We start from the raw sequence: 52,235 nt of genomic DNA on the forward strand, positions 1-52,235 counted from the left end.
TACACCTAGCAGTTTAATTTCAACATGCTCAATCACCACATTATTCAATGATAGATCTAAATTGAGTGGGTGATTTGTCCCAAAAACAATGCCTTTGGGTTTTGAGCTATTTAGCACCATGCCTGTTGCTAGTTAGCCATTCTAAACTGTCTGGAGCTCTATGTTAAGGGTGTCAGTTATTTATTTTACTGGTGTAGCCGACGTGTATAGTGGTTAGTCGTCAGCGTACATAGACACACAGGATTTATTCCAGGTCAGTGGAAGATCATTAGTAAAAACAAAATCGCATATCTGACATACTGTAACAGTTTTCCTGAGTGGAAGGAGAGGCGGACCAAAATGCAGCGTGGTGGTTATTCATGGTACTTTAATAGACACTATACATGAATAAACTAACAAAACAAGAACTGTGAAACAACCAAAACAGCCCTATCTAGTGCAAACACAGAGACAGGAACAATCACACACAAACACACAGTGAAACCCAGGCTACCTAAATATGGTTCCCAATCAGAGACAATGATTAACACCTGCCTCTGATTGAGAACCATATCAGGCCAAACATAGAACTAGACAAACTAGACATGTAACAGAATGCCCACTCAGATCACACCCTGACCAACCAAAACATAGAAACATACACAGCAAACTATGGTCAGGGTGTGACACACACGATAAAGAATGACTTCTATTGAAATATTCTGACTAACATTATGGGACAGACCCGGAGGCGTTACATCTGCCTTCACTAACATTGAATCTCTCAAAGTTGTGGAATGATTATTAGCAGAAAGACTGCATATGGGGGCCGTTTATAACATGCCATATAACATGAATACCATGCAACAAATTGCAAACATCTAAAACTGTTATCACAGTGCTGTATCAGTAATGTTATTAAATCATTGCAACATAATACATTTGGATTGCGTCAACTGCATCCTATTGAAGTGCAGGCATTATTGTAAGGATTGTTCCAGGACAATGCTGACTGTGCTCATGTTTTTGTTCATGAGCTGAGTGCCCAAAGCAGACCTGGTACCAATCTATCCTACTCACTGAGGTCCAATTGTGTTGAAATAGAACCCAGGTTCTATTGTGAAAGAGGAGGAAGGGAAGCTCTACTAAGGTACACAATAGTACATTTTGGTAGACAGAAGGGGCTTTTTGGTAAAAAGGGTAAGTTGGTCATCAAAAAGAAAGGAGGACCAAGGCACGCTTCATATAATTCATTAAAATGCCTTTATTTGTATGGCATGTTCAATAGAAACAACATTTGAAAAATCCGACGCGTTTCGGCTGCATATCATTCGTCAGGGAGTACAAAAAAATAATACGTCATCTTTTTTCACAGCTTTTCCAATTAGCCCTAATTTGAAGAGGGGGTGGTTACAAAACACCTAGGTGTGTCTAATTAATTGTGTAACCACTCCCTCTTCAAATTAGGGCTAATTGGAAAAGCTGTTCAAAAGATGACATTTTCTTATTTTTTTGTACTCCCTGACGAAGGATATTCAGCCGAAACGGGTCAGATTTTTAACATTTTGTTTCCTTTGAACATGCCATACAAATAAAGGCATTTTAATTCATTATATGAAGAGTGCCTTGGTCCTCCTTTCTTTTTGATGACCAGGTTCTATTGTGTTGGAAATGGAACCCGGCTGTTCTGCTGCCTCAAGTCATATAAAGTGTAGCATAATTGCATGAAATGTGTTAATGAAAAGCCACATTTTTTCCTGTGCAAAGAAAGAAGAAAGGTATATAGCCTGTAGCCTAGGCCTACTCTACGCTATATGTGCTCAGCCATGCATTGAACGGTCTTCTTAGCGAACAGTGATTGAGTTATATTATTAGCCTAAATTATGACTATCCAATCTACTCATCACATTACCAATAAATAGTATGCTCTTACATAAGTCTGCAAATGTGATGATGCATGGAATGCTTTATAATAAAGGTGCATTTTTCTAGTGAAAATGTGCTTTCCTAAACTTGAAACTCACTCGCTTTATCAGTCAACAACACACATATATTTTATAGTAAGAATAGGCATATAACAGAATGAAAGAGAACATATATTTCCCCCAACTAAGATTTCTGACTGTTGCAGGGAGCACAAAGTCATATTCTGTGCTTATAAAACAAGTTTTATGAGCAAGAGCAGTGTGCAGTTCTCTCTTTTATTGGCCTTATATCACAGAGGCATATTCTATGAATGCATTTCTATAGACCAAACAATGCAATTATCACAACTGGTTTGGTTGTATTATGTTAGTATTTTCACCAGTAAATTTACCCACACAACACTACTGAAGTTAATGCTCTGATTTGTTTACAGAACATTTTAGTAAACCGGGAGGGGGGCAGGGTCTAACAACAAACAAAGCCTCTGGGCCTAAGATTTCTCAATCCGGCCATGCTCATGCGCTGTTTGTCATGGATCATCATTCTCCCAAGTCATCCTATAATTAATGTGGCCACCAATATGTTCACACATGCCCAGTTATTCAGGCAAGTTTACCATGCACTCTGCCTTTCTCCTGAGCAGCTTCGCGCACCTAGAACGCAGCAATAGAACACTTTTTGATTGGTTGTCAATGTTTTATCATCAGAGGTACAGGGAAAAAAATAACTCTGAAAGGGAGCTTTCGTCATTGTTTTGTAGTTGTCGTTGTCACGCCCTGACCTTAGTTCCTTTTTATGTCTCTATTTTGGTTTGGTTGGGGTGGGAATTCTATGTTTTTCTATGTTTTATGTGTGTTTGGCCTGGTATGGTTCCCAATCAGAGGCAGCTGTCTATCGTTGTCTCTGATTGAGAAACATACTTAGGTAACCTGTTCCCACCTGGTGTTTGTGGGTAGTTGTTTCCTGTTTTGTGACCTTTCAGGACTGTTTTGATTTTTTGTTTCACTTCGTTGTTTTGTATTTCGTGTTCAGGGGCCTGTTGCACAAAACTAGGATAAGGGATTAAGCCAGGATATCTTGGTGATCCTGGCTCAATTGATCCGTAATCCGGTTGCACTAAAGATGGATAGGGGGCAGGAGGATATGTTATGGTATAAATTACTATGGAGATTTATTCTGTGGAGCTAGCCTGCTCCAGACCAGGCTAAATTCCAGGATCTATTTAATCTCATCCCTAATGTCAGTCAGCAGTCACCACAAATGGAAACCAATAGTTATTTCACTGCTCACTATACATTGTTATCACATATAACTAGACCCACTGTTATTTAAACGTTTGTGATCATTAATTTCAATGATTTTGGATAAAAAATGATTTTTAGATGATGTTGCTATCATTAGATAATTTACAGTTTCCCATAGACTATAAGGCTATATATAAAATGCTAGAATATTAGGGCCACAGAGGGGAAAAAAACACAAGTCATAATATTGTAACCAGTTGTTTTAAAGGAGGACAGTTGTTAAAATGACAGATGTGGGGCATTTCGTGAAATTGTACTTCAGTATGGTTTCATAAACAAAGACATGCTGATGTGCCAGAATATTAAGTATCACATTGTCATAAGTATCAAAACTGTAAAAACAATATGTAGCTTTTCTGCAGAAAGAACCAGCCTCATAAATTTATGACTTTATCCTTTTTCTTCAGTGTGGCCCTAGTACTCTGTCATATAAACAAATACACATTCCATATGAATATAAAAACACAATGTGTAACATTATGTTCCTTTATTGAATAAGGACAAAACAAAGCAGGTAAACCATCAGCTCCTTTCAAAACTGAAGTCACAGTGACTCTACAAGATGGAAAGCACAGAATCTAAGCATATTATACAAAATGATACATATACAGACCTTTGAATGTGTATAACACACCCTGCATGTCTGCACACTAAAATAAATGCAGGACAAATCCATACACATCAACTGAACAGACAAATGAATGGATGCAGTAGCCTCCCTGCAGCCTTGTATTACACACAGTATACCGCACAAACATCATAAGAGGCCAAATTCGTCAAAAAACGAACCCAAAAAAACCCAAATTCCTCTGCCACCGCAGGACATATTTAACCAAAATTGAAAGCACACATACTAACTAAAATAATTCAACACATATTGGTCCCTCAGCAGCCGACCACTGTCGTCATCAGGGAAGATTGCCGGATTGTCCCAGTCCATGGCTGGTGGCACTCTGGGGGCCCTCTCCTTCCTCAGGCAGGCCACATTGTGGAGGACAGCACAAGCCACAGTAATATCACATGCCCTAACAGGGCTGACCCTTAATTTGTGAAGGCAGTGAAAGCGTGCCTTCAGGAGGCCAAAGGTCATTTCAACTCTGGCCCTGGTCCTGGCATGGGCATGGTTGTAGGCCTGCTGTGCTTCCTGGGGGTCTGTGAAAGGTGTCAGGAGAAAAGGCTGGCAGCCATACCCCCTGTCTCCCAGCAACACACCAGAGAATTCACCTGTCAACACAAAATCTCATCATTACTACCTCATAAACACAGTGATATTCTTGACACAGCCATGATGGTTATAAATAGGGGTTGTGTGGCTTACCTTGTGATAGGCACTGATAGATTTCAGAGGCCCGAAAGATTCTGGAGTCATGGACTGAGCCAGGCCATTTTGCCACAACATTGCTGATCACACAGTCAGCATTGCAGACCATCTGAAATCATAAGATGAGGAATATTACACCAATCAATGCACATCACTGGCAATGCAGAGTGTTCGTCAATGGACAATATCAAAAAGTTATGTTCACCTGAACATTAATGCTGTGAAAGGATTTCCTATTCACAAAATCGGCCTCATGGGCACCTGAGGGGGCTTTTATCCTTATGTGTGTGCAGTCCACTGCACCAATGACATTGGGGAAACCTGTCACACAAAGTAATGAGTATCCTACTATGTGTTAACAGTTGTCCTGTAATTTGTAGATCCTCTTACCTGCAATCCTATAGAACTCCTCTTTGATGTCACAGAGTCTTCTGTGGCCAGGGAAGGAGATGAAGACATCTGCTAATGCTTTGATAGCCAGACACACACTCCTTATTGTGCGGCAAATTGTGGCCTTGTTCAGCTGTTCTGCATCCCCCACTGAGTACAGGAAGGCTCCACTAGCAAAAAAGCGCAAGGCCACACAAACCATTTGCTCCACACTCAGTGCATGGCTCCGTGCAGTGCGGTGCTTAATCCTGGGACCCAGTAGTCTGCATAGATACCTGATGCCATCTGCAGAAAACCTGTATCTTTCATATAGATGGTCATCAGGGAAGGCCAGTGGGTCCAACCGGTCCCTGAAGACCCTTTCTCACCTGAAGGCTCTCCTCAGCACAAGTGCTTCTTCATCCACCACATCTCGCACGAATGGGCATGCCATTGTCAGAGCAGAAAGGAACACACAATTTTGGGCCTTCATATAGGCTAGTGGCCACACCTGGTGCTGGGGGGGGTGGGCAAAAGAGGGCGATGCCTTATAACGATGACTTGGTTGTACTGATTGCTGGGAAAATAAAAAAAACCTTAGAAAGATGCCACCGTCCTGTGTGCTCACAATAAGAGCTCATATGTCATGGCTCACTTGACTTTACGAGAATATACCTAATTTTTATTTTGAGCTGTGTCATCTTCTTGGAGCTGGGGGAGGAAAGAAAAATAATGATTAATACATTTGTGTTACAGTTAGCATACAGTGTACATTGAAGGCATATCTCACCTCCCTCTCAAGTTTTTTTATTTCAAGGTCCAGTTTCCTAATTGTCCTCTTTTTTTATTTCGAACTCCAGTGCAAGATTTTCCATCTTTTTCTTCTTGTACTGAATGTCTATGTCTGCCAGTTCTATTTGGCACCGGAGGTGGTTGCCATACAACTTTCTGATAGCTTGTGAGCTCTGTGAACACAATACAATTAGCGCAGCTGGAATTTGGCAGGATGTGGTGTCCTTTTATTAATACGCACTATGTTGCCAGGCTGGTTTTCCCACTGTATAGCATCTGGGTCCTGTAAAAGAAATTAGATTTTTTGATTTTGATGAGGACTCCTCACCATTGTAGAGTAAATAGTACTTTCACAGTCTTAACATGATACCTCATGCCTTCTGGAATCCAGAGAGATGGTCTCCTCCTCATCATCGTCTCCATCATGTGCTGTTGCTGCTGCACTGGGGCCTTCACCCTATCACATTTAATCGGATTCATATTGAAGCTAGTAGACAAGACATGCCAGGCCTACAGTATGCCTTTGATGGAGTACTCACTGGATCAGCATCGTCTGGTGCTTGTGCTGGTGGCTCTAACAGGAACACAGTGCTGCCAGACACTGCAAGGCAATAGGTAAACCAAAGTCAGACAGTCCAAATTGATTCAATATGAATGTGGTTGTATCCCATGTAGAGATGGAAGGACATACCTTGAATGAAGCGGGTGGCATCTTGGGAGGAACCTATGCTCGTCTCTTTCCCCCCAGGGATCCCCTCTAAGACGGGCCTGCCTTTATTTAGCTCCAAGGCCATGTCCTCTGCTGGGGTAAGGTCAGCCTTTGGTGACCCACCACCCGTGCCTTGTCTGTGGGTATTCTTTTTCACTGCTAAAACAGTACAGACAATGTGTGAGCAGGCACCTTCTGGGTACAATATATGCTTGTGCTTTGTTAAATATTAGTCAGGGACCATACCATTCTGCAGAATGTTCTTGTATTTGATTTTGACCTGCTGCCATGTCCGTTTTGGCCCGTTCATGTTTAATCTACACACACACACACACACACACACACACTTAATGGAGTCACACTGCAAAAAATTACTTGGTATTTTTGTCTTGTTTTCAGTAAAAATATCAAAAATGTTATCATAGCTTTATACAGTGTGATGGAGTTACTTTACACAATTTCACTCATATCTGCAGTGCATTTCAATAAAAAAAATTAACCGTTTCATAATTACAGTACAACTGCATTTTTGGAGATGTGAATTAAATATTTGAATTGTAATTGTGATGTTTCAGCGGAGCGGTGAGTGTGTAATTGTGCACTACTTACGCATTCAGGCGGTCTGCAATACTTTGCCACGCTTTTTCTCTTTGCTTTATCACTGTGGCGGTGTTGCCTTTCTTCTTAATTATATCTTTTACTTCCTCGTATGCCTCCATGAGGATTTGTGCTTCCGACGGGGAAAAGTACGCGGCTCTAGTTGCCATGGTAAATCAGTTAATCTGTGATCTGTGGCGGGGTCTATTTGAGTGAGCCGTGAGCGCGCACCTATCCAGGATTGGTTTCACCTGGCTTAATGAATCCGTGTCTGCTCATCCTGGCTTGGTCTTTGTGCAACCAATTAAGCCTGGACGCACATGTTTTGGCTTCATTGAGCTCAGCTGAGTCATTTATCCCGGATGTCTTAATTCTACTTTTGTGCAACAGGCCCCAGTTATATTAAATTAACATGGACACTTACCACGCTGTGTTTTGGTCCGATCTTTCCTGTTCCTCAGATGAAGAAGATCATTACATCAATTATATATACAGTACCACTCAAAAGTTTGAACACACCTACTCATTCAAGGGTTTTTCTTTATTTTACTATTTTCTACAATGTAGAATAATAGTGAAGACATCAAAACTAAGAAATAACACATGAAATCATATAAAAACCAAAAAAGTGTTAAACAAAGTAGCCAACCTTTGCCTTGATGACATCTTTGCACACTCTTGGCATTCACCTGGAATGCTTTTCCAACAGTCTTGATGGAGTTCCCACATATGCTGAGCACTTGTTGGCTGCTTTTCCTTCACTCTGTGGTCCAACTCATCCCAAACCATCTCAATTGGGTTGAGGTCGGGGGATTGTGGTGGCCAGGTCATCTTATGAATCACTCAATCACTCTCCTTCTTGGTAAAATAGAACTAAAACACAGGCTGGAGGTGTGTTGGGTCATTGTCCTGTTTAAAAACAAATGATCGTCCCACTAAGCACAAAACAGATCGGATGGCGTATCGCTGCAGAATGCTGTGGGAGTCATGCATGTTAAGTGTGCCTTATATTCTAAATAAATCACAGACAGTGTGACCAGCAAAGCACCCCCACACCGCCTCACGGTGGGAAGCACACATGCGGACATCATCCGTTCACTCACTTACTCAACGTCAACAAAACTAAGGTCAACGTCAACAAAAGTAAGGAGATGATTGTGGACTTCAGGAAACAGCAGAGGGAACACCCCCCTATCCACATCGATGGAACAGTAGTGGAGAGGTTAGCAAGTTTTAAGTTCCTCGGCATACACATCACAGACAAACTGAATTGGTCCACTCACACAGACAGCATTTTGAAGAAGGCGCAGCAGCGCCTCTTCAACCTCAGGAGGCTGAAGAAATCCGGCTTGTCACCAAAAGCACTCACAAACTTCTACAGATGCACAATCGAGAGCATCCTGGCGGGCTGTATCACCGCCTGGTACGGCAACTGCTCCGCCCTCAATCGTAAGGCTCTCCAGAGGGTAGTGAGGTCTGCACAACGCATCACCGGGGGCAAACTACCTGCCCTCCAGGACACCTACACCACCCGATGTCACAGGAAGGCCATAAAGATCATCAAGGACATCAACCACCCGAGCCACTGCCTGTTCACCACGCTATCATCCAGAAGGCGAGGTCAGTACAGGTGCATCAAAGCTGGGACCGGGAGACTGAAAAACAGCTTCTATCTCAAGGCCATCAGACTGTTAAACAGCCACCACTAACACTGAGTGGCTGCTGCCAACACACTGACACTGACTCAACTCCAGCCACTTTAATAATGGGAATTGATGGGGAATAATGTAAATATATCACTAGCCACTTTAAACAATGCTACCTTATATAATGTTACTTACCCTACATTATTCATCTCATATGCATACGTATATACTGTACTCTATATCATCGACTGTATCCTTATGTAATACATGTATCACTAGCCACTTTAACTATGCCACTTTGTTTACATACTCATCTCATATGTATATACTGTACTCGATACCATCTACTGTATCTTGCCTATGCTGCTCTGTACCATCACTCATTCATATATCCTTATGTACATATTCTTTATCCCCTTACACTGTGTACAAGACAGTAGTTTTGGAATTGTTAGTTAGATTACTTGTTATTACTGCATTGTCGGAACTAGAAGCACAAGCATTTCGCTACACTCGCATTAACATCTGCTAACCATGTGTATGTGACAAATAAAATTTGATTTGAATTTGATTTGATTTAATTAGATTTGATTTACTCTGCGTCTCACAAAGACATGGCGGTTGTAACCAAAAATCTCAAATTTGAACACATCAGACTAAAGGACAGATTTCCACCGGTCTAATGTCAATTGCTCATGTTTCTTGGCCCAAGCAAGTCTCTTCTTATTATTGATGTCCATTAGTAGTGGTTTCTTTGCAGCAATTCGACCATGAAGGCCTGATTCACAGTCACCTCTGAGCAGTTGATGTGTCTGTTACTTGAACTCTGTGAAGCATTTATTTGGGCTGAAATTTCTGAGACCGGTAACTCTAATGAACTTATCCTCTGTAGCAGAGGTAACTCTGGGTCTTCCTTTCCTGTGGCGGTCCTTATGAGAGTCAGTTTCATCATAGCGCTTGATCGTTTTTGCAACTGCACTTGAAGAAACATTCAAAGTTTTGGAAATTTTCCAGATTGACTGACCATGTCTTAAAGTAATGAAGAATTGTCATTTCTCTTTGCTTATTTGAGTTGTTCTTGCCATAATATAGACTTGGTCTTTTACCAAATATGGCTATCTTCTGTACACCACCCCTACCTTGTCACAACACAATTGATTGGCTCAAACGCATTGAGGAAAGAAATTCGACAAATTAACTTTTAACAAGGCACACCTGTTAATTGAGAGAATGTGATGAGTGTTCAAAGCTGTCATCAAGGCAAAAGGTGGCTACTTTAAAGAATTTGAAATATAAAACATATTTTGATTTATTAATCACTTTTGGGTTATTTATTATATGATTTCATATGTTTTATTTCATAGTTTTTGTCTTCACTAATATTATACAATGTAGAAAATAGCTCAAATAAATAAAAACCCTTGAATGAGTAGGTGTGTCAACTTTTGACTGGTACTGTGTATGTGTATATATCACTGTGTATGTTTATATATATCAATGATAAAAAAACAAATATATATATACACTTACGTTCAAAAGTTTGGGCATAGAAATGTCCTTGTTTTTGAAAGAAAAGCTATTTTGTTTTCCCATTAAAATAACGTCAAATTGATCAGAAATATAGTGTAGACATTGTTAATGTTGTAAATGACTATTGCAGATGGAAATGGCAGATTTTTTATGGAATATCTACATATGCGTTTAGAGGCCCATTATCAGCAACCATCACTCCTGTGTTCCAATGGCACGTTGTGTTAGCTAATCCAAGTTTATCATTTTAAAAGGCTAATTGATAATTAGAAAACCCAATTATGTTAACACAGCTGAAAACTTTTGTCCTGATTAAAGAAGCAATAAAACTGTCCTTCTTTAGACTAGTTGAATATGTGGAGCATCAGCATTTGTGTTTCGATTACAGGCTCAAAATGGCCAGAAACAAAGAGCTTTCTTCTGAAACTCGTCAGTCTATTCTTGTTCTGAGAAATGAACTCTATTCCATGCTAGAAATTCCCAAGAAACTGAAGATCTCGTACAACGCGGTGTACTACTCCCTTCACAGAACAGCGCAAACAGGCCCTAACCAGAATAGAAAGAGGAGTGGGAGTCCCCAGTGCACAACTGAACAAGAGGACAAGTACATTAGAGTGTCTAGTTTGAGAAACAGATGCCTCACAAGTCCTCAACTGGCAGCTTCATTAAATAGTACCCACAAAACACCAGTCTCAATGGTTAACAGTGATGAGTCGACTCCGGGATGCTGGCCTTCTAGGCAAGGACAGTTTTATTGCTTTTTGAATCAGGACAACAGTTTTCAGCTGTGCTAACATAATTGAAAAAGGGTTTTCTAATGATCAATTAGCCTTTTAAAATTATAAACATGGATTAGCTAACACAATGTGCCATTGGAACACAGCAGTGTCAGTTGCTGATAATGGGCCTATGAAGATAATCCATTAAAAAATCAGCCGTTTCCAGCTACATTAGTCATTTACAACATTAACAATGTCTACACTGTATATCTGATCAATTTGATGTTATTTTAATGGACAAAAAAATGATTTTCTTTCAAAAACAAGGACATTTCAATGTAAGCCCAAACTTTTGAACGGTAGTGTGTATATATATATATATATATATTAGTTTTTTTTATCATTGTAGTTATCGCGTTATCGTCCTTGGTGTGGACGGCCTTTAAATAGATTTTTGCTCCTCCCACTAACGGGTAAGGGTTCCATCTTGTTATTCTATTGAGCTAGCCCTTTTTTGTGAATAAAAGTGTCATCATATATTCCTCATTTGCACAAGGCTACTACTAGGCTACTTTTGCTTTCTTCCAATGTAATGCTTCAACCACTAAAAACTGCTCATACACATGGTCTAAAGTTTGGGGGAGGATGAGCATATTCTCACGCCAAGTTCAGATTTTGAGTTTGAGTTTATTTTATTTTTACAGGGACAGTGCACATTAATCAACGTTTCAGTAAAAGTGCCGGTTTTAGCCAGCCGGCTAATTTTCAACCGCAGTCCCTGGGCATGTAATTTTCGAACTTTTGTGTGGGAACTGGCGCACGCATGTTTCTGGGCATATTTTGTCCATATGCAACGTTTATAAATGTGGCCCCTGCACTTGTCCTGATGGTGACACTGAAGAATGAGAATCATATTGGCATGTCGAGGAGGAGGAACGCAGTCTGAGGGGGGAGCAAGCCTGTACAGGCTCAGACACAGGCATGCACATACACTTGACCTCTGCTATTTTATACATGCATTATTCAGGTGGCAAGAGGATGTTGCCAAGTTCGAAAAAGTTCAGCTATGTACAGTTTCAGATTTTCCAGAGTTTAACTGATACAACAGTGTTGCATTATGTGGACCAAGGCTGAAATAAGGGGGCAAAGTTATTTGTTGGCTACTCTAAGGAATAGGGAGGCCTTTCAAGCTGACAATTCTTTCAGTGGATCACTGTGTTGTCACAATCATGCCCCCCTCCAAGATGTAGACTCCCCTACAATATTTTTTGTATTACTTTTATTGTAAATAACAATAGAATATGTTTCTGAACACATGTGGGTACTACCATGATTATGGATAATCATGAATGAATCATGAATGAATCGTGAATGATGATTAGTTACAGATGCCCAATAACAGGCGAGGTAAGCATTTGCGGGCCACTAGAGATCATGGTTCGAGTCCAGGCTCTGTCACAGCGGGCTGCGACCGGGAGACCCGTGGGGTGGCACACAATTGGCCCAGAGTCGTCCGGGTTAGGGGAGGGTTTGGCACGCAGGGATGTCCTTGTCCAACCGCGTTCTAGCGACTCCTGTGGCGGGCCGGGTGCATGCACGCTGACAAGGTCGCCAGGTGCATGGTGTTTCCTCCGACACATTGGTGAAGCTGGCTTCCGGGTGGGTTAAGTGGGCATTGTTTGAAGAAGCAGTACGGCTTGGTTGGGTCGTGTTTCGGGGGACGCATGTCTCTCATGGCTTCGGGCAACGAGGAGACAATTGGATACCACGAAAAACGGGTAAAAGTTATTTTTAAATTTAAAAATAAAGAAGTGCCCATTCAAGAAGGCTCAAGGTCATTGGCCACAGATAAAATGACATCAAATCACATTATACCCACAGTAGCTGTGATTGGACTGATCATGTCAACATCATACTTTCAAAATCTTATCTAACAAGCTAGCAGTCATCATCATGAATCAAGTTGACAATATACTAGCAAATCCTTTTCAATCGTTGTCATATGCAGAGAAATTATGTAGAGCAATTATAGGTAAAACGTATCAGTGCTCATCGGCCATTGGACATAAACATTACACAACAAGTTGAAAATCTCAATGAGTGTTTTGGAAGGAATCCGTGGTTAACTGCAAGCATTGCAAAGCAATCACTAGCCTGCTATTCAGTGGAGAGGATGTATGGTCCAAGTCTGGCTTTAAGGGTCTCCTTTCCAAGCTCACAAGGATAACCATTCAACATTGGGCATGCTGTCAATCCAGCATGACTTCTGCCGCTTTCAAAATAACTGGAAACTCAGAGAACTCTGACTTCAGCAAGTTCAAGACAACTGGGAACTAAAAAATTAATTTGTTTTGAACGGTCATCCAACTCGGAATTCAAATTGTGAACTCGGGCCTCTTTCAAGAGCTCCAACCTGAAGATCACTAACGACCTGATTCTACCTTATTTTTTTCAGAGTTCCCAGTTGTCATGAAAGCACCATAAATCCAGGAATGCCAGACTTTGATGAAAGTTTGATGACAAAATCTGACCACGAAGTGAGCACAGCACAAGGTAGCACAAGGTGAGTCCAAAAATGTATTGTATACTACTGCATACATTTTGTAATATGCCAGGGAGATATGTCTACTGTAGCTAAGAGAGTAATACTATATGTATGTTGTGTTGTAAGCTGTTAGTAGCCCATGTGCCTCACCCTAATAATTTGGTCCCTTTTCCCCTCATAATTTAGCCTATTGTTCTGACTTGGTGGTGCATATGTAGTCTATAGCCTGTTTTAGAGAAATGTCATTATCGGATATTGTAAGAGCTTTCATTGTCTGCTTATTGTCCCCTTTATTTATCCTACCTGACTTGGTGTACAGGGAGAATACTGTAAGAACAGACCGTGTTTTTATGGCGCCAATGAGGGTGACTGCCGTTTTATTAGCAAACAGCTGGAGGCAGGGCTTTCTCCTATAGAGCTCCATTTTTATGGAATGGTCTGCCTACCCATGTGAGAGATGCAGACTCGGTCTCAACCTTTACGTCTTTACTGAAGACTCATCTCTTCAGTGGGTCATATGATTGAGTGTAGTCTGGCCCAGGAGTGTGAATGTGAACGGAAAGGCTCTGGAGCAACGAACCACACTTGCTGTCTCTGCCTGGCCGGTTCCCCTCTCTCCACTTGGATTCTCTGCCTCAAACCATATTACAGGGAGTGAGTCCCTGGCTTACTGGTGCTCTTTCATGCCGTCCCTAGGAGGGGTGCGTCACTTGAGTGGGTTGAGTCATTTACGTGATCTTCCTGTCTGGGTTGGCGCCCCCCCTTGGGTTGTGCCGTGGAGGAGATCTTTGTGGGCAATACTCGCCTTGTCTCAGGATGGTAAGTTGGTGGTTGAAGATATCCCTCTACTGGTGTGGGGGCTGTGCTTTGGCAAAGTGGGTGGGGTTATATCCTTCCTGTTTGGCCCTGTCCTGGGGTATCATCAGATACCACAGTGTCTCCTGACCCCTCCTGTCTCAGCCTCCAGTATTTATGCTGCAGTAGTTTGTGTCGGGGGGCTAGGGTCAGTTTGCTATATCTGGAGTACTTCTCCTGTCTTATCCAGTGTCCTGTGTGAATTTAAGTATGCTCTCTCTAATTCTCTCTTTCTCTCGGAGGACCTGAGCCCTAGGACCATGCCTCAGGATTACCTGGCATGATGACTCCTTGCTGTCCCCAGTCCACCTGGCCGTGCTGCTGCTCCAGTTTCAACTGTTCTGCCTGCGCTACGGAATCCTGACCTGTTCACCGGACGTTCTACCTGTCCCAGACCTGCTCTCTAGAGACAGCAGGAGCGGTAGAGATACTCTGAATGATCGGCTATGAAAAGTCAACTGACATTTACTCCTGAGGTGCTGACTTGCTGCACCATCGACAACTACTGTGATTATTATTATTTGACCCTGCTGGTCATTTATGAACATTTGAACATCTTGGCCATGTTCTGTTATAATCCCCACCCGGCACAGCCAGAAGAGGACTGGCCACCCCTCATAGCCTGGTTCCTCTCTAGGTTTCTTCCTAGGTTTTGGCCTTTCTGGGGAGTTCTTCCTAGCCATTGTGCTTCTACACCTGCATTGCTTGCTGTTTGGGGGGGTTTCTGTACAGCACTTTGAGATATCAGCTGATGTACGAAGGGCTATATAAATACATTTGATTTGATTTTATTGGTTCTTAATCAACCATGCTATTTTATTTGTTTTTCGCATTGTTTGTAACTTATTTTGTACATAATGTTGCTGCTGGACATCAGAACCGCAATTACTCACCTTGAATTGGAGACAGAAATGTTATTTAATGAGTCAGACAAGAGGGATTTACTCCAGACATCCAAACAGGCCCTCAACCCCGACACAAGAGAAAGAGACATATTTCACAGAAGGAGATCTGGGTGCCGTGTGAGGATCAGGCGACGAGTGGCTAATCTGCCTTTGCCATCCATACTATTAGCCAACGTACAATCGTTGGAAAAGAAATGGGACGAAGTAAAAGCACGTACCTCTTGCCGTGTGGTAGCAGAGCGAATAGTCTATGACTAGGGTGGCTGGAGTCTTTCACAATTTTTAGGGCCTTCCTCTGACACCGCCTGGTATGTAGGTCCTGGATGGCAGGAAGCTTGGCCCCTGTGATATAATTCACTATATCATAATTCCAGTGGGTCAGAAGTTCACATACACTAAGTTGACTGTGCCTTTAAACAGCTTGGAAAATTCCAATTCCAAAACTGTCATGGCTTTAGAAGCTTCTGATAGGCTAATTGACATCATTTGAGTCAATTGGAGGTGTACCTGTGGATGTATTTCAAGGCCTACCTTCAAACCCAATTGCTCGGACGACATTTCTTATTTCTCTATGATCTTTGTCCCCATGTACAAGAATTTGTAGGGCAACATATAATATTCATTTCAAATGTCTGGTTTATGTTATTTTATTAAAAAAAGGAAACTAAAAACTAAAAAATTTACTAAAAGTATCAGCATAAATACATAACTTTACATTATTCCCAAGAGTTGAGTCTGAGTGTTTCTATTAACAGACAGATCAAGTCCGTCAGCATTGTCTATCATGAGAGATAGGAGTGCATCAAAGCAGTATTACAGGTAGAGCTCACTTAGATGGTGAGTCCGTACAATCGACAAAGGCTACATTTCATACGGACAAATACACTCTACCCATGGCCCCTTTTATATACCACGTCATCTCATCAGAAATGAGTAGTGGTTGAACCACTAGAGGGGCTAGAAATGGATAAGGCTCCTTGAACAGTCTGTGATCTGGGATCAGACGTCATTTTTCTAATTAATGGGAGATGTGACATTGGTACTGGATTAGTATGACAATCAAGCATAGAGTTAGTTTAATATTATGGGGGCTGTAAGAAGGGACCAGTTGACTGTCTATTGTCACGTTTGTTTGTGTGTGTGTCTCCACAGAGGGCACATAGGAGTTGACTGTTAGCTGACTAGAAGCAGTGGTGTGCCACAAAACTTTTCCTAATCTTGATAAAAATGTTTGAACACTCTGGAATTTGGATTTGGGAGCACCTGTGCCAGTCAGATAATAGAATAAATGGTACATTGTTACATCTGTATCGTTGTTCCAAGTCCAGTGCACTCAGGCTGTTACATCTGTATAGTTGTTCCAAGTCCAGTGCACTCAGGCTGTTACATCTGTATCGTTGTTCCAAGTCCAGTGCACTCAGGCTGTTACATCTGTATAGTTGTTCCAAGTCCAGTGCACTCAGGCTGTTACATCTGTATCGTTGTTCCAAGTCCAGTGCACTCAGGCTGTTACATCTGTATCGTTGTTCCAAGTCCAGTGCACTCAGGCTGTTACATCTGTATCGTTGTTCCAAGTCCAGTGCACTCAGGCTGTTACATCTGTATCGTTGTTCCAAGTCCAGTGCACTCAGGCTGTTACATCTGTATAGTTGTTCCAAGTCCAGTGCACTCAGGCTGTTCCATTTGTATCATTTGAGGGGCTCGCATCACGAGCAAAGTCATTTTTATTATTTTACTTAGTCTGTGATCATTGATCTGTGAACCATTAGCACTTGTAAGTTTGATTAGGCTTAGCGAGAGTAATTTATTAGCTATACCACAGCCTCTTGCCATGAAAACAAACGGAGCGTGGCTTTGTGTCCGTCGTTGTACCTCACAGACCGTTCAAAACTCAATACCTATTTGCAGGATACTCTTAAAGGGGTATACACAAATTAACCTTCATGAGTAAGGAACTATGAAAATACTTCAAACAAACCCTATTTAATAAACATTTGTCACAGAAAATAGATGATATGCAATATAGATCAGATGGATGTCATTACCACTAAATAAATTAATAGGGACATTTTTGGTGTGCAAGGCATAATTGTATATCCCATCAAGGTGTGCCACGGTTCAAAAAGGTTGGGAACCACTGGACTAGAGGCTCTGTAGTAGCTTATTGGTGCTTCTCTCTACCAGGCGGGGGCAGTGTTGGCAAGTCGTCTCATGCGCCTGAAAGGAAAACACATTAAATAGGTTACTATGGGAAAGGGGGATACCTAGTCAGTTGTACAACTGAATGCATTCAACTAAAATGTGTCTTCCGCATTTAACCCAACCCCTCATGTGGCAGATGGGCTGGCATAAATACAACACAGTAGAAAACATTCTTAGATGGGAAATATGATGTAGGATAGAAGTTCATACTTTTCTGACCAAATACCCTATTCCAAATTATAACTGGTTTTACACGGATCAGTTTTCAATTGTCTGAGTGGTGCAGACTAAAATAAATGTCTGATTTTGAGGAAAAACCTGAATCTTGTTGTCTCTTCCTGAACATTTAATTAGTGCACTGTTAATACAACAATCCCCCCAAAATGGTGCATGTCAGCAGTCAAGTGTTCAAGTTAAAGTACTTTGCTCTGCATTGTTCTCAATGTCCAGAGCAAAAAACTGTCGTCATGACGCGTGTTCCATCTTAAAATTTGACTGATGACATGCACAATCATTTGGGATTGTATTAACAGCGGAATAATGAACAAAATACTAAAAACAGTTTGAATGTGGTATTCCTTTTCTACAACAGTGGACATAGAGATGAGGAGGAGACGAGGGCGCTAGTTGGAAAGTAAGGCTATCTCAATTGGTCTTTCTGTGATTCCTCACATCTCCTCGAGGGAAGATGGAGGAAAAATGTAAAGATGAATTGAGAAAGAACTAGGTTTTGAATGCCAGGCTGTCTCTGTCTTACCTGGTGTTCCTGTCCTGGTCCCTGATCTTCTTCTCCATCTCTGCATCTGTCAGGGTCTCCAGCAGAGGGCACCATGTGTCAGCGTCGCCTGTGTTGCGGATGGCAATCTCCACCTTTGGCAGGGGGTTCTCACTGCAGAAAATGACAGAGCGACAGGAAATGAGACGGCAAAACTAGGAAGAGAGCGCCCAGGATGGGACATGCTGCAGTCATGGTGTGTTGAAGAAGTGGGAGAGGAAATAAGAGGCATCTTGGAGGAGAAAAACAACATGGCCACCCTTGTCACTCTTGTGCTAGTGCCATTTTGATGAGGAATAGACATACCCTTGATCCAAACGGATAAAATCACGACTTATTCAAACTTTTTTTTAAGTTTTGGGAAATTTCGTATTCAAATTGTGTGATGATCATGTTTTTTTAACGAAGATGCCATCTTGATAAGTAAAGCACAGATTCACCACTAGCACACTCCGCCAAAGCAATGAAAACAGTCATACAGTATCCATCAATCAAACCTCGCTCGGCCCACTACGGCATTTGACATACCTGCAGTCAAAATGCCTCCATTTCTGTTTGTTTTTATCCCCATGGTATAAGGGATTCTAAACTAACACATGCCTTTTCAGTTTGACAAATGAAGAACTGGGAGAATAGATAAAGGCACCAGTGGAACCATTTTGTCTGATAACATCTGGATTTCTGATGCTCTCTCTACATAGTTACAACAATAAGCCACACAGTTTTCTGTGTTCTACTGAGCCATTTACTTTGTTTGTATTCTTTTATTATTTCTTGTTGTTGTTGCATTGTCGAGAATGGACCTGCAAGTAAGCATTTCGTTGGATGGTGTATTCCATGTGTACCCTGTACATACAACTAATACAACTTCAAACTTGTGTGTAGTGCAGTTTGTAGACCAACCAACAGTGAGAACTACATAGTTTTCCCTGACTTGGCAGAAACAGAATATCATACAACTTCATAGGCTTTTTTATTCATAATACAAGTAAAAATGGTTTCCTTGGGGTGGACAAGCCCTGCAAAGTCAAGTCAACAGATGAGAGAGAGAGAGATAAAGTGTAAATGTACTCAGCTTCCCAAGGCAGATCATGTCAAGAGAACGTGGGTGGTGAGGGTTTAGCTTGGGAGGAGAGGGGTAGTAGTTCAAGTAATTCAAAATAATATTGACCTGAAATCAGCCCTATAAAAAGACAGACAAGTGGGGGAAGAGAGTAGAAAAGATCATTCATTTGCAATGCAAAACAAAAAGGCATGATAGAAAAACTCTCCAGTCCTCATTTACACACAATCAATGACTTGAAATGACTCAAAAGCATTGGCATTAGGGTTGGCAATCGATTACTAATTTCTCCATTTGCTATTTCAGTTCATTTCATGAAATGTCCATTGGTGAAATGGAATCGACCACCACTGTTTGATAAGCAGGTGACACACAATGGAACAGCCCATGTGAACAAAACATCCCAAATTAACAGAGCCAAGCTAATGCGATGAGAAACCATGCAGGGCAGAGTGGGGGAGGAAAAACACACAAACAAACAGGCTGTACTTTACAGTGGTTCCTCCTTTAAAAGTTGCGTCATATCTTGCGTGCTGCCGCAGCATTCAGTGGCATGTCGTTTAAATTGTCAGCCATTTTTTTTGTTACTGCAAGTTATTTCTAGTTTGACCACCAGAGGGCATATTTGAGAAGCATTTGATAGTATTCCGTGTTGGCATTAGCAGAGAATTTTAAACCTTTTTTGTAATAAGATAGTATATGGGATTTATATTAAGAAATGTTGATTAATTAATTTGATTAATATTATGGTGTTTCTATTCAGAGAAAAACAAAAAAACAGGGTTTCCGTTAGGATGGAATGGAAAATATTGCGATTGTTCAACATGATGGTTGGAAGTAGGCTACAGGATTGGAGGATTCTAAATGTTTTGCCTTCGTTAGAGAACTTTGTTCCAATATTTCTGTAAATTAGTGATATTTATTCCCATTGTAATTCATTACGGATCCATAACTAAAAATCAACATCTGCATTTTGAAAGAGTATTTTTTTAATCATTATTTTATTAACTAAATGTGCTTATTTGTTTATTAGGCTACTGTGCAGTCTACAATACATACTGTAGTAAACATGGGAAAGTGCCTAATTCCTTACATAAGGGAAAGCAGGTCTGTACTACAGAATGCAGGGCACGCGGGGGACCGGTGTTATTTCATAGTTGTGATGTCATCACTATTATTCTACAATGTAAAAAATAGTAAAAATAAAAAGAAAAAATAAAGAAAAATCCTGGAATGAGTAGGTGTGTCCAAACCTTTGACTGGTACTTGCTTAATTAATTGATTAATATTATGGTGTTTCTATTCCATGAAATTTTAAAACCCTCCGAGTTTCTGTTAGAATGGAAAGGAAAATATGGCGCTGTATAACGTGACGGTCGGCAGCACAGTACTGGGCTATTTAGCTAAAGAATCCCTGTGTGCGGACGGGAGACCGGGGTTCAATCCCCCGACGGGAAGGAGTAGGCTTGTCTCAGAGTCACCATGCTGGTCTCAGAGCAGCACGAAACGGTGCTAAAATAGCTGTAGGCTTTTGCTTCTAACTTCAATTGATAGTGTTTTTAGCCACAATCAGCCCCAACCCCAATTAATACATTTGGGCACAGTCGATAGCATGCTGGACTTTAGGCTAGAATGTTGAGGGTTCGAAATCTGCTCCCTGCTTGTTTCATTACATTATTATGCCGGTCTCTTCGCTCTCTTCCACGCGTCATTCAGGATGCTTGTGGGCGTGCTGGCAGGATCTGTTTTTTATTATGTAAAAAAACCTGGTATTGGATGATTGAAAAAGAAAACTTGCTAAGTAGTGATTTTTGTAAATTAACTTCAAGACAAAAAAATATGCACAATCGTTTGTCTCTACAAAAATTCCTCTCAATTGTAATTTTTTTGCTTGACTCGTTATGACGATATAACTATTGACATTTGCTTCCCCTGTAATGTTTTGTCAGCCATCTTTGCTGAAGAAAGTCACCAGGGACAGGTGGCTCGCGTCAAATTCGTCATTGGAACCACTCGATATGATTGGTCATATAAAAACCTTGGGACCCAAATGCATAATGAGTGCTCTACCTCCCCCTTGTGGTGGTCTGGAGCAATGAATCCGTGACGCTGGGTACCTCTAAGGCCCGCTGTGTAAGCTCGCAACTTTTAAAGGAGGAACCACTGTATGTCTGTCTCACTGTCTGGGAGAAAATCTGTACAACGTTAAGACATTTCAATATGTAAAACGATCGCCATTAGACGCTAAAGGGACCGTTTTAGTGTTTAGTTGGCTGGAAACTCCCTATGGATGAAGCTTTTGTTTCGGTGGAAAAACACATGGTACCCGTGCTTGTGAATAATGGATGAAGGCTAAAGGGTGTGTGTGTGTGTGTGTACACTCTGTGGTGTAAACAAGATGCAGGCTGTCTGTGTGTTTGAAATTAAAATCCCAACTTGGGAGTCATAGGCAGGCAGCCAACTTTTAAACGCCTCCCCACACACTCTTAAGACACCACACAACACATGCAAATGCCTCAAACTGACCTCATGTTCATGTCACTGTGAGATATAGTTAATCTTAAAGAAGGAGGTTTACATACACTTAGGCTGGAGTCATTAAAACTAGTTTTTCAACCACTCCACACATTTCTTGTTAACAAACTATAGTTTTGGCAAGTCGGTTAGGACATCTATTTTGTGCCTGACAAGTCATTTTTCCAACAATTGTTTACAGAGATTATTTCACTTATCATTCACTGTATCACAATTCCAGTGGGAAGTTTACATACACTATGTTGACTGTGCCTTTAAAGAGCTTGGAAATTCCAGAAAATGATGTCATGGCTTTAAAAGCTTCTGATAGGCTAATTGACATCATTTGAGTCAATTGGAGGTGCACCTGTGGATGTATTTCTAAAAACATGTCTTCACTTTGTCATTATGGGATATTGTGTGTAGATGAGTGAGAAAAAATGATATTTAATCTATTTTGAATTCAGGCTGTAACAACAAAATGTGGAATAAGTCAAGAGGCATATTAAAATACATCACACTGGGGGAACTAAATGTGTTCTGGCCTTATTCCAGCAAGTATCCATGATACTGGCAACCTTACATCTTGACTATTTAAAATATCTATTCTACAAAACAGTATGGGGAATGCTGCATTTAGGCTGAAAAATGTGTCGAGACAAAGACCTTCCGATCAAAGAGTTGCAAAATATGTGTTTCTAACTCTCCAACTCTGCATTTTGTCATTACACTGGACAATGCATAGGATGTTAAAATGTCTGACCGAGCATGTGTGTGAACTGGGAAGGTTCTGTCTGGATCCATCAGTGTCATTAGGTGTGCTCTGTGTCCATACATGTGTATTTAGTGTTGTTTTTGTTTGGTGTGTGTGCGTTTGTGCAAATGCATATTTTGCATTTATATGCATGTTTTGAGCATCTGTGGTACCTGAAGGCGTACGTCCTCTGGTGCCAGCTGAGCTGGCCGAGGATGCTGTAGGCAATGGTAGTAACAAACTCTCCTCCCAGGCCCAGCTCGGAGCACAGCATCAGGGCAAACGTCTCCGGAGAGTTCTCCCTCTCCGACATGTCCCACTCAAACTGGTCCACCAGGGAGATGTTCCCCACGTGGATGTTCAGCTGAGACACACATACACGTTTAAGAAATACAGTATGTATAGGACTGATGTTATGACAAACCCTTCATGTTATTACTGAGATGCAGCCCTTGGCCTGTGCTCCCATTGCAGCAGTGAATTGATTGTGTGTGACTGTGTATGTGCCCACCTTGATGATGACCCTCTGGTCGGTCTGTTCATCCAGGATGCTGTCTGTGGGGTAGGACTCTATCTGCTGGCGGATAGCTGAGGCGATGGCCGGGACAAAGGCCAGGGGGTTCAGGTCCAGGTCGTCACACAGGATCTCAGCAAACATCTCCGGGGTCATCAGCTTCTCTGGAGGGACAGGATAGGACGGTGAGTGGAGGCAAAGACAGAATGAACAGGGGTGAATGTCAATAGTTTGAGTGGCTTCCTATCCTCATGTTCTTTCCTATAATCACCCTGATGTGAAAGAACAAGGCTGATGAGAGCAGGATTTTTTCTTGGTAGGCATCCATCACTTTGCTTCCAGTGTATTTTCAGATCAGTGCAGATGAAGCAGATGAGACTAGGATAGGAAGGAAGCCACTTTAGACTATTGAGATGTGGCTCAAAGTGCGGCTGTTGCTGGGCAGCGATTCTATAACCTTAAGTAATTTTCAGAATAACATCCCAAACTAGAGTTTGTAACTCCAAAGCGGTCTTCCAGCCAAGGGGAATGGATAGTGGAGCCGTAACATTCATGTTCCAGGTGAAGGCATCTCGGAGCTTCTGCCCGTCAATCTCCATGTCCAGACGAATGGGAACCAACACCTCGGCCTGAGACGCATTCTCGTGGATCACCGCCGGGTCGTGGTCGTCAAAGCTTCACAGAGGGAAAAGGGGGAGAAGACAAGGTATTAGATCACGCTACAACCTACGAAAAGTAGTAAAATCATTTGTTTGTCTCCCCATCATTCTTGGAGACATTTAAAGACACTTATCGTGAATACCAGGTGGTAACATCTACCCCTAATTTAGCTTCTACTCATCTTCAGCTGGTTGTTGCTAACAAAAGATGAACCCAATAAGCGCCATTGTACAACGGTGGCCACCATTTGGAATGTATGATGAATTGATGTTTATCACATGGGAATTCTGTGTCTCTCTCTCTCATCATTCTACTAGCCTGGTGGTCCAGGCTGTTTTTACTTTAGCCAACTGCTTTCCATGTTCATTCATTTGTTATGTCAACATGTGTTTGGCATGACAACGATAGAAGAGGTGGCTCCGCACATACAGAATGGGACCAGGTTGGTATCCTACACATTCTTAGTAAAGTATTTTTAGTTCTGTGTTAGACCTCAGGAAGATTAGCTGACGGCATGACCTCAGCTAATGGGCATCCTAATAGAATTCAAATTCAACAATGGTCAATTCTATTGTCCTGCAAAATTGGGTGCACAGTGAAAGATTCAGTCATTTGTCGCTCTATAGGGTATTTTCTGGACTAAATGTCCATCAACACTAGCATTCAGAGCAGCATACACAACATGCACTGTTCAACAGATCACATCTGCACCAGAAAAAAGGAGAGATGTTCACTAGCGAGGCCACAGAATGGATCCTCTGCTAAAACCACAGGAAAAGAGCAATGCTTTGAGCCAGACATGCTGACTTATGTGTTTTCAAGCTTTCAAAAAAAAAAAGATGTGATTTCTAGAATTGGATGGGCCTTTTGGAGACAATTGCATCACAACTGTTGACTGCATAGCAGGGAAAATGATAAAGTAACATTTGTTTTGGACCTGGTGAGGAGGATTCCAACAAACAGAACAGTAGTAGACCTCAGGGGTAAACAAGTGTTGTGTATTATCCCACCCTGGTGCATTCCATCCAAGCCCTAACAAAGACAGCATCTCGGGAACACTACACTAATGCTGTTTCCAACAACCTGTGTTCTCTATCATCCTCACTAGCATGATAGCATCATAGGCTATACAAGGTGAAAAGGCGCATTCACCCACAGTTTGCGTCGCTCTTTGTTCCTTCAAATAATTAAGTTATTTAGGCCTCCATTTTTCACAAGTCAAGGGTGTCTTATTCCTAAACTAACTTTTCCACCATTAGATAGATACTAAATGATGTTAGGATCTTGTTTATGTACTTTACTTTATTATCTCAACCGTAAACAATCTAGAGAGCTTAGTTACAAACACAAACAGCAACTAAACAAAGATGCCATGAAAACAAGAGATATAGTCAGAGACTGTTGAAAACATGGCAACGGCGCTTAAAAGCCTCCATCTTTCAAGGTCAGCAAAAAGTGCCCGAGTAGGCGGATCTGTTTTGATATGTTCCAGCGACACAATTAAATGCTTTTGTTATCTAGACAAGTGGGCTGTGGGAAGGATGTTCTCATAGACAGTCATGTCAGGGGACAGTGCTTGCTTTCTGGAAGACCACAAGAAAAACACTCGATGAATGAGCAACTCTACCTAATTTAAAAACCAGAGGGAGTCTCAGTGACCCTGGACGACCTCTGTCTCAAGTTGTATCTCCTGACCCTCAAATAGCTTGAGAGGGTGAAACAGACTGCGACTGAACCATTCCTTCATTTTCCCCACACTAAGGATCACCGTCATGCAGTCACTGAGCGACGTTATGACGAGCAGAGTGGAGACTCATCCGCTAATGTGGACATCTCAGGACTTTTCCAAAGGCTCATTTTCACAAGAGAAATGGAGCAAGTACCTCGGTCAATGAGAAAAAGAGTACAAAGACACTTTTGCACAAGTCATCAAAAGGGCCCTTCTAACCCAGCCTGAAAAGTGCAAAGATTATTCTCAATGTAGGTCTTTCTATAAATAATGGGGCCAATGTGTCACATTGCGATCAACATTTCAAAATGGTTTGAAATAAAACATATATTTTTATGCAGTTCCAAATGTGTACTTATGGGCCAATTTGCATATATTCCTCTAAGTCCACTTACAACATCATAAGCCTAGGACTATACATCCTTAAGCAGGGTTGATACAGACAAGTCAAATTTAAGGACTTTCAGGGAGGAACTTTTTCCAAGTACGTAATTGTCATTTTCAAGGACCTCGATGTTATAAAATTGTGCAGCAGCGGTTAAGAGCATTGGGCCAGTAACCAAAAGGTTGCTGGTCAGAATCCCAGAGTCGACTAGGTGAAAAGTCTGTTGATGTGCCCTTGAACAAGGCACTTCAACCTAATTGCTCCTGTAAGTCGCTCTGGATAAGAGCATCTGCCGAACGACTAAAATGTAAGGCTTAATATAGAACCCCTCCCTCCCCAAAAATATGCAAAGGGTAAATTTTTAAAAAGGTCAATTACCACTAAGAATAAATTACTTTTTTAGGCTTTGCCAATGCACTGATTTTCAAATGATTATTATATAAAAAATATGAGCATAATATAGACTTGCCTGACTAAATAAATTGGATGCATGCATGTTTATTTCTCTGTAGCCTATGTGGCAAATTCAGGCTCACATAATAAAGCCATGAACAAAAGTAGCATTAACCTCAACATCTATTTTGATAATGAGTAAGCGAACAAAAAAACATATGAAAACATGAACACATTACCTTGATGCTTTCTCTGTTAAATCTAACAAGACCCTGCTGTAAATCAAGCAGACTAAAACAGATGATCAACATCAATTCGCCAGGGACATTAGATCCCATGTGCATCCAGTCACAACGGTCTTCACCGACGTACTGTAACAAATGAGACACCAACATATTCTGGACAATCCTCAACAACACCTTTTTTTCAGCACTTGTTTTATGAAATCTAGTAAAATGTCAATACAGAAAGTAAAAACCACTAAATAAAATACCATTTCATTCCTACCGTCATCCAATGACATCTAGGCAGTTTCTACAGCGATTTGTCTGGGAATAAAAGACAACACAAACACTTCCCTTTAGGACTCAGAGACAAATTACAAACGTATTCCCTTGATAAGACCAGCATGAATACAAACATATTCCATGATTTTAAAATAATTAAATAAAAAAAGTATCACCACAAGAGCCGTTTCTCACTTGACTGTCATTCAGAAAATTCCTTCCTGGATCAGATAATGTGTGGAATTATCACAGTGTAATTAAACAGCTCGACACCAAATGTTGGATGCATAAGTATTACAAAATTGAAGAACCACGTTAACGAAGTATCTATTTACAGCACAAGTCAAAAGTTTGGACACACCTACTCATTCAAGTTTTTTTGTGTATGTGTGACTATTTTCTACATTGTAGAATAATAGTGGAGACTTCAAAACAACACGTGTAATCATGAAGTAAAAAAAAAAAAAAAAAAAGTGTCAAACAAATCAAAATATATTTCATATTTGAAATTCTTCAAAGTAGCCACCCTTTGAGTTGATGGCAGCTTTGCACACTCTTGGCATTCTCTCAACCAGCTTCAACTGGAATGCTTTTCCAACAGTCTTGAAGGAGTTACCACATATGCCGAGCACTTGTTGGCTGCTTTTCCTTCACTCTGCGGTCCTCAACTCCTTCCAAACCATCTCAATTGGGTTGAGGTCAGGTGATTGTTGAGGCCAAGTCATTTGATGCAGCACTCCATCACTCTCCTTCTTGGTCAAATAGCCCTTACACAGCCACAGCCTGGCAGTTGTAACCAAAAATCGCAAATTTGGACTCATCAGACCAAAGGACAGATTTCCACCAGTCTAATGTCTATTGATCATGTTTCTTGGCCCAAGCAAGTCTCTTCTTATTATTGGTGTCCTTTAGTAGTGTTCTCCTTGCAGCAATTCGACCATGAAGGCGTAATTCACAGTCTCCTCTGAACAGTTGATGTTGAGATGTGTCTGTTACTTGAACTCTGTGAAGCATTTATTTGGGCTGAAATTTCTGAGGCAGGTAACTCTAATGAACTTATCCTCTGTAGCAACTGCACTTGAAGAAACTTCCAAAGTTCTTGAAATTTTCCGGATTGACTGACCTTCATGTCTTAAAGTAATGATGAACTGTCATTTCTCTTTGCTTATTTGAGCTGTTCCTGCCATAATATGGACTTGGAGTTTTACCAAATCTTCTGTATACCACCCCTACCTTGTCACAACACAACTGATTGCCTCAAATGCATTAAGGAAAGCAATTGCACAAATTAACAAGACACACCTGTTAATTGAAATGCTGGTTGAGAGAATACCAAGAGTGTGCAAAGCTGTCATCAAGGCAAAGGGTGGCTACTTTGAATAATCTCAAATATACTTAGATTTGATTAACACTTTATGTACTACATGATTCCATATGTGTTATATCATAGTTTTGATGTCTTCACTATTATTATACTCTGTAGAAAGTAGTTAAAATAAGGAAAAACCCTGGAATGAGTAGGTGTGTCCAAACTTTTGACTGGTACTGTAGGTTAAGTAAGCTTCAAGGTAAGGTGACTTTCGGTTAGACACATTGTATTTTGCAAAGACGCATTCTATTTTGCAATTATTTTGGGCGGATTTGTGTGCCCATGAAAACCGTTTTCACCACGTAACACAAAATAGATTTCTGAGATCTACACTAAACAAACATGTAAACGCAACAATTTCTAAGATTTGACTGAGTTAGTATAAGGAACACAGTCAGCTGAAATAAATTCATTAGGTCCTAATCTATGGATTTCACAACTGGGAATACAGATATGCATCTGTTGGTCACAGAACCCGCAAAAAAAGGTAGGGGCATGGATCAGAAAACCAGTGTGTGACCACCATTCGCCTCATGCAGCATGACATCTCCTTTGCATAGAGTTGATCAGGCTGTCGATTGTGGCCTGTTGCCCCACTCCTCTTCAATACCTGTGCTGGATATTTTGGTGGGAACTGGAACACACTGTCGTAAACGTTGATCCAGAGCATCTCAAACATGCTTAATGGGTGACGTGTCTGGTGAATATGCAGGCCATGGAAGAACTGGGACATTTTCAGCATCCAGGAATTGTGTACAGTCGTGGCCAAAAGTTTTGAGAATGACACAAATATTAATTTTCACAAAGTCTGCTGCCTCAGTGTCTAGATATTTTTGTCAGATGTTACTATGGAATACTGAAGTAGAATTACAAGCATTTCCTAAGAGTCAAAGGCTTTTATTGACAATTACATGAAGTTGATGCAAAGAGTCAATATTTACAGTGTTGACCCTTCTTTTTCAAGACCTCTGCAATCCATCCTGGCATGCTGTCAATTAACTTCTGGGCCACATCTGACTGATGGCAGCCCATTCTTGCATAACCAATGCTTGGAGTTTGTCAGAATTTGTGGGTTTGTGTTTGTCCACCCGCCTCTTGAGGATTGACCACAAATTCTCAATGGGATTAAGGTCTGGGGAGTTTCCTGGCCATGGACCCAAAATATCGATGGCAAGGTGCTCCATCATGCTGGAAAAGGCATTGTTCCTAGGAAATACTCACTTGTACCCTAGTTTATAGAAAGATGCATGTGTATTGCTCCAAGACGAAATGGCACAGGTCTATCTATTTAAAATTGCATACACGCACTCAGTGTATGTGTATCAATACAGACACACCCACTGGCCAATGTGGGTTTGCTTTCCTCACCACAGGGGGAAGGTCCTCTTCTTGTCGTGGCCCATTCGGTTGCGATTGATGGTGGTGGAGCAGGGCACAGCATCCAGGTGGTGGGAGCAGTTGGGCAGCGTGGGGACCCACTGGCTGTTCCTCTTTGCCTTCTGCTCCCTGGGATGGACAGAGAAGTACTAGGGACTTTTGACATGAGGACATACGATGAACAAAACCCATTTGGCTTAGTTCACACTCTAAAAAGGCTCTACTCAAATACAGCACATCAAACGGTGACACTTTCTGTACTTTGAAAGTTCTATATCTTGAAAAAATTATGCTAATATTCAAACAAATGTGGGACTGGATCAGCAGTGGACGAATGAAACAAATAGCAAAAGATAGTTTTAGTGGAATTTCTGTTTTGGCAGGCATACTCCCGAAATTAGGTATGAATCATATTGTCATGCACTAGCAGTACTCGGTTCTTTCCTAACGCAAAAGACTATATGGTGAGATAAGAGGGAGGCATTACCTGAGGTACGCCGGTGGCTCTGTGCTTACGGAAACTGCTTTGTACTTCTCATCATTCCCCTCAAAGATCTCTTCACATTCGGACACCTTCAGCAGAGTCACACTTGTGGCTAAAAGTTGTGTTAATAATATCCTAGAGTTCTACTTGCGGTCTGGACTTATAGGCTAAGTGGCTGTGTGAAAAACAATAAAAATACAGTTTTCATAAGATAATGTGTCTGACAAGAGTGTGTTACTCACCGTGTGATGATGCTACAATCTTCTTCCTTTCCTCTACTGAGGCTAACCTCCTCCAGAGTGATGGGTACCTTTTATACAGAGAGCCCCTGAACATACGGAGGTAGTTTCCAACCTGAGGGCAAGGAAGATAGTTTTTTTTTTGCGTTAAGAGTATAGGGCCCAGACAGTCCAGAAACAACCCCAAGACCCTACACTTCATGTAGCTCCCTGTTCACCTACCACTGCGTGGTCGTGCACGACTCCAACACCATCATCATGTTTGCTGACGACACGACGGTGGTAGGCCTGATCACTGGAGATGATGAGACAGCCCACAGCAGGGTTTCCCAAACTAGGAGTCGCAACCCCATGAGGGGGTCACCTGACGTGAAAACATGGTGAGGAGATCACGTCAGAAACCTCCGATAGCCGTTAGATGTGGTTGTAATAAACAGACCGGTTTCTGTTTTCTTCCTACAAATGTGGCTCTGTCTTTTCAAAGGTTTAAGCTACAAAGTATTATGACCCATCACTGAGAGATACGACTCTCAGGAACACGTACAGTGGGGCAAAAAAAGTATTTAGTCAGCCACCAATTGTGCAAGTTCTCCTACTTAAAAAGATGAGACCTGTAATTTTCATCATAGGTACACTTCAACTATGACAGACAAAATGAAGAAAAAAATCCAGAAAATCACATTGTAGGATTTTTTATGAATTTATTTGCAAATTATGGTGGAAAATAACTATTTGGTCACCTACAAACAAGCAAGATTTCTGGCTCTCACAGACCTGTAACTTCTTCTTTAAGAGGCTCCTCTGTCCTCCACTCGTTATCTGTATTAATGGCACCTGTTTGAACTTGTTATCAGTATAAAAGACACCTGTCCACAACCTCAAACAGTCACACTCCAGACTCCACTATGGCCAAGACCAAAGAGCTGTCAACGGACACCAGAAACAAAATTGTAGACCTGCACCAGGCTGGGAAGACTGAATCTGCAATAGGTAAGCAGCTTGGTTTGAAGAAATCAACTGTGGGAGCAATTATTAGGAAATGGAAGACATACAAGACCACTGATAATCTCCCTCGATCTGGGGCTCCATGCAAGATCTCACCCCGTGGGGTCAAAATTATCACAAGAACGGTGAGCAAAAATCCCAGAACCACACGGGGGGACCTAGTGAATGACCTGCAGAGAGCTGGGACCAAAGTTACAAAGCCTACCAGTAGTAACACACTACGCCGCCAGGGACTCAAATCCTGCATGATATTGATCCCAAACACACCGCCCGGGCAACGAAGGAGTGGCTTCATAAGAAGCATTTCAAGGTCCTGGAGTGGCCTAGCCAGTCTCCAGATCTCAACCCCATAGAAAATCTTTGGAGGGAGTTGAAAGTCTGTGTTGCCCAGCAACAGCCCCAAAACATCACTGCTCTAGAGGAGATCTGCATGGAGGAATGGGCCAAAATACCAGCAACAGTGTGTGAAAACCTTGTGAAGACTTACAGAAAACGTTTGACCTCTGTCATTGCCAACAAAGGGTATATAACAAAGTATTGAGATAAACTTTTGATATTGACCAAATACTTATTTTCCACCATAATTTGCTAAATAAATTCATTAAAAATCCTACAATGTGATTTTCTGGATTTTTTTTCTCATTTTGTCTGTCATAGTTGAAGTGTACCTATGATGAAAATTACAGGCCTCTCATCTTTTTAAGTGGGAGAACTTGCACAATTGGTGGCTGACTAAATACTTTTTTGCCTCACTGTATGACAAAACTATTTCCCTCTACTCTGCCCACAAGCCATTAGAACCGAGTGGACAAGACCAGGCACTAAATCAGACTGGTGGACAAGAATATCATCAACGATCATAAAACATTACTGCCTGATGATCTTCTGACCTTCTAAATACCTTTCCGATGCATGTTAGTCACTTCAAACCATACTGTCTTCAGATTGAAATACTGTAAAAAAAATAATAAAATACTGTCAGACTGATTTGTAATAGACAGTCATAGCCTAAATTACAAATTAAACATTGGCCATTGATTACATAACTTTTTTCCACATGGGTGGGGGTGGGGGTCACCCCCAAAAGTGATAACAAAACGGGGTCGCAGGCCAAAAAAGTTGGGGAACCCTTGGCCTACAGGGAGGAAGTCAGTGACCAGGTCAACAACCTCTCCATCAACCTCAGACAGGACAAGGAGCATATCGTGGACTACAGGAAACAGGGGGCGAACACGCCTCCATCCACATCGGGTTGAGAGTTCCTCACTAAGAAACTTATTAAAATGGTCCACACACAGTCATGAAGAAGGCGAGATCGCACCTCTTCCTCCTCAGGAGTTTGAAAGTTTTTGGCATGGGCCCTCGAGTTCTTCAGGTGCACCATTGAGACCATAATTGACTGGCTGCATCATTGCTTGGTAATGGAAACTGCACCACCCTCAATCGCATGGCACTCCAGGGGGTGGTGTGGACAGCCTAGTAAATCACTGGAGCCGAGGTCCCTGCCATCAGGACCTTTTATTTTAGCACTGACTACGCACACCCACAGGACTCACACACTTAATTTGCTCACACACATTCACACGGACTAATATACCCTGCTGTCTAATCATATAGCCTGATGCCTAAGTCACCTTACCTCTCTGCACATCCCTGCCCAATGTAAATATGGTATTGGCACTGACTCTGTATACCTTACTTACTTTCTCGTGTTCGTCATATTTGTCGTGTGTTTTTGTTAGAACCACCAAGACCACACAGTCACAACAATAACTGACTTGGCTAACGTTAGCTAGCAAGCAGTTAGTCGACATTGATTGGGCCAATAGTACGCTCACTTGATTTTGTGCGTATTACTACAATAGACAATGTAGACTACACTCTAATTGCATGCGAGCTTGACGGTGCTAGAGAACTAGCCAGACATGATTCATTCTGCATAGCGCGATGTTTTGCTAGCTATGAGATGTAACGTTAGCTAGCTTTCATGACAGACAACAATGGCGCAGGCTGATGATGGCCAAAATGCTGTATTGCTAAATAAATATTGCTCATACAAACCTCTGATCCAACCATGTAGAAGTCTCCATCTTGCTCTAGCTGCAATTTAATCGGCTTCTGGCCAAAGGTTTTGCTTAACGCCATTTTTACAATAGCTAGCTAAGTAGCTAACATTAACAAAGCTACACAACGCATGCTCAAACCGCGGTGTTCAAAAGCACCACTTCTGCGCGCACAACAGTGTAATACAATTTCAGACAAACGTTTTCTTATTGTATCATGTGTCACTTCTGCGTGCACAACAGTGTAATACAATTTCAGACAAACGTTTTCTTATTGTATCATGTGTCACTTCTGCGTGCACAACAGTGTAATACAATTTCAGACAAACGTTTTCTTATTGTATCATGTGTCACTTCTGCGTGCACAACAGTGTAATACAATTTCAGACAAACGTTTTCTTATTGTATCATGTGTCACTTCTGCGTGCACAACAGTGTAATACAATTTCAGACAAACGTTTTCTTATTGTATCATGTGTCACTTCTGCGTGCACAACAGTGTAATACAATTTCAGACAAACGTTTTCTTATTGTATCATGTGTCACTTCTGCGTGCACAACAGTGTAATACAATTTCAGACAAACGTTTTCTTATTGTATCATGTGTCACTTCTGCGTGCACAACAGTGTAATACAATTTCAGACAAATGTTTTCTTACTGTATCATCATAGTTAAATTGATTTGAATCAATGTTCCTCATATTTCCCCATCATAAACTACCCCACCCCTTCCACCTCTTCGCTGTCCACTGTACTCTTGGGAAAAGGTAGGTCTGGTAAAATTCTCCTGAACAAATTCAAAGATTTTGGATTAGAAGTTTAATAGTCACATGTACAGGATTGAAGGTGTACATCTTAAATTCTGAGCTCCAACAATGCAGGTCAATGTGAAATAAAAACAATACTAAATAATATAAATAAAATAGTAGTAATAGTAGTAAAAATAACAGTGTCCATTGGGATGGAGGCAGGGTAAATGTCTGTTGAGGGAGACAGGGGGAGGGGAACATGGGAGATCAAATCATATTAGTCACTCCGGTACCACGAGGTAGCAGAGGCAACAGTCTATGACTAGGGTGGCTGGAGTCTTTGACAATTTTCAGGGACTTCCTCTGACACCACCTAGTATATTTTTAATTTTACCTTTATTTAACTAGGCAAGTCAGTTAAGAACAAATTCTTATTTTCAATGACATCCTAGGAACAGTGGGTTAACTGCCTGATCAGGGGCAGAATGACAGATTTGTACCTTGTCAGTTTGGGGATTTGAACATGAAACCTTTCGGGTACTAGTCCAACACTCTAACCACTAGGCTACCCTGCCACCCCAGTATAGAGGTCCTGGATGGCAGGAAGCTTGGCCCCATTGATGTACTGGGCTGTACGCACTACCCTCTGTAGCGTCTTCCGGTCAGTTGCCATACCAGGCAGTGATGCAACCAGTCAGGATGCTCTCGATGGTGCAGCTGTAGAACCTTTTGAGGATCTGAGGACCCATGCCAAATCTTTTCAGTCTCCTGAGGGGGAATAGGTCTTGGTGTGTTTGGACCATGTTAGTTTGTTAGTGATGTGGACACCAAGGAACTTGAAGCTCTCAACCTGTTCCACTACAGCCCTGTCGATAAGAATGGGGGCATGCTCAGTCCTCCTTTTCCTGTAGTCCACAATCAACTCCTTTGTCTTGATCACGTTGAGGGAGAGGTTGTTGTCCTGGCACCACATGGCCAGGTGTCTGACCTCCTCCCTATATGCTGTCTCATCGCTGTCGGTGATCAGACCTGCCATTGTTGTGTCATCAGCAAACTTGATGATGGTGTTGGAGTCGTGCTTGGCCATGCAGCCATGAGTGAACAGGGAGTACAGGAGGTGACTGAGCACGCACTCCTGAGGGGCCCCAGTGTTGAGGATCAGTGTGGCGGATGTGTTGTTACCTACCCTTACCACCTGGGGGCGGCCCGTCAGGAAGTCCAGGATCCAGTTGCAGAGGGAGGTGTTTAGTCCCAGGGTTCTGAGCTTATTGATGAGCATTGAGGACACTATGGTGTTGAACACTGAGCTGTAGTCAATGAATTGCATTCTCACGTAGGTGTTCCTTTTGCCAGGTGGGAAAGGGCAGTGTTGAGTGCAATAGAGATTGCATCATCTGTGGATCTGTTGGGGTGGTATGCAAATTGGAGTGGGACTAGGGTTTCTGGGATAATGGTGTTGATGTGAGCCATGACCAGCCTTTCAAAGCATGTCATGGCTACAGATGTGAGTGCTATGGGTCAGTAGTCATTTAGGCAGGTTACCTTACTGTTCTTGGGCACAGGGACTATGGCTGTCTGCTTGAAACATGTTGGTATTACAGGCTCAGACAGGGACAGTTGAAAATGTCAGTGAAGACACTTGCCAGTTGGTCAGCGCATGCTCGGAGTACACGTAATCAAGCTCGGAGTACACGTAATCCGGCCTTGTGAATGTTGACCTGTTTAAAGGTCTTACTCACATCGGCTGCGGAGAGCCTGATCACACTGTCGTCCAGAACAGCTGATGCTCTCATGCATGTTTAAGTGTTACTTGCCTCCAAGAGAGCATAGAAGTTATTTAGCTCATCTGGTATGCTCGTGTCACTGGGCAGCTCTCGGCTGTGCTTCCCTTTGTAGTCTGTAATAGTTTGCAAGCCCTGACACATCCGATGAGCGTCGGAGCCGGTGTAGTACGATTCGATAGCCACCACTAGTAAGATAGCTATCTTTATGGGAATGGTGACATGAGTATGACGCTCGTCGGATGTAATCCATGTTGTTTTAGGGACTCCTGAGAACTAGTAAACTAGGCTGTTGTCTTGTGAAACAGTGGGTCTAAAGAATCTAACTAGATTAAGCATTTACTGCAAATGTAATTTTGTACGTTTGAATTTTGTACGTTTGAAACATTCTGCAGAGCAGCAGATCTCTCCTATGACACACGGCGGCGAGCTACAGATCCCCTCCTAGTCCTCATGTCCATCCTCATGAAGTTATGGAGGACACAGGTAGCCTTCACATGCCTGAATTCCTCGAGGAGGCAGTCCCAGATGGCCCTGGTCACCCAACCTTGTAACTGTAGGCAATCGTTTTGAAGGAATCTTCAATCTCCTGCAAGGTATCTGCAGGAATATGGAAAATGCATTATTAGACTTTTACATCACCAGCTCATTGTGAATTACTAATGTATTATTTATCTTATAACAAATCATGCTAACATTGGATATATAGATGCATGTGCATGTGACAACAGCAGGATCATATCAAGGATAGCATCACAAATGAATACATAAATACCAATTGAAGGTTGATGATGAGTTGATCATTTGAGTGAGCTGTGTAGTGCTAAGGCAAAAACAAAAATGTGCATGCCTTTGAGTCTCCAGGACCAGATCTGCGAACCACTGCCCTTCATTGGTACCTCTTCATCTGCAGACAGGCTTTCACAGCTCTCAGTATCTAAGGACAGACAACATCACACGAAAAATACCTTTTATTTTTATTTTTTTATTTCACCTTTATTTAACCAGGTAGGCAAGTTGAGAACAAGTTCTCATTTACAATTGCGACCTGGCCAAGATAAAGCAAAGCAGTTCGACAGATACAACGACACAGAGTTACACATGGAGTAAAACAAACATACAGTCAATAATACAGTATAAACAAGTCTATATACAATGTGAGCAAATGAGGTGAGAAGGGAGGTAAAGGCAAAAAAGGCCATGGTGGCAAAGTAAATACAATATAGCAAGTAAAACACTGGAATGGTAGTTTTGCAATGGAAGAATGTGCAAAGTAGAAATACAAATAATGGGGTGCAAAGGAGCAAAATAAATAAATTAATTAAATACAGTAGGGAAAGAGGTAGTTTTTTTGGCTAAATTATAGGTGGGCTATGTACAGGTGCATTAATCTGTGAGCTGCTCTGACAGTTGGTGCTTAAAGCTAGTGAGGGAGATAAGTGTTTCCAGTTTCAGAGATTTTTGTAGTTCGTTCCAGTCATTGGCAGCAGAGAACTGGAAAGAGAGGCGGCCAAAGAAAGAATTGGTTTTGGGGGTGACTAGTGAGATATACCTGCTGGAGCGTGTGCTACAGGTGGGAGATGCTATGGTGACCAGCGAGCTGAGATAAGGGGGGACTTTACCTAGCAGGGTCTTGTAGATGACATGGAGCCAGTGGGTTTGGCGACGAGTATGAAGCGAGGGCCAGCCAACGAGAGCGTACAGGTCGCAATGGTGGGTAGTATATGGGGCTTTGGTGACAAAACGGATTGCACTGTGATAGACTGCATCCAATGTGTTGAGTAGGGTTTTGGAGGCTATTTTGTAAATGACATCGCCAAAGTCGAGGATTGGTAGGATGGTCAGTTTTACAAGGGTATGTTTGGCAGCATGAGTGAAGGATGCTTTGTTGCGAAATAGGAAGCCAATTCTAGATTTAACTTTGGATTGGATATGTTTGATATGGGTCTGGAAGGATAGTTTACAGTCTAACCAGACACTTAAGTATTTGTAGTTGTCCACATATTATAGGTCAGAACCGTCCAGAGTAGTGATGTTGGACAGGCGGGTAGGTGCAGGTAGCGATCGGTTGAAGAGCATGCATTTAGTTTTACTTGTATTTAAGAGCAATTGGAGGCCACGGAAGGAGAGTTGTATGGCATTGAAGCTTGCCTGGAGGGTTGTTAACACAGTGTCCAAAGAAGGGCCGGAAGTATACAGAATGGTGTCGTCTGCGTAGAGGTGGATCAGAGACTCACCAGCAGCAAGAGCGACCTCATTGATGTATACAGAGAAGAGAGTCGGTCCAAGAATTGAAACCTGTGGCACCCCCATAGAGACTGCCAGAGGTCCGGACAGCAGACCCTCCGATTTGACACACTGAACTCTATCAGAGAAGTAGTTGGTGAACCAGGCGAGGCAATCATTTGAGAAACCAAGGCTGTCGAGTCTGCCGATGAGGATGTGGTGATTGACAGAGTCGAAAGCCTTGGTCAGATCAATGAATACGGCTGCACAGCAATGTTTCTTATCGATGGCGGTTAAGATACCTAATTATACACAAATTAGACAGCACTGAATATTATGTTACTATTATCTCTGTCATCACTTCTAGGGACTGGAACTACACACAGGTACCTGCCCAATCTAGAATAGCCTACTCTCTCACTTTGAGAGTTGGGGCTGCTATCCTTTCACCCTCCTCCATGGCTGTTCGCTAGCTACCTACAAATGCATTTTGAGTTAGTTTTTTACAATCATAAATACATCAAGATAGCTAGCTAAAATGAAGTTAGGTAGCTGGTGATATTTAATTAACTTAGCTAGATAGCCATGCAGTATGTAAAGTTGGCTAGATGGGTAGCTAGCTACGTTAGCAGCACATTTGAGTTAGCCTGCACTTTAGCTAGTTAGCTAATAATAGATTTTAAATGTATTTACTTACAGTACTTGAATAGGTTCTACCAGCCATGTGGACATTTGGAAACAGGGCAGCACAGTTTGTTTGTCACAGAAAGGTTTAGAGCATATTACTATTTACCTAGGAATAAATTCATGAAACGGAGAATGGATGGATGGATTAAACTATTTATCCATAGTTTAACATTGCTATAATTCATTCTTGAAGCACAATCGAACGTTCTGCTATATGGCACACCCACAAGTGAGCCACAATTTACCGCATACCTGCGAGGGAAAAAAAAAAAAACACACCCTGTTATGAACTTTAATAATTTTTTAAATATATATATATATTGACTTTCAATGTACTTAACAGTAGGTTTTCACCAACAACGAATTCAGCAGAAGTTCCGCCCTCATTCATTTTTAAGGAGGGCACGCAGAGAAATGTGCGGAGGTTTGTTGGAAGGTGAGCGGCGAGAACCCTGCGTTGGAGTGAAACATTGTCAAGCTGATGCGCCGCCTCTGGTCAAAACCCTACGTAACTGGGCCCTTAACTGGGCTCTAGCTGGTGGTGCTCACCAAGCAAGGAGTTTTTGTATAGAGGTCAATGAGAGACTATCGAATTTGTTGGTTAACATTTTTTATGGCCTATTTTCTACAAGTGGCTTATTTGATTGAATACAAGTTTCGTAATGCTTAGGAGCATACTGGTAATAAATAGGACACGTGAGAGTGAGAGGTTGTTTTCCTGACACCACACTCCGAGGGCCCTCACCTCCTCCCTGTAGGCTGTGTCGTCATTGTTGGTAATCAAGCCTACTGCCGTTGTGTCGTCCGCAAACTTGATGATTGAGTTGGAGGCATGCATGGCCACGCAGTCATAGGTTAACAGGGAGTAGAGGAGGGGGCTGAGCACACACCCTTGTGGGGCCCCAGTGTTGAGGATGTTGTTTCCTACCTTCACCACCTGGGGGCAGCCCGTCAGGTAGTCCAGGGCGGGGTTGCACAGGGCGGGGTTGACACCCAGGGCCTCAAGCTTAATGATGAGCTTGGAGGGTACTATGATGTTGAAGGCTGAGCTCTAGTCAATGAAAAGCATTCTTACATAGGTATTCCGCTTGTCCAGGTGGGGTATGGCAGTGTGCAATGTGATGGAGATTGCATCGTCTGTGGACCTATTGGGGGGGTGAGAAAATTGAAGTAGGTCTAGGGTGACAGGTAAGGTGGAGGTGATATGATCCTTGACTAGTCTCTCAAAGCACTTCATGATGACAGAAGTGAGTGTTACAGGGCAAAAGTCATTTAGTTCAGTTACCTTTGCATTCTTGGGTACAGGAACAATGGTGGCTATCTTGAAGCATGTGGGGACTGCAGACTGGGATAGGGAGAGATTGAATATGTCCGTAAACACACCAGCCAGCTGGTCGGCCACAGAGAAGTAGAGCCCACAGTCCTTGGTAGCAGGCCGCGTCTATGTATTATCCTCAAATCAGGCAAAGAAAGTGTTTAGTTTGTCTGAAAGAAAGACCTCGGTATCCATGACGCGGCTGGTTTTCCTTTTGTAGTCCGTGATTGTCTGTAGACCCAGCCTCATACACCTCATGTCTGAGCCGTTGAATTGTGGCTCCACTTTGTCTCTATACTGACATTTTGCTTGTTAGATTGCCTTGCTGGAGGAAATAACTACACTGTTTATATTCGGCCATATTCCCAGTCACCTTTCCATAGTTAAATGCGGTGGTTCGCGATTTCAGTTTTGCGTGAATGCCGCCATCTATCCACGGTTTCTGGTTAGGGTAGGTTTTAATAGTCACAGTGGTTACAACATCTCCTATACACTTCCTTATAAACTCACTCACCGAATCAGAGTATACGTTGATATTATTCTCTTTTCTACCCAGAACATATCCCAGTCCGCATGATCAAAACAATCTTGAAGCGTGGATTCCGATTGGTCAGACTAGCATTGAATAGTCCGGGTACTTCCTGTTTGAGTTTCTGCCTATAGGAAGGGAGGAGCAAAATGTAGTCGTGGTCAGATTTGCTGAAAGGAGTGCGGGGGAGGGCCTTGTAGGCATTGCGGAAGTTAGAGTAGCAGTGATCCAGTGTTTTCCTTGTTCTCAAATTTGCTTTGTTAAAATCCCCAGCTACAATAAATGCAGCCTCAGAATATATGTGTCACCTATACTCCCTCTCCGGCCTCTAGGTCATCAGGCTGCTGATTATCCCACACACCTGTCACCATCGTCTCGCACACCTGCGCCCATGACACTCACCTGGACTCCATCACCTCCTTGATTACCTACCTTTTATATGTGACTCCCTTTGGTTTCTTCCCCAGTCGTCATTGTTCCTGTTTAATGTCAGGCGTTGTTTGTGTTTTGTCTTCATTGTTTCTTTTGTTTATTAAAACACTCACTCCCTGAACCTGCTTCCCGACTCTCAGTGCATTCGTTACAATATGGTTTCCATTTTGCATAAAGTCCAGTGAAGTTCCTTGAGGGCCGTAGTGGTATCGGCTTGAGGGGGAATCTACACGGCTGTGACAATAACCAAAGAGAATTCTCTTGGGAGATAATACAGTCGGCATTTCATTGTGAGGAATTATAGGTTAGGAGAACAAAATTACTTCTGTTCCTGTACGTTGTTACAATTACACCATGAGTGGTTAATAATCATGAAACATACACCCCCGCCCTTCTTCTTCTCTGAGAGATATTTATTCCTGTCGGCACGACGCTCAAAGAATCCAGGTGGCTGAACCGACTCCGACAGCATATCCCGAGAGAGCCATGTTTCCATGAAGCAGAGTATGTTACAATCCCTGATGTCTCTCTGGAAAGGGACCATTGCCCTGATTGCATCAACCTTGTTATCTAGAAACTGGACACTAACGAGTAAAGCAGCCAACAAGTGCTCAGCGTATGTGGGAACTCCTTCAAGACTTTTGGAAAAGCATTCCAGGTGAAGCTGGTTGAGAGAATGTATTTTTATTTGCTCCTAGACTTTTCCACTTCAAAACAACAGCATTTACTGTTGACCAGGGCAGCTCTAGCAGGGTGGAAATGTTATGAACTGAATTGTTGGAAAGATGACATCCTATGATGGTGCCACGTTGAAAGTCGCTGAGCTCTTCAGTAAGGCTATTCTACTGCCAATGTTTGACTGTGGAGATTGCATGGCTCTGTGCTCGATTTTATACACCTGCTATACACCTGTGTGGCTGAAATAGCCAAGTAAACTAATTTGAAGGGGTGTCCACATACTTGTGTGTGTGTGTGTGTGTGTGTGTATACATATATACACCTACTCATCATCAAAACTATGAAATAACACATATGGAATCATCTAATAACCAAAAAAGTGCTAAACAAATCAAAATATATTTTATTTTTGAGATTCTTCCAAGTAGCCACCCTTTGCCTTGATGACAGCTTTGCACACTATTGGCATTCTCTCAACCAGCTTCACCTGGAATGCTTTTCCAACAGTCTTGAAGGAGTTCCCACATATGCTGAGCACTTGTTGGCTGCTTTTGTCATGTATTGTCATGTTGTGTCCTGTTCCTGTTCTTACTCTTCACCCTGTCTCCCTCTGCTGGTCGTATTAGGTTACCTTTTCTTCCCCTCTTTCCCCCAGCTGTTCCTTGTCTTCTCTAACTACCTCGTTCACCCCTTTTCCCACCTGTTCCCTTTTTCCCTCTGATTAGGTCTCTATATCTCTCTCTGTTTCTGCTTCTGTCTTTGTCGGATTCTCGTTTGTGTTACTCATGCCTGAACCAGACTATCGTCGTGTTTGCTGCAACCTTGTCCTGTCCTGTCGGAATCTGCCTGTTCATCTAACCTTGTCCTGTCCTGTCGGAATCTGCCTGTCCATCTGAGCCTACGTGTGTTTCGTCATTAAAGAAACTCTGTTTTGTTAATTCGCTTTTGGGTCCTCATTCACGCACCTGACAGAAGAATCCGACCAAGAATGGACCCAGCGACTTCGGATCCTCTCCACTCAGCCGTCGAGATCCAGGGAGCGATGCTAGGCAGACACGAGCAGGAATTGTCTGCTGCTCGACATGCCGTTGAGACCCTGGCCACCCAAGTCTCCAACCTCACAGAACAGGTTCACCATCTCCGCCTCGATCCACCGGCCACTTCCAGGGCTTTCGAATCTCCGGAGCCCAGAATCAATAACCCGCCGTGTTACTCTGGGGAGCCCACTGAATGCCGCTCGTTCCTCACCCAGTGTGATATTGTGTTTTCTCTCCAGCCCAACACTTACTCCAGGAGCACTGCTCGTATCGCCTACGTCATATCTCTCCTTACTGGACGGGCTCGTGAGTGGGGCACGGCAATCTGGGAGGCAAGGGCTGAGTGCACTAACCAGTATCAGGACTTTAAGGAGGAGATGATACGGGTTTTTGATCGATCTGTTTTTGGGGAGGAGGCTTCCAGGGTCCTGTCTTCCCTATGTCAAGGTAATCGATCCATAACAGACTACTCTATTGAGTTTCGCACTCTTGCTGCCTCCAGTGGCTGGAACGAGCCGGCTTTGCTCGCTCATTTTCTGGAGGGTCTCCGCGCAGTGGTAAAGGATGAGATTCTCTCCCGGGAGGTTCCTTCCAGCGTGGATTCCTTGATTGAACTCGCTATTCGCATTGAGCGACGGGTTGATCTTCGTCACCGAGCTCGTGGAAAGGAGCTTGCGTTCTCCGTTGTCCCCCTCTCTGCATCACTACCATCTTCCTCTGCCGGCTCGGGTGCTGAGCCTATGCAGCTGGGAGGTATCCGCATCTCGACTAAAGAGAGGGAACGGAGAATCACCAACCGCCTCTGTCTCTATTGCGGTTCCGCTGGTCATTTTGTCACTTCATGTCCAGTAAAAGCCAGAGCTCATCAGTAAGCGGAGGGCTACTGGTGAGCGCTACTACTCCTGTCTCTCCTTCAAGATCCTGCACTACCTTGTCGGTCCATCTACGCTGGACCGGTTCGTCAGCTTCCTGCAGTGCCTTGATAGACTCTGGGGCGGAGGGCTGTTTTATGGACGAGACCTGGGCTCGGGAACATGACATTCCTCTCAGACAGTTAAGGGAGCCCACGGCCTTGTTCGCCTTGGATGGTAGTCCTCTCCCCAGGATTCAGCGTGAGACGCTACCTTTAACCCTCACTGTCTCTGGTAATCATAGCGAAACCATTTCTTTTTTAATTTTTCGTTCACCTTTTACACCTGTTGTTTTGGGCCATCCCTGGCTAGTTTGTCATAATCCTTCTATTAATTGGTCTAGTAATTCTATCCTCTCCTGGAACGTCTCTTGTCATGTGAAATGTTTAATGTCTGCTATCCCTCCTGTTTCCTCTGTCTCTTCTTCACAGGAGGAGCCTGGTGATTTGACAGGGGTGCCGGAGGAATATCACGATCTGCGCACGGTGTTCAGTCGGTCCAGGGCCACCTCTCTTCCTCCACACCGGTCGTATGATTGTAGTATTGATCTCCTTCCGGGAACCACTCCCCCCCGGGGTAGACTATACTCTCTGTCGGCTCCCGAACGTAAGGCTCTCGAAGATTATTTGTCTGTAGCTCTTGCCGCCGGTACCATAGTCCCCTCCTCCTCTCCCGCCGGAGCGGGGTTTTTTTTTGTTAAGAAGAAGGACGGGTCCCTGCGCCCCTGCATAGATTATCGAGGGCTGAATGACATAACAGTGAAGAATCGTTATCCGCTTCCTCTTATGTCTTCAGCCTTCGAGATCCTGCAGGGAGCCAGGTTTTTCACTAAGTTGGACCTTCGTAACGCTTACCATCTCGTGCGCATCAGGGAGGGGGACGAGTGGAAGACGGCGTTTAACACTCCGTTAGGGCACTTTGAATACCGGGTTCTTCCTTTCGGCCTCGCTAACGCTCCAGCTGTCTTTCAGGCATTAGTCAATGATGTCCTGAGAGACATGCTGAACATCTTTGTTTTCGTTTACCTTGACGATATCCTGATTTTTTCACCGTCACTCCAGATTCATGTTCAGCACGTTCGACGTGTCCTCCAGCGCCTTTTAGAGAATTGTCTTTTTGTGAAGGCTGAGAAGTGCACTTTTCATGCCTCCTCCGTCACATTTCTCGGTTCTGTTATTTCCGCTGAAGGCATTAAGATGGATCCCGCTAAGGTCCAAGCTGTCATTGATTGGCCCGTCCCTAAGTCACGCGTCGAGCTGCAGCGCTTTCTCGGCTTCGCGAACTTCTATCGTCGTTTCATCCGTAATTTCGGTCAGGTGGCAGCTCCTCTCACAGCCCTTACTTCTGTCAAGACGTGCTTTAAGTGGTCCGTTTCCGCCCAGGGAGCTTTTGATCTCCTCAAGAATCGTTTTACATCCGCACCTATCCTTGTTACACCTGACGTCTCTAGACAGTTCGTTGTCGAGGTTGACGCGTCAGAGGTGGGCGTGGGAGCCATTCTTTCTCAGCGCTCCCTCTCTGACGACAAGGTCCACCCTTGCGCGTATTTTTCTCATCGCCTGTCGCCGTCGGAACGTAACTATGATGTGGGAAACTGCGAACTGCTCGCCATCCGCTTAGCCCTAGGCGAATGGCGACAGTGGTTGGAGGGGGCGACCGTTCCTTTTGTCGTTTGGACTGACCATAGGAACCTTGAGTACATCCGTTCTGCCAAACGACTTAATGCGCGTCAGGCGCGCTGGGCGCTGTTTTTCGCTCGTTTCGAGTTCGTGATTTCTTATCGTCCGGGCTCTAAGAACACCAAGCCTGATGCTTTATCTCGTCTCTTCAGTTCTTCAGTAGCCTCCACTGACCCCGAGGGGATTCTCCCTGAGGGGCGTGTTGTCGGGTTGACTGTCTGGGGAATTGAGAGGCAGGTAAAGCAAGCACTCACTCACACTCCGTCGCCGCGCGCTTGTCCTAGGAACCTTCTTTTCGTTCCCGTTCCTACTCGTCTGGCCGTTCTTCAGTGGGCTCACTCTGCCAAGTTAGCCGGCCACCCTGGCGTTCGGGGTACGCTTGCTTCCATTCGCCAGCGTTTTTGGTGGCCCACCCGGGAGCATGACACGCGTCGTTTTGTGGCTGCTTGTTCGGTCTGCGCGCAGACTAAGTCCGGTAACTCCCCTCCTGCCGGCCGTCTCAGGCCGCTTCCCATTCCCTCTCGACCGTGGTCTCACATCGCCTTAGATTTTGTCACCGGACTGTCTTCGTCAGCGGGGAAGACTGTTATTCTTACGGTTGTCGATAGGTTCTCTAAGGCGGCTCATTTTATTCCCCTTGCTAAGCTTCCTTCTGCTAAAGAGACGGCACAAATCATCATCGAGAATGTTTTCAGAATTCATGGCCTTCCGTCAGACGTCGTTTCGGACAGAGGTCCGCAATTCACGTCTCAATTTTGGAGGGAGTTTTGCCGTTTGATTGGGGCTTCTGTCAGTCTCTCTTCCGGCTTTCACCCCCAGTCTAACGGTCAAGCAGAACGGGCCAATCAGACTATTGGTCGCATCTTACGCAGTCTTTCTTTTCGCAACCCTGCGTCTTGGTCAGAACAGCTCCCCTGGGCAGAATACGCCCACAACTCGCTTCCTTCGTCTGCGACCGGGCTATCTCCTTTTCAGAGTAGCCTCGGGTACCAGCCTCCGCTGTTCTCATCTCAGTTCGCCGAGTCCAGCGTCCCCTCCGCTCAGGCTTTTGTCCAACGTTGCGAGCGCACCTGGAAGAGGGTCAGGTCTGCACTTTGCCGTTATAGGGCGCAGACTGTGAGAGCTGCTAATAAGCGTAGAACTAAGAGTCCTAGATATTGTCGCGGTCAGAGAGTTTGGCTCTCCACTCAGAACCTTCCCCTTAAGACAGCTTCTCGCAAGTTGACCCCACGGTTCATTGGTCCGTTCCGTATTTCTCAGATCATTAATCCTGTCGCAGTGCGACTTCTTCTTCCGCGATATCTTCGTCGCGTCCACCCGGTCTTCCATGTCTCCTGTGTTAAGCCCGTTCTTCGCGCCCCCGCTCGTCTTCCCCCCCCCCCCCCCCCCATCCTTGTCGAGGGCGCACCTATCTACAGGGTCCGTAAGATTTTGGACATGCGTCCTCGGGGCCGTGGTCACCAGTACCTAGTGGATTGGGAGGGGTACGGTCCTGAGGAAAGGAGTTGGGTTCCCTCTCGGGACGTGCTGGACCGTTCGCTGATCAATGATTTCCTCCGTTGCCGCCAGGTTTCCTCCTCGAGTGCGCCAGGAGGCGCTCGGTGAGTGGGGGGGTACTGTCATGTATTGTCATGTTGTGTCCTGTTCCTGTTCTTACTCTTCACCCTGTCTCCCTCTGCTGGTCGTATTAGGTTACCTTTTCTTCCCCTCTTTCCCCCAGCTGTTCCTTGTCTTCTCTAACTACCTCGTTCACCCCTTTTCCCACCTGTTCCCTTTTTCCCTCTTATTAGGTCTCTATATCTCTCTCTGTTTCTGCTTCTGTCTTTGTCGGATTCTCGTTTGTGTTACTCATGCCTGAACCAGACTATCGTCGTGTTTGCTGCAACCTTGTCCTGTCCTGTCGGAATCTGCCTATTCATCTAACCTTGTCCTGTCCTGTCGGAATCTGCCTGTCCATCTGAGCCTACGTGTGTTTCGTCATTAAAGAAACTCTGTTTTGTTAATTCGCTTTTGGGTCCTCATTCACGCACCTGACAGCTTTTCCTTCACTCTGCGGTTTGATTCATTCCAAACCATCTCAATTTGGTTGAGGTCAGGGGATTGTGGAGACCAGGTCATGTGATGAAGCACTCCTTCACTCTCCTTCTTGGTAAAATACCCCTTACACAGCCTGGAGGTGTGTTGGGTCATTGTCATGTTGAAAAACGAATGATAGTCCCACTAAGCCCAAAGCAGATGGGATGGTGTATTTCTGCAGAATGCTGTGGTAGCCATGCTGGGTAAGTGTTCCTTGAAATAAATCACAGACAAAGCACCCCCAAACCACAATACCTCCTCCTCCAAGCTTCACAGTGGGAAATACACATGCAGAGATCATCCGTTCACCCACACCGCGTCTCACAAAGACACGGCAGTTGGAACCAAAAATCTCCAGACCAAAGGACAATTTTCCATCGGTCTAATGTCCATTCCTCGTGTTTCTTGGCCCGAGCAAGTCTCTTCATATTATTGTTGTCCTTTTGTAGTGGTTTCTTAGCAGCAATTCGACCATGAAGGCCTGATTCACACAGTCTCCTCTGAACAGTTGATGTTGAGATGTATCTGTTACTGGAACTCTGTGAAGCATTTATTTGGGCTGTAATTTCTGAGACTGGTAAACTCTAATGAGCTTATCCTCTGCAGCAGAGGTAACTCTGGGTCTTCCTTTCCTGTGGTGGTTCTCATTCGAGCCATCATAGCGCTGGTGGTTTCAACATAGCGCTTGATGGTTTTTGCGACTGCACTTATATATTCCGTATTGACTGATCTTCATGTCTTAAAGTAATGATTGACTGTCTCTTTGCTTATTTAAACTGTTCTTACCATAATATGGACTTGGTATTTTACCAAATAGGGCTACCAAATAGGGCTATCTTCTGTACAAATATAAAATATATTTTGATTTGTTTAACACTTTTTTGGTTACTACATGATTCCATATTTGTTATTTCATAATTTTGATGTCTTCGCTATTATTCTACAATGTAGAAAATAGTTGTAAAAAATTAAAACGCCTTGAAGGTGTTCTAAAACTTTTGACTGGTATTGTATATATACAGTGCCTTCGGAAATAATTCAGACCCATTGACCTTTTCCACATTTGTTACGTCACAGCCTTATTTAAACATTTATTTAAAAAAATGTCCCTCATCAAAATATGCACAAAAGCCGATAATGACGAAGCAAAAAAAGGTTTTTAGATATTTTTGCAAATGTATTAAAAATACAAAACAGAAATACCTTATTTACATAAGTATTCAGATGCTTTGCTATGAGACTCGAAATTGAGCTCATTCCATCCTGTTTCCATTAATCATCGTTTAGATGTTTCTACAACTTGATTGGAATCCACCTGTGGTAAATTCAATTAATTGGACATGATTTGGAAAGGCACACACCTGTCTATTTTAGTTCCCACAGTTGACAATGCATGTAAGAGCAAAAACCATGCCATGAGGTCAAAGGAATTGTCCATAGAGTTCTGAGACAGGATTGTGTCTAGGCACAGATCTGGTGAAGGGTACCAAAAATGTCTGTAGCATTGATAGTCCCCGGAAACACAGTGTCCTCCATCATTCTTAAATGGAAGAAGTTTGGAACCTCTAAGACTCTTCCTAGAGCTGGCCACCCGGGCCAAAATGATTAATCTGGAGAGAAGAGCCTTGGCAGGAGGTGACCAAGAAGCCGATGGTTACTCTGACAGAGCTCCAGAGTTCCTTTGTGGAGATGGGAGAAACTTCCAGAATGACCACAATCTCTTCGGTACTCCACCAATCAGGCATTTTTGGTAGAACGGCCACTCCTCAGAAAAAGGCATCTAAAGGACTCAGACCATGAGAAACATGATTCTCTGGTCTGATGAAACCAAGATTGATATCTTTGGCCTGAATGCCAAGCGTCACGTCTGGAGGAAACCTGTCACCCTCCCTACTGTGAAGCATGGTGGTGGCAGCATCATGCAGTGGGGGTATTTTTCAGTGGCAGGGACTGGGAGACTAGTCAGGATCGAGGGAGAGATGAACAGAGCAAAGTACAGAGAGATACTTGATGAAAACCTGCTCCAGAGCACTCAGGACCACAGACTGGTGTGAATGTTGACCATTAAGGATGATCAATGGAAACTGGACCTTGAGTTCTAGTCTAATTGCAAAGGGTCTGAATACTTATGTAAATAAGGTAAACAACACCCTTCCCCACTAAAAACAATAAAAATGTTGGAAAAACAGCTCCAGTGTATATTTGGCCTTGTGTTTTAGGTTATTGTCCTGCTGAAAGGTGAATTTGTCTCCCAGTGTCTTTTGGAAAGCCAGGTTTTCCTCTAGGATTTTGCCTGTGCTTAGCTCCATTCAGTATTTAGTTTTTTTTTACTGCTGAATCTTTGCCAATGACGACCATATCCATAACGTGATATAGCCACTGTCACGCCCTGACCTTAGAGAGCTGCGCCTTGGCTCATCTATGACAGGGAGTTTGAAGACAGTGAACGTGACAGAATTACCCACCACAAAAAGACCAAGCAGCGTGCGCCAACGTGGAAGACGAGCTGGACCGGGGAGGAGAGAATGGCGGGGGACAAGACCCGGTCACGGAAGCCCGAGAGGCACACGGGGAGATTGGCGGAGTCAGGGTTTAGACCTGAGCCAACTCCCCGCGCTTACCGTGGGGAGCATGTGACCGGTCAGGCAGGGTGTTATGCGGTGATGCGCACTGTGTCTCCAGTGTGCATTCACAGGCCCGTGCGCTCTGTGCCAGTGCCCTGCATTTGCCGGGCGTTAGTGGGCATCCAGTCAGGACTGGTTGTGCCAGCTCTACGCTCGAGACCTCCTGTGCGCCTCCACGGCCCAGTGTATCCGGTGCCTGCTCCACTCACCAGGCTCCCAGTGCATCTCCCCAGTCCGGTGAGACCTGTTCCGGCTCCACGTACGAAGCCTCTCGTGATGATCCATGGCACGAAGCCTCCAGTGATGATCCATGGCCCCGAGCCTCCAGTGATGATCCATGGCCCGGAGCCTGCAGTGAAAATCCAGGGCACGGAGCCTCCAGCGACGGTCCCCAGTCCGGAGCCTGCAGCGTCGGTCCCCAGTCTGGAGCCTGCAGCGGCGGTTCGGAGCCTCCAGCGACGGTCCGCAGTCCGGAGCCACCAGCGACGGTCCGCAGTCCGGAGCCTCCAGCAGGGCTTCCCAATCCAGAGCCTCCGGCGATGATCCAGAGTCCGGTTCCTCCGGCAACAAACCACGGTCCAGAGTCTCTGGCGACGATTCCGGTTCCACGGAAGCAGAGGGATCAGCGTGTGGAGCGAGCGCTACGTCCTGAACCAGAGCTGCCACCGAGGATAGATGCCCACCTGGACCCTCCCCTATAGCGTCAGGTTTTGCGGCTGGAGTCCGCACGTTTGGGGGGGGGGGGGGGGGGGGGGGGTACTGTCACGCCCTGACCTTAGAGAGCCATTTTATTTTATCTATTTGGTTAGGTCAGGGTGTGATTTGGGTGGGAATTCTATGTTTTCTATTTCTTTGTTTTTGGCCGAGTGTGGTTCCCAATCAGAGGCAGCTGTCTATCTAATTTTGTGGGTAATTATTTATTTTGTCTGTGTGTTTGTGTGCGCCACGGTTGCGTCACATTCGGTTTCTGTTTACCTGTTTTTTGGGAAGGTTTCACTTTATTAAAGATATGGAATTACATGCACGCTGTGCCTTGGCTCATCTATGACAGGGAGTTTGAAGACAGTGAGCGTGACAGCCACCAAAATACGAACAGTGGTATTCAGTGATGTGTTGGATTTGACCCAAACTTTATTCAGGACATCAAGTTCATTTCTTTGCCACATTCTTTTCAGTTTTACTGAGTGCCTTATTGCAAACAAGGTTTTGGAATATTTTTTATTCTGTACAGGCTCTTGTTTTCAATCTGTCATTTAGGTTTGTATTGTGGAGTATCTACAATGTTGTTGATCCATCCTCACTTTTCTCATATCACAGTCTTTAAACTCTAACTGTTTCCAAGCCACCATTGGCCTTATGGTGTAGGAATAATCCCTGAGAAGTTTCCTTCCTCTCCGGCAACTGAGTTAGGAAGGACATCTGTATCTTTATAGTGACTTGGTGTATTGATACACCATCCAAAGTGTAATTAATAAGGGACAGTATCACGTTTCAAGGTAAGACCCAGATCCAGACAATGTCTAATTAACAACAGTTTATTAACCTTTTTGGGATAGGGGGCAGCATTTTCACTTTTGGATGAATAGCTTGTCCAGAGTGAACTGTCTCCTACTCTGTCCCAGATGCTAATATATGCATATTATTATTAGTATTGGATAAAAAAACACTCTGAAGTTTCTAAAACTGTTTGAATGATGTCTGTGAGTATAACAACTCATATGGCAGGCGAAAACCTGAGAAAAATCCAACCAGGAAATGGGACATCTGAGGTTTGTACTTTTTCAAAGCTTGGCCTACCGAATACACATTGAGATATGGATGAGGTTACACTTCCTACGGCTTCCACTAGATGTCAACCATCTTTTGAAACTTGAATGAGGAATCTACTATAAAGGAGGGGCTCATGAGACCTCTTTGAGTCAGTGGTCTGGTTGAGAGCCTTGGTCTCATGACATGCGCTCCCGACAGAGTTACCTCGCGTTCCAGTGCTTTTAAGAAGACAAAGGAATTAGGAACATTAGTGATGTTTTATGTTAAAAACATCCTAACGATTGATTCCATACATCGTTTGACATGTTTCTAATGGACTGTAACAGAACTTTTCGAGTTTTTGAAGTGCCTGCGCCTCATGAAGATGGATTACTGGGCTGAACACGCTAACAACAAGTGGCTATTTGGACATAAATGATGGAACTTTATGGAACAAATCAGTAATTTATTGTCGAACTGGGATTCCTGGAAGTGCCTCATCAAAGGTAAGTTAATATTTATGGTTTTGTTTC

At 43.3% G+C, this 52,235-nt stretch overlaps 1 protein-coding gene across 4 annotated transcripts; it reads right to left on the reverse strand.

Annotated features, from left to right (window-relative positions):
* Nucleotides 1-15,828: 15,828 nt before the first annotated feature.
* Nucleotides 15,829-33,414, reverse strand: LOC110509486 (SWI/SNF-related matrix-associated actin-dependent regulator of chromatin subfamily B member 1). 4 transcript variants are annotated; one of them, XM_090227328.1, is made up of 10 exons: nt 33,228-33,414; nt 30,165-30,276; nt 29,926-30,034; nt 29,430-29,567; nt 23,568-23,694; nt 23,291; nt 23,017-23,183; nt 22,679-22,869; nt 18,157-18,288; nt 15,829-17,414 (listed from the first exon to the last, which is right to left on the reverse strand). In XM_090227328.1, the coding sequence occupies exons 1-10, from the start codon at nt 33,309-33,311 to the stop codon at nt 17,375-17,377; spliced, it is 1,101 nt and encodes a 366-aa protein (XP_090083454.1). In that variant the 5' UTR covers nt 33,312-33,414; the 3' UTR covers nt 15,829-17,374. The 4 variants fall into 4 exon arrangements, with proteins under 4 accessions (XP_090083454.1, XP_090083452.1, XP_090083451.1 ...); XM_090227326.1 differs by lacking the exons at nt 23,291; nt 23,568-23,694; nt 29,430-29,567; nt 29,926-30,034 and adding an exon at nt 32,057-32,119 and having other exon boundaries at nt 33,228-33,360; XM_090227325.1 differs by lacking the exons at nt 23,291; nt 23,568-23,694; nt 29,430-29,567; nt 29,926-30,034.
* Between the last annotated feature and the right edge of the window lie 18,821 nt (nt 33,415-52,235).

The sequence above is a fragment of the Oncorhynchus mykiss genome, chromosome 29 (genome assembly GCF_057628025.1).
Source record: "Oncorhynchus mykiss isolate SJ-2025 chromosome 29, ASM5762802v1, whole genome shotgun sequence".
Classification (NCBI taxonomy): domain Eukaryota; kingdom Metazoa; phylum Chordata; class Actinopteri; order Salmoniformes; family Salmonidae; genus Oncorhynchus; species Oncorhynchus mykiss.

Excerpts from the sequence above, each read along its gene's own strand:
- LOC110509486 (XM_090227328.1), bottom strand. The coding sequence starts at position 33,311 with ATGGCGTTAAGCAAAACCTTTGGCCAGAAGCCGATTAAATTGCAGCTA. Across the intron at positions 30,035-30,164 it reads GATTGTAGCATCATCACACG|CCACAAGTGTGACTCTGCTG; the intron begins GTGAGTAACACA and ends CACAACTTTTAG. Across the intron at positions 23,695-29,429 it reads AAGAGGACCTTCCCCCTGTG|CTTTGACGACCACGACCCGG; the intron begins GTGAGGAAAGCA and ends CCCTCTGTGAAG.